This window comes from Zea mays, chromosome 10 (genome assembly GCF_902167145.1).
Source record: "Zea mays cultivar B73 chromosome 10, Zm-B73-REFERENCE-NAM-5.0, whole genome shotgun sequence".
NCBI lineage: Eukaryota > Viridiplantae > Streptophyta > Magnoliopsida > Poales > Poaceae > Zea > Zea mays.
In genome coordinates, this window is record NC_050105.1 from 112165776 (window position 1) to 112237864 (window position 72089).

General features: G+C 48.9%; 1 protein-coding gene across 2 annotated transcripts; it reads left to right on the forward strand.

The window, feature by feature from the left end:
* Window positions 1-15562: 15562 nt before the first annotated feature.
* Window positions 15563-21978, forward strand: LOC100383847 (uncharacterized). 2 transcript variants are annotated; one of them, XR_004853070.1, is made up of 9 exons: window positions 15563-16007; window positions 16441-18111; window positions 18442-18668; window positions 18790-19122; window positions 20115-20361; window positions 20611-20739; window positions 20806-21038; window positions 21138-21261; window positions 21436-21978. XR_004853070.1 is itself a non-coding variant. In NM_001362165.1 (9 exons), the coding sequence occupies exons 2-9, from the start codon at window positions 16549-16551 to the stop codon at window positions 21672-21674; spliced, it is 3078 nt and encodes a 1025-aa protein (NP_001349094.1). In that variant the 5' UTR covers window positions 15741-16007; window positions 16441-16548; the 3' UTR covers window positions 21675-21884. The 2 variants fall into 2 exon arrangements, 1 of the variants encoding a protein (NP_001349094.1); NM_001362165.1 differs by having other exon boundaries at window positions 15741-16007; window positions 20823-21038; window positions 21436-21884.
* Window positions 21979-72089: the final 50111 nt, after the last annotated feature.

The window sequence follows — 72089 nt, forward strand, 5'->3', positions numbered from 1 at the left end:
GCCGATCACTGGGGCAAGCGTGTGGAGGCTTACGTAGATGACGTGGTGATCAAAACGGAGAATCCGGAAAACTTCATCGAAGACTTACAGCTGGTTTTCAACAGCCTGAGAAGATATAGATGGAAGCTCAATCCTGAAAAATGTGTTTTCGGGGTACCAGCAGGAAAGTTGCTCGGATTTATTGTCAGCCACCGGGGAATTGAGGCTAATCCAGATAAGATTGAAGCTATCATGAAGATGGAAGCTCCTCGGTCGCAAAAGAAGGTTCATCGACTCACTGGATGTATGGCAGCCCTGAGCAGATTTATATCCAGGCTGGGAGAAAAAGGTCTGCCATTTTACAAACTACTCAAGAAGGTGGATAAGTTTCAATGGACTTCAGAAGCACAAGAAGCTCTAGACGCACTGAAGAAATTCCTGACGACACCACCAGTACTGAAACCGCCCCGGCGAGCTACGCCGACTCAACCGGCTGAAGATTTGCAGCTATACATCTCTTGCACGACTCACGTGGTAAGCACTGCGTTGGTAGTCGAGCGAGGGGAAGAAGGGCATGCCTATCCGGTACAACATCCTGTTTACTTCATCAGTGAGGTTCTAGGCCCATCGAAGAAAAAGTATCCTCAGGTTCAGAAGCTATTATATGCAGTACTTCTAACTGCCCGCAAGCTGCGTCACTACTTTGACGATCACAAAGTCATAGTAGTTACTGGTTTTCCAATAGGGGACATTCTTCACAACAAGGAAGCCATTGGCTGAATAGCCAAGTGGGCTTGCGAGTTGGGATCCCATGATATCGAGTTCCGACCTCGCACTGCCATCAAAACTCAAGCACTGGTCGATTTCGTATCAGAATGGACAGAACAGCAAGTTCCAGACAATCCAGAAACGGCAGAAGTATGGCGAATGTATTTTGATGGCTCGCTGAAGCTGCAGGGAGCAGGAGCAGGGATTCTCTTCACTGCACCTGGAGGCGAGCACCTCAAGTATGCTCTCCAGTTGCTATTCCCGGCCTCTAACAACGCAGCCGAGTATGAATCTTTGATACACGGATTAAACATCGCCATATCACTGGGCGTCAAGAGACTGATGGTGTATGGAGATTCTCTGGTAGTCATCAGTCAGATAAACAAGGAATGGGATTGTTCAAGTGATTCAATGGGAAAATATTGTGCCGTCGTCCGAAAGCTAGAAGATAAATTCGAGGGTCTGGAGTTTCATCATATAGAAAGAGATCGGAACACGGCGGCCGATGTACTGTCCAAGCTCGGATCCGGTCGGACTCAGGTCCCGCCCGGGGTCTTCGTGCAAGAAATTCTCCAGCCGAGCATCTCGACGGATCAAATAGAGGAGTGCAACATCATAGATCAACCCGAGTCAGACTCTGATGACTGGAGACAACCGATTATTAAGTATATAAAGAATGAAGAAGAACCAGATGACAAGAACTCGGCAGAGCGCATTGCCAGACAATCAGCTCACTATACACTCATTGGGGAGGTATTATACAGGAGGGGCGCGTCAGGCGTCCTCATGAAGTGCGTTCTCCCGTCCACCGGGAAGCAACTTCTGGAGGAAGTCCATGCAGGGCAGTGTGGAGTACATGCAGCATCCAGAACACTAGTCGGGAAGGTTTTCAGGTCAGGATTCTATTGGCCGACGGCGAAGAACGATGCAGCCGAGTTAGTTCAGAGATGCGAAGCTTGCCAATACCTGTCAAAGCAACAGCACATGCCAGCACAGCAGCTACAGACCATACCAGTAACTTGGCCTTTCGCATGCTGGGGATTGGATATGATTGGACCTTTCAAGAAAGCTCAAGGAGGATACACCCATGTATTGGTGGCAATTGACAAATTCACTAAATGGATAGAGTTCCAGCCCATTGCCTCTTTAACCTCTGCTAAAGCCGTGGAATTCATACAAAGCATAATATTCAGATTCGGGATACCAAACAGTATCATCACTGACTTGGGATCCAACTTCACCAGTTCAGAATTCTTTGACTTCTGCGAGCAAAAGAGCATTCAGATCAAGTACGCATCTGTAGCCCATCCGAGAGCCAACGGATAGGTCGAGCGAGCCAACAGAATGATATTGGAGGCACTCAAGAAAAGGGTCTTTGATAAGAACGAAAAACTCGCAGGAAAATGGATAAGAGAACTGCCTTATGTTGTTTGGAGTTTGAGAACCCAACCTAGCCGGGCCCTGCATGGAAACACTCCTTTCTTCATGGTCTATGGGTCGGAGGCAGTGCTACCTGCTGATCTCAAGTTTGGGGCGCCAAGATTGATCTTCGAAAGCATAGCAAAAGCCGAAGCCACCAGGCTGGAGGATATTGATGTACTTGAGGAAGAACGACTGAATGCAGTAATCCAATCAGCACGATACCAGCAGACTCTAAGGCGCTACCACGACAAAGCTGTGTGGCAACGTTTCTTTTCGATAGGAGACCTCGTCCTCCGCCGAATTCTAACGGGGGAGGGACGACACAAGTTATCACCCTTATGGGAAGGGCCATTCATAGTAGCAGAGATCACTCGGCCCGGATCGTATCGCCTCACCCAGATGGATGGCACAGAAGTTGGGAACTCTTGGAACATAGAGCACCTCCGAAAGTTTTACCCCTAGCTGTATTTCAAAACAGCTGGGGCGACCATGTATTCTGTATAATGGAAATGCGTCATCAATAAAGAGAGATTTCAAAGATACTCGGCTCGCTTACGACTGACTTGCATTCTTACTTAACCCAGGGTGACCACTATGCCCTCAAACGGAGCAATCGACTTAAGTCGGCAACGACTTAAGGCGGTGCAACATGCTCACGCTTACTTAACCCAGGGTGACCACTATGCCGTACAAACGGAGCAATCGACTTAAGTCGGCAACGACTTAAGGCGGTGCAACATGCTCACGCTTACTTAACCCAGGGTGACCACTATGCCCTACAAACGGAGCAATCGACTTAAGTCGGCAACGACTTAAGGCGGTGCAACATGCTCACGCTTACTTAACCCAGGGTGACCACTATGCCCTACAAACGGAGCAATCGACTTAAGTCGGCAACGACTTAAGGCGGTGCAACATGCTCACGCTTGCTTAAACCAGGGCGACCACTATGCCCTACTAATGGAGTTATCGGCTAAAGTCATTGATGGCTTAAGCCGGTATAGCATACTCGCGCTTATGCAATTCGGGGGATGACTTCCATATCCCACAAACGACCTTCATAATTATCGTGCAGCATTACCACAAAACTTGCAAACTAATAAATTCTGATACAATAAGAGAGTGATAATGTCATTCGAATGATAAGCCGATAACCTCTAACGAGTACTTGATCATGCTAACTGCGCGCTCAGAGCACGCAAAATGTTTCTTTATTTTCCAATGTCTTTCTCAGGAACGACCGACGAAGAAGGGCGATTCGAAGAATCGGGGGCAGCATTCACATCGGCTCTTATGTCTTCAGGGACAACCACGCCGGGTCTTCTCATCAAGATTCGTCCCGCCCGAATAGCCTTGTCCAAGGCTTTATCACGCTGAGCTTTGAGAGTGACCGCAGTTTCTTCGGCAACTCTAGTAGCCAGCTGAGCAGCTTCTAACTCCTGAGCAATGGATTTCTTAGAAGCTCGGAGTCCCTTGATGGTGGCGTCCTTTGCTGATAGCAACTGTGTAAGGCGGGTCACTTCGTCCGAAGATTCTTGCAGCCGGCGACGCTGATTGTCCAGTTCTTCCATCGTAAAACGGTGGCTCCTCTCCAAGATGGTTAGCGAGTTGCTGGAATCTCGATACAATCTGTCCAGATTGTCGCGAGAAGCAGCAAGGATGCATTTTTCTTCCTACAAGCAAAAATCAACTCATTCAGAATCCAAGAGCATGATAAGGCGAAGCACGGTTTTGAAAGTTACCTTTTCAGAGTCAAGCTGAGCATGAAGAGAAGAACTCAGAGCGTTGGCGTCATCCAAAGCCGCGGAAACCTGACTCAGTTCAGTCTGGCTCTGAGAATACCTCTCCTCGAAGTCAGCGCACCGTCGAGCCATTTCAGCTTGATCTTAGGAATGTTTTTCCTCAAGAACTGCAATCTACCGAGTCATTCCTATCAAGAGGTAATCAAACAAAATGAGGTCAGAAGGTAAAACAATCCACGGACAAGAACAAAGAAGAAGAAGAAAGGACACTAACCAGCATTAGTTGCCTCCAACTCGGATACACGACGATGAAGCAACACCGGATTCCAACGCTCAAGAGATGAAGCCACTTCCGGGATGGAAGCACCCTGCGATTTCAGCTGACTGGCCATTCCATCCACCAAAGCCTGATAAGAAGAGCGGATGAACATAATGACAACAATTCAGGCAACGTAAAGATCAAACTAAAGCGCAGCACAGCACCTGGAGGTTGGAAAAGAGCGAAGGGATCCCCAAGTCAGGAGAAATCAGCTGGTAACCAGGTGCCAGACCACCACCCGAAGCAGCTTGCAGCAGACCAGCAGGAACGAGCTCAGTACATTCAACAGAGCCTAACTCCAGACCAGTGGGGATGCTGCCCTCTAAAGCGACCCCCTGATCCGGAGTTTGGGCCACCACCATACCGCCAGAGTGTGGAGGTGAACCCGCATGAACATCCATGGAAGTGCAGGAAGGAGACCTCGCTCGGACACCCTCGGGGGCTGGGTCAAAGTTGGCACTGCCCACTTGAGCCGGATCATCCCCGGCAACACCCTCGGGGGCTGGGCAGTGGCTTACACTCCTCACCCGAGCTAAGTCTTCCCCGGCGACATCCTCGGGGGCTGGGCACGTGTTAGCACTATTCAAGGGGTCCAAGCTCTCTGCCGTAACCACCTCTAAGGTTGACGGGCCTTCAGCTACTTCCATGGGACCAGGACAATCCAAATCAACATTCCGACCCTCGAGATCATGCTCTAAGGTCGACGAGGCACGGGATGACCTCAACCCAGCATCAGGCACGGCAGCACAAGTCTCTGTTGCATCAACATCCACAGGCTCTGATAGCAAATCCTCTGGGACCATATCCTCTAGAGTTTGATCAAAGTTGGCCATGGACAGCTCTTGCAGACCAATAAGGGCAGACAAAGCAGGAGAAGGAACTCCACTACTTCCACCGCTAGCGACGAACTGCCGACTGTTTTTCCGAGTTAAAGGAGCTTCATCTTCTTCCTCTTCATCCTCCACAGCGGCAACACAAGCAGCACTCCCATTGGGATCAGCAACAGTTTGGGCACACCCATTGGGACCAGTGTTAGTAAGACCGATTACAGGCATTTCTTCAGCAGCAGGAGCTAAAGTGCCGGCGTCCTCATCAAAACTGGATACTCGCCGGAGGCGTCTTCTCTTTTTCTTTTGCTCATCAGCAGAAGGCTCGGGCTGACTGGTTCGGCTAGGGCGCCTCGGACGAGTGCTGACAGGTTTCGGGACATCCAAAGTTGTATCAACCTCTGGAAGGGGCACCACTGCCAAGGTACCATCATGAGCAGCATCGGACGAATCCTCAGCTAATAGATCAAGCATGTCATTTATGTCAGCATCACTGGGGTTCAGAGGCACTTCAAAATAAACCTGTCGTTCATCATCAGGAATCGCCCCGAGCGAAGCAACTAAAGTACTGACTTCCTCAGCAGAGGGTCGCACTCTAAGGCCCAAATTGCTGTCAGTCACAGGCGGATTTGACACAAAAAGGGTGAAAGCTTTGGGAGGAGGTAGGTTCCAAGCCGAGTATGCCACTGGAGCACCAACATTCGAAACTTTACCCCTGAGGATCATTTCAAGTCGGCTTACCAAGTCAACAGAAGGAATTCTCTTATTGGTAACCCGAGTTGAGTCGGCCAGCCCTCGATACAGATATGCTGGATAGGCCCTGTCTTTCAGTGGCTGAATGTTCTTGAAAACAAAATCAGTGACCACCGCTTCGGCAGTCAGACCTCTTTCTTTCAGTAATCCGATTTCAGTAAGCAGCACGCCTGCCTCGGCCACCTCCTGATCTGTGGGAGACTCAGTCCAACTTGGAGTACGAACGTCTGGCTGTCTTCCTGACCGGGAGGGGAGAGAATTTCCATAATTGTCAACTATAAACCACTCCAGACGCCACCCTTTAATGCTATCTTTGAGGGGAATCTCAAGATACTCGGTCTTCTGCCCACGGCGCATCTCCAAACTAGCACCTCCGACCAGCTGATGTTGCCCCCCGGCCATCCCAGGGCGACAATGATACAGATACTTCCATAAACCAAAATGCGGCAGCACACCGAGGTAGGCTTCGCACAGGTGAATGAAAATGGAGATTTGGAGAATGGAATTAGGGTTCAAATGAGTCAAGTTGATATGATAGAAATCAAGGAGGCCACGGAAAAAAGGAGAGATGGGAAGGCCGAGGCCGCGGAGAAGGAAAGGAGCATAAACTACTGACTCGTGGGTATCCTCGGTTGGGACAGTAGTCCCGTGGCAAATCCGCCAAGAACAGAGTTCCCGCGGAGGAAGAACCCCGATGGAGACAAGACGGAGAAGCTCAGCTTCGGAAATAACAGACATATGGTTACCTGCGAAGGGTAACTGACTGTTGGGGTCGATTGTGGGGATCACCGCAGCAGACGAGTTCGCGGTTTTCCTCTTGGGCGCCATCTTGCTTCTCACTGGCGAACAGAGTAGGAGGCGAGTGGCAGAGAAGATTCAGATGCGGGAATGCAAGAACTAGGGCACGGAAAGCAAAGGCGGCTAAAAGCGCAACTCTTATGGGATATTCTTGAGCCAGATACCCTTTCAAAAAGTGCCCAGTCATCACCCGGCAGTTACTTCCGAAATCCCAGCATGCCACGTGGACATCTAAACAGTTATTTCCAAAAAAAACCGACGTGCCACTTCATCGCTCGGTTATTATCCTCAAAATAACTCGTGCGGCCGGCCATCACTCGGTGTTGCCTCTAAAACGCCGAACTCGTATTCTATCGCTCGGCATTACTTCTAAAATGCCGACGCCGACCTTCAATCACTCGGCGTTGCTTCTAAAACGCCGATCTCGTGTCCAAATCGCTTGGCATTACTTCTAAAATGCCGACGCCGACCTTCTATCACTCGGCGCTGCCTCTAAAACGCCGACCTCGTGTTCAAATCGCTTGGCATTACTTCTAAAATGCCAATGTCGACCATTAAACACTCGGCGTTGCCTCTAAAACGCCGAACTCATATTCTATCGCTCGGCATTACTTCTAAAATTCCGACGCCGACCCTCAATCACTCGGCGTTGCTTCTAAAACGCCGACCTCGTGTCCAAATCGCTTGGCATTACTTCTAAAATGCCGACGCCGACCTTCTATCACTCGGCGTTGCCTCCAAAACGCTGAACTCGTATTCTATCGCTCGGCATTACTTCTAAAATGCCGATGTTGATCTTCACTGACTCGGCGTTGCCTCTAAAACATCGGTTTCGTGTTCGATTGCTCGGTGTTACTTCTAAAACGCTGATGTCAACCTTCACATCGCTCGGCGTTGTTTCTACTATATCAAAAGAATCAGTTCAACATTCGGAAAAAGCAACGCCGAGTCATCGAAAAGGGGGGTCAACGACAGTTCTTCATTAAGGGGAAGTTAATAAGTTTACAAACCAACTCTTCGCGAGTTGGTGCTTCCCTACTTCTACTCTACATTACTACTACTACTAAACTACAATATACTACTCTACATTACTACTACATTATTTTAACTACACTATACTAATATCTAAAGACCAGTGGTGTTTAGCCACTGGCCTTGCCGCCGCTGCCCTTGCCGCCGCCGCCCTTGGTGCTGCCCATGCTGCTGCCGCCTCTGGTGCTGCCCTTGCCGCCGCTGCCTCCGCCGCCGTTGCCGCCATCACCGTCGCCGTCGCCACCGTCGTCGTCGTCGCCGTCGTCGTCGTCGTCATCTTCGTCCTCGCCGCCGTCCGAGTCCTCCTCGTTCGAGGAGAACTCAGACTCATCCGAGCCCTCGAGCCCGGAGCGCTCGACGGCCCGGATGTACGTCCAGACCTCCGCCGCAAGCCCCTGGGAGTCGTCTGAGTCATCAGACGACTCACGCAGGGGGATGGGAGCCGGAGACCCCTCGGACTCAGAGGAGAACTCCTCCTCTGAGTATTCCGAGTCACCAAACTCCTCCGATGGAGGAGTCGGCTCACGCTTGCGCTTGTTGTTCTTGCCCATTGTGGAAGCTTTGGGAGAGAAGAAAGGGAAGAAGCAGAGAACAGCAAAGGATGTGGAAAAACCAGAGGAGCAAGGGCGTTATTTATAGAAAGGAAAGGCAACCGCTCACTTCCAACCGCGGTCGCTGAACAGTCGCAAAGCATTCAATAAGCACTCCCACCCATCTGAAGACACGTCAGACGGCGGACGCCGTTTCATGCAACACTACACCCATTGGGACTCCAGTCAACAGCGCAAAGGATATGATTATACTAGCCGTCCCATCACATTACTACTCAGAAGTAGCCGGCTAAAACACTCAGCGTACCAAGCCGTCCCTTGCCCACACCCATTGGGGGGGACGCCTAGGAATTATCAGTATATTTTTCAAAACGGTCACATCCGTGCAGGGCATGCAGTAAATACCTCAAGACAAAAATGAGATATCAGTAAGGATCAGAGGAAAGCCAAATATAGCCAGCAAAGTACAAGATATGACCGACAGAAGCGATGTGAGGACTAGACACAGAACGTCCATCAAACGTCCAATCAAGTTGCAGAAGCAAATAAATTGCATTACCTAGCAAGATATGGACGGATTGCAAACTCGGCTGCTAAAGACAAAATATATGCTGACCTCTGCAGCAAAATTTTGATGACATAATGCTGACCTCCAAAGCATAATGCGAATAGCTTCATGCCAATTTTTTCAAAAGGAAGACCTTCGAATGGATTATCCTCAAAAAATCCATTTGAAGGTCGGGGGCTACACCCATTGGGTGCACCTCCGGTGCACCCCATGGAGTATCATTCTAAACCGATATAGCGCCGACTTCTAAGGCGTGGGACAAGATTGAAAAGATCAATCCTCAACCGAGATGCAGGAGCGCGAATGGAGATAATCTTTGGAGAAGACCTTCGAGTAGATTATCTTCTAAAATCTACTCAAAGGTCGGGGGCTACACCCATTGGGTGCACCTCCGGTGCACCCAATGAAGTCCAGAATCCTACAATTCAAAATGCCGACCTCTAGGGCACAAGCACAAAACTAAACTTTGGTCGAACGAATGATCAGAGCAAGAGAAGATAGCAGGAAGTCATTTTTTGGACCTTGGATCTTTGAGTTGATTACCTATAAATCAACCCAAAGATCGGGGGCTTGTGGGGGATAGATATCCCCTGGGTCCACTAAAGAAGTAAAAGGCCTCATGAAAGGCCCAAGGGCCCAATAATTCGTAAGGTCATTCTTTCGTGGGCCTAGGGAAAGACAACCAACAAAGAAGAGAAGACGTGAGACTGGATTGGTGCAAACTCGGACGGCCCACAACGTCGAACGAATGAATCGCAACAGAGACCCGACTTTCCCGCGCTGAAGCCCCCATGCAACGGAGCCATGCGAGGATAAGTCGGCGAGGGTTACGTAGGGATAAACTCAAGAGGTTCACTATCTTTTAGCTACTTGATGTTATCATGTCACATGTACTGCCCCACGGTCGAGTATATAAGGCCTAGGGGGCACCCCTTCAGATCGATCGACCCTGTTTTACTTAGCCACCCACGTGAACTCTCTGCGCCCTCTATCCAGAGAGTTTTCCTGTAACCACGCTCATATACTCACCAGGACGTAGGGTGTTACGCACTTCTAAGCGGCCCGAACCTGCAAATCTTGTCCATTGTCCCTCGTGCGATCGGCACGAACCATTTTGCTACAGTCGTTGACACCGTCCTACTCCTAAAAACACTTTGAGGGGCAACCCCGGGTGTGCGGTCGGACCCAAAACACCGACAGGCTCCGCGCCCTTTACTGATCAGGGGTTCGAAGGCTGGCCCCTCGGAAGGGTTCGACAGCCGCCCCAGAGCACGCAGAGTGAGGGATGACTCTGGGTACGTCCGTTACATGGCCAAGGCTCGAGCTACGCTCCCGAGGTACCCTAGGACATTTCCGAGACCAGCAGGAGCGATTTTGTAACGGAATCCCACCAGAGGGAGGCATCGAGCCCTCGGACCCTATCGAATGGGTCCGGGTCCGGCAAATCACCTACAGGTACTTTTGGAGCGCGCCTCTGGGCCACTAGCCGACCCTTATCGAACGGGGCATGGGCGTCCACTCGGATCACCCTTTAGCAACTCACTGGAGACACCATGTTCGGCACCCTCCGAGGGCAACATGGCGCTTTCCCCCCTTCCTCCTTGCGAAAAGGCGACGAAGGGGCGTATAACAAAAGTCGAGACGGTCCTTGATCGTCCTCTCGCTCCGTGTAGAGGCTCGGGGGCTGCTTTCGCACCAGGCTATGGCCAAACTGTTGACAGCGTCAATAAACCAGCCTAAAAACTCGGAACCTGACCATGCACCCGGGCTACGGCCAAGCCGCATGAGGGAACAACCAGGCCGGCCAAGGCATCATGAAAAGCATTAAGACCTCAGAGGAGTCAAACCACTCCTCCGAGGCCTCGGGGGCTACACCCGACGGGTGCGCTCGCGCGCACCCACCAGAACAAAAGTATAACCGAGAAAGGCCGGTCCCCTCACAAATAAATGCGGCAAAGCCTCCAAGCGAGTACCAACACTCCCTTCGAGGCTCGGGGGCTACTATTGGGTACCGTAATTAAGGGTACCCCCAACACTCCTAAAACACGGCTGGTAAACACTCTCAGCACAAACTGCAAAGACTGATGGGCATGGTTCAGGTCAAGACCTCGTCTACCAAGGGACGCAATCTTGCCTCGCCTGAGCCCGGCCTCGGACGGGAACAATAGTCCTGAACGAATTCATGCCTCGCCCGAGGGCCTCCATAGGCGGTGGGCGCACCCTCGGCTCGCCCGAAGCCCAGCTCGGGCAGGCTTCGTCGAGAAGCAACCTTGGCCAAATCGCTTTACCAACCGATCATATCGCAGGCGCATTCAATGCGAAGATCGCCTGACACCTTATCCTGACACGCGCGTCTCAGTCGGCAAGGTCGAAGTGACCGCAGTCACTTCACCCTCTCACTGACCGACCTGACAGGAAAACAGCGCCGCTCGCCCCGCTTCGACTGTTGTGCCACCCACCGGGGCAAGACTGACAACAGCCAAGTTCAGCCTCGGGCGCAATAGAAAGCTCTGCCTCGCCCGACCTTAGGCCTCGGCCTCGGGAGGAGGTCTCCGCCTCGCCCGATCCCAGGGCTCGGCCTCAGCCTCGGGAGGAATCACGTCCTCGCCCAACCCCGACCTCGGCCTCAGGAGAAGTCCCCGCCTCGCCCAACCTTGGGCTCGGACCGACCGCGCCACAGGGAATACATCATTACCCTACCTCTAGCTAGCTTAGACTACGAGGGAACAAGACCGACGTCCCATCTGGCTCGCCCCGGTAAACAGGTAATGATGGTTCCCCGCGTGCGTCCATGACGTCGGTGGTTCTCAGCCCCCTACGGAAGCAAGGAGACGTCAGCGGGATCCCAGCCGCACCGCCAGCTGTGCTTCTACGGGGCTCAGGCACTTCTCCGACGGCCACGTTATCGCGTACGCAGGGCTCAAGCGCTTCCCCGACAGCCACGTTGGCATGTACACAGGGCTCAGGCACTTCTCTGCCAGACACGTTAGCGCATAGCTACACCCCCCATTGTACATCTGAACCCTCTCCTTGCATCTATAAAAGGGAGGTCCAGGGCCTTCCTGCGGGGGAGGGTCGCGCGGGGGAACGAGCAACGAACAGGCTCACTCTCTCTCTCGCGACGCTTGTAACCCCTACTACGAGCACACCCCTGGTGCGAGATAATATAAGCCGCATTTCCCCTTGTGTTCCATCTTGCGCCAACCCATCTAGGCAGGGGCACACAGCGATAAATTCACTGGTCGACTCGGTTGAGGGTCCCCCGGGGTCCGAAACGCCGATAGGACCCGTTAACCCAAAACTGTTAAAAAATGGATATATGCTCTTGTCGGACCCTTCACGACTCCACTCTCTTTGCTCCACTTTCTGCTCTACTATCCCTCTCAAAAAGCGCGATGAAATCCAATGGTTTTGCTGTGTTTCTCACTGAGAAACGACCAAGTTCCAGTAGATCAGGCAAATCACGCGCGCGTCGGGCAGGTGGCGAGATTTCTCGCTTTCCTAAGATTCAAGTTATGGAGCACCTCATTCACAACAACATCATTCAGTTTGCGGCAACAACTCAGTTAGCTCTAGTTACAACTAAATGCCTCGACGTGACCAAAACCTACACCCTTACGCATGTCAATGATTACTAGGTGAACTACAACCATTGTTCATGTATGGGCATGACCAACCACCTCCTCTACCACCACCATACATATATTCGCAGCCAGCAGTACCCAAGGCATTGTCTTCTATATTTTATAGACTCACACAGATGGATGGATATAATTATACATGCTATGAGGTGTGTTACTTTTGTTTTGTCGTTTACTACTTGTTTTCCATTCATATTATCTAGTTAATGTTATTTTATAACTTTGTATAGGGTCATGAATATGGAATGAGCTCATACTCGGAAGGTTCAAACCTGCATGAATACTATGAATCCAGTTGAATATATGGTCCATACATAATTTGTGTAAAAATTATATTATAGAAAACTTTATATGTACTTTTTATCGTTGTATGACACGATTGTAACCTTCTATTGCTTTGTGTTGCACTCAATTTGTGGGTTTCTATTTGTGTAAGTATGGTTTATGTGATTTTGGGCGTCAAACTATTTGCGAATCTATTTGTCGTGGTTTTAGAAGCCAGTAGGACAATAGAATTTGTGTCCGGGAGGGGATGCTAGCGCAGACTCACTCCGAATGGTGAATCGCTGGGGACTCAGATAGAGGGTCGAGATAGAGGGTTATATTGGTTAAGGATTTCGCCCTAGTCCAGTGTAGTGATGATCGTATTATTGCTTTGAGAGGCGGTCTATTGGAGATAGGGATCAAAATTTCGAGCAACATTTACTGAAACTTGCCAAATTTCCCGTTGTCACTATTAGGCGGTTTCGAAATTCGTTGACGTTTTTTGAAAAATTTGGATGAAGATTTTAAATTTTAAATAAAAAACTAGAAAATTTCTATAAAAAACTAGGATGTCCCATAAGTTCAAAACTATATTTGAAGTTCAAATATTCATCTTTTGGCATGAAAACAATATTTAGTTTCGTCTGGACCCGTTAACCAAAACCCAAAACCGTTAAAAATGGATATATGCTCTTGTCGGACCCTCCACGACTCCACTCTCTTTGCTCCACTTTATGCTCTACTATCCCTCTCAAAAAGCTGAAATCCAACGGTTTTGGTGCGTTTCTCACTGAGAAACGACCGAGTTCCGGTAGCTCAGGCAAGTCACACGCGCGTCGGGCAGGTGGCGAGATTTCTCGCTTTCCTAAGATTCAAGATATGGAGCACCTAAGTCACAACGACATCATTCAGTTTGCAGCCACAACTTAGTTAGCTCTAGTTACAACTATCTGTCTCGACATGACCAAAACCTACACCCTTACATATGTCAAGGATTACGAGGTGAACTACAACCATTGCTCATGTATGGGCATGACCAACCACCTCCTCTACCACCACCATACATATATTCGCATCCAACAGTACCCGAGGCACTATCTTCTGTATTTTACAGACTCACAGAGATGGATGGATATAATTATACATGCTACGAGGTGTGTTACTTTTGTTTTTGTCGTTTACTACTTGTTTTCCATTTATATTATCTAGTTAATGTTATTTTATAACTTTGTATAGGGTCATGAATACGGAGTGAGCTCATACCCGGAAGGTTCAAACATGCATGAATAATATGAATCCAATTGAATATGTAAAGAATTATATTATAAAAAAACTTTATATGTACTTGTATCGTTGTATGACACGATTGTAACCTTCTATTGCTTTTGCATTCAATTTGTGTGTTTCTATTTGTGTAAGTATGGTTTATGCGATTTTGGGCATCAAACTATTTGTGAATATATTTGTCGTGCTTTTAGAACCAGTGGGACAATATAATTTGTGTTCGGGAGGGGATGTTAACACAGATTCACTCTGGATGGTGAATCGCTAGGGACTCAGAGAGAGGGTCGAGATAGAGGGTTATACTAGTTAAGGCTTTCACCCTAGTCCAGTGTAGTGCTGATCGTATTATTGCTTTGAGAGATGTGTTAAAGCTGATGCATGTGTGGGAAGGAGGGGGTCTTGCCCTTTTATAGTTCAAGGGTAGGGCTTTATACAGATGACTTGTTTTCTACTAGTAAGGACACAATTTGTAGTAGTGTTGTCTTTAATTGCCTCGGCGTAGCCTTCCTGACGTTGTCTTCGGGATCGTGCGTAGTTGTTCACCAGTCATGGCGTACCGTCTTCTACACGGGTCCCTGAAGCGACGCCCGTTGGTCCCCACAAGGCAGAGACAGGGCAAGTCTTGGTGTCGTGCGCGTTGTGACCCTGCCTTTTGTCATTTAACCATGTGTCATCCTCCTAGCGTGCTTAATCGTACACTCGATATGATGTATTGATGTGTCCTACTCGATATGCATGTTACTATGGCAACGCCGATGCTTAGGTTCCCTAGGACTGGTGGTCATCCGATCCCACCAAGCAGAGACCGTATGCGGTGACGTACCGTCACGTTGATAGATACTTCCCGACACCCCTTTGGTAATGCCGCGTCACATGTAGTTTGTTAATACCATGTCTTATCGTGGCTGACGTGGGTCAACAGTACCGGATTGGGGTCTCCGCCTCGCTGAGCTGCTTGGTAAGGATTTGGTCGACACCTCCACCTCGCAGGGTTGCTCGACATACACTTGGTCGGTACTTCAGCCTCGTAGGGTAGGATTGCTCGACAGAGACTTGGTCGCTCGCTTCGCCCCGCAGGGTTGCTCGATAGAGATTTGGTTGGTCGTTCCACCTCGCAGGGTTGCTTGATAGAGACTTGGTCAACAAGTGTTTGTCGAGAATCTTGAGCCTACTTTGGACTCCCGATTCTTGGGTACCTGATAATATTGTTATTTATTGTGCAACATGATTTGAATAAAATACAGATAAGTCTTGTCAAAATTTTAATTTTTTTAACTAAAATACGTTTCTCGGTCAAAAAAGACGAAATTTGGTTGAGAAACGTAAACTGTTCAGGAAATGCGAAATTCGAGCAAAATTCAGTTATTTTTCGTTTTCGAAAACAGGCAGAATTAGGTTAAAGGCCTGTTTGGTTTACTACCTAACTTCCCACATTTTACCTAAGGTTAGTTTTTCAATTCGGACGAACCTTAGGTAAAGTGTGGCACAGTTAGACGCGAACCAAACATGCCTTAAAAAAAGATAGAAAACCCTGGTTATTGGAGACAGCCTAGGAGCAGAATTGTCATGTGCCGTGAGCAGCCGTGACTTCGTTGTGTTTTGTTGCCTCACGCGGTAAATAGTTGGAAACAAGCGCTGCCCACAGCAAAAAGCTCGGCCGCAGACATTTCCGGTGCTGCGGGCGCTGCGCATCTCTTGCCACCCAGGTGGGAGTTTGTGGGCCAGTCCGTTTGAAACCGTGACACTGTCGTCAGGGCCCACCGCCAGTCCACCTTTTCCTCTCACCCCATCCCATCTCCGGATCTATCGCCCTCGCCATCGGCAATCGGCATCGCCACCGGTAGTGGGAGGGAGCAAGGGGGGGACCCAGGCCAACGCCGCGCACCTTTGCCCTCTTATCATCATCAACATCACCACGGGCGGGGGAGACGGCCCTCGAAGCGTACCCGTCCCCATCCTCCTTTTCCGAACCACCGGAGCGCGGCGGCGCGGCGCGAGACCCTTCCCGGCTTCTACTCCTCCGATCCTCCGCACCGGCTGACGAGTAGCCCACTCACTGGTAAGCCCCGCCCGCTCGTTGCTCCCTTCGTGCCTGATTCGGTCCCTCCGTGCCTGATTCTGTCACGCGGTTTTCTCTTGTTTGATTGGATCGATTGTTTGCTGCGGAATCTGCGTAGTGCTTGTTCTTAGTCTCTGGTGTCATGGGAAGAAATCGCGTGCCTCAGTGCCCTGTACGGAGTGACCGATCTCGGATGGGGACTGGCAGGCCAGTTTTGCTGTCATTAGTGATCCGCGCGGTGCGTAATTGTTCGAGATTTAGTTCTATTTGGGAAGCCCAGCCGCGATACATGCAAAATTCAGTTCCATTCCCCTGAAATTTCGGTGCCTAATTTAAATCAGTTCCCTTGCACTGGAATTTCGTTGCCTAATTTGTTGTTGTTGTTCCTGCTGCTCTCTAGGGAGAACCTAACCAATCTCCTGTTCTTGTGCAGGGGGACGTGGGATCGATCGGCGGCTGATGGGAGGCTAGATTCCGCAATCCCACAGACTAGACACATCCCCTTCGCGGTTGACTTTGGCGAATCGACCTTGATCTGAAAATGGGGCTGTTCCGGGCGGCGTCCGGCCTGGCCCGTTTGGCTCTGCGAAGGAACCTCTTGCGCGCCGCGGCAAGCCCCTTTGCCGCCGGCGGTGGCGCCGTCCCAGGTGCCGCGCCGGCGCGCTACTTCCACTCCACCTGCCCGCGCCGGTTCGCTGCGCCCACGCCCCGTGCTGTGCCGCTCTCGCGCCTCACCGACAGCTTCCTTGATGGGACCAGCAGCGTCTACCTCGAGGAGCTGCAGCGGGCCTGGGAGGCCGACCCCAGCTCTGTCGATGAGTCCTGGGACAACTTTTTCCGCAACTTCGTCGGCCAGGCTGCCACCACCTCACCCGGCCTCTCTGGGCAGACCATCCAGGAGAGCATGAGGCTGCTGCTGCTCGTCAGGGCATACCAGGTGAGCGGCCACCTGAAAGCCAAGCTCGACCCGCTCGGGCTTGAGGAGCGTCCGGTCCCGGATGTGTTGGACCCGGCGTTCTATGGGTTCTCTGAGGCGGACTTAGACCGCGAGTTCTTTCTTGGGGTGTGGATGATGGCTGGGTTCTTGTCTGAAAACCGGCCAGTGCAGACGCTGCGCTCGGTGCTGGAGCGGCTCGAGCAGGCCTATTGCGGTACCATTGGGTATGAGTACATGCACATACCTGACAGGGAGAAGTGCAACTGGCTCAGGGATAGGATTGAGACAGTTAACCCAATGGATTACACTTATGACCGTCGTCAGGTCATGCTTGATAGGCTTATCTGGAGCACACAGTTTGAGAGTTTCTTGGCGACCAAGTGGACAACTGCAAAACGGTTCGGTCTTGAAGGTGCTGAGACTCTGATCCCTGGCATGAAGGAGATGTTTGACAGGGCAGCTCATCTTGGTGTAGAGAGTATTGTCATTGGGATGCCACACAGAGGCAGGTTAAATGTCTTGGGAAATGTTGTGAGGAAGCCCTTGCGACAGATATTTAGCGAGTTCAGTGGTGGCACCAAGCCTGTCAATGAAGGCGAGGGGTTGTATACAGGGACTGGTGATGTCAAGTACCATCTTGGAACTTCATATGATAGGCCTACCAGGGGTGGGAAACATATCCATCTGTCACTGGTTGCAAACCCGAGTCATTTGGAAGCAGTTGATCCTGTTGTTGCTGGGAAAACAAGAGCGAAGCAGTACTATTCTAATGACCGTGACAGGACCAAGAATTTGGGAGTGTTGCTGCATGGTGATGGTAGTTTCTCAGGGCAGGGCGTTGTGTATGAGACGCTGCATCTCAGTGCCCTTGAAAACTACACCACTGGTGGGACAATACATATCGTGGTCAATAATCAGGTTGCTTTCACTACTGATCCAAGGTCAGGGAGATCCTCACAATATTGCACAGATGTAGCAAAAGCATTGGATGCTCCTATTTTCCATGTTAACGGTGATGATTTGGAGGCTGTTGTTCATGTCTGTGAGCTCGCCGCAGAATGGCGTCAGACATTTCATTCAGATGTAGTGGTGGACATTGTATGCTACCGGCGATTTGGCCATAATGAAATTGATGAGCCGTCCTTCACCCAACCTAAGATGTACAAGGTACACACTCTTTGTTTCACTTTGTTGTCAAGATTTGGCACAAACTTATACGCCCTTTTGTCTCCACATATTCATTTCTATCCTGATTCTTTCTGTACCATTTGAGCAGTGATGTCTTCAGTACTCCATCTAGTTAAATTCTGAACGGCAGAAAAAATATGAGCACATTTTGTATCTTTTGATATCATAATAATAATAAGAATTCTTAAAAGTCTGAAATCAACATTGATTCTGAACAATCAAATTTGGTGTAGTTTCCGTATTATTTGTCACTGTCAGATGTGTAATTGTGCCCATCATATTTGGAAAGTTGATTTCTGTTTGCTTCAGGTGATTAGGAACCATCCAAGTGCGCTAGAGATTTATCAAAGGAAGTTGTTAGAGTCTGGGAAGATCTCAAAGGAAGATATTGATAGGTTAAACAAAAAGGTCAGCACTATACTTAATGAGGAATTTCAGAACAGCAAAGACTATGTTCCCAACAAGAGGGACTGGCTTTCAGCTTACTGGACTGGGTTCAAGTCACCAGAGCAGATTTCGCGTATCCGAAACACCGGGTAAATAGATCTTCCCATCTAGTTTAGCTGTTTCTGCGTTTCTTCACATTTTAAGTGATCTTGATCTGAAAAAAATCAGTTGCGCTTTGCCGCTTTATTTAATGCATTTTCAACCATGCAGTGTCAAGCCAGAGATTCTAAAACGTGTTGGAGAAGCCATGACTACTCTGCCAGAAAATTTCAAGCCTCACAGGGCTGTGAAGAAGATTTTTGATCTACGGCGTCAGATGATCGAGACTGGAGAAGGCATTGATTGGGCAGTTGGTGAAGCACTTGCTTTTGCTACTCTTATAATTGAGGGGAACCATGTCAGGTTAAGTGGTCAGGATGTTGAGAGGGGTACATTTAGCCATCGACACTCTGTCATCCATGACCAAGAAACTGGAGAGCAGTACTGCCCGCTGGATCATCTTGTTATGAACCAAGATGCGGAGCTTTTTACTGTGAGCAACAGGTATGAACTAAGATATACTAACTACTTGTTCCTGTTAGTGATGTGCATGGGTTAGCAGCTTAAGTTCACTCACTTTTTTAGGAAACATGCAACATTACAATAACCAGATAGATTCAAAACAGGAACCGGTACTTTTGTCAGCTGCACTAGTTGATTCTTGTTTCCACATAATGAGCACCAATAAAATAAATAAAAAGGCATTGCATATCCATATGTCAAACAACGTCAGGTAAAATAATGTTGTTGTACTATCAGTAGTCTGTATTATTGTTGTACTGCCTACTTACTATTGATGCGTGGGTATTGTGGTATCTTTAATTATTCAAACTTCTGAGATAATGCTACATGGTTTGTACTGGTGAATTGAGAAGCACGTTTAAGGCGCAGCAGAAAGCCAGAAACACATGCCAGGAATAGGATTCCTGACTAATGATCCAGATTCCAGACTGACCACTTGGATGTAGATAATAACAAACTGTTAAACAAGCATAAAGGGTATTGATATTGACTAGTAATCAGATTAAAACAGCCTAGATACAGGACTGAAGGATAAAAAATTTTCAGTGGTCGTTGGATTTTATGGCTGATATCCACATGCTCTTATATCATCTTTAACTGTATGAATCTTCATATGCAAAATATAAGAAAAAATATGGCTCAGTGTCTGGGATGTTTCTTCTAGTCGGGTTATTTAACAAGGCTTGCTGTTCTCTTCCTGTCTTAATGAAATGACACAGCTCTCCTTGTGGTAGTTCAAGGGAAAAAAACAGAACTGAACACTTTTCACCCCCATTACTGGCCAAATTAGTAATTTTAATTTCAGACGAAAATAAGTTTTGGGGTTGTTCTCAAGAAAATCATAACCTTGAGGTTAAGAACTGCTATGTGATATAAATAGAAGGGAATACCCATATTTCCTTACCTGATTATTTTCCTTTTAATAATGGATCTGTTTTTTTAGCCTGATCTGTTGTATGCAATTATATTGACAGTTCCCTGTCAGAATTTGCTGTTTTGGGCTTTGAATTGGGTTACTCCATGGAGAACCCAAACTCATTGGTCTTATGGGAAGCTCAGTTTGGTGATTTTTCAAATGGAGCTCAAGTGATATTTGATCAGTTCCTGAGTAGTGGGGAGTCAAAATGGCTCCGCCAGACTGGCCTTGTCGTTTGCCTTCCTCATGGATATGATGGTCAGGGGCCTGAACATTCTAGTGCAAGATTGGAACGCTTTCTTCAGGTACTATTTTGCATTTCCAGTAGCAAAGATGCACTTAAAAGGAACAGTCGCCACTTTGCATGATGATGGATTTGCCGTTACTTCTCTACTATGCAGTTTATCAGTTATACGTGTAATGAGTCTAAATGCCAGAGAAATATTTTCAGTTTTAGTATATGGAAATGTATTCTTGGCCCTACATCGTTTAGATGCTGATAGTTTTCGGTTACCTGCATCCTTTTATATTAAACATCAATAACTGTATTGCAGATGAGTGATGACAACCCTTATGTTATACCCGAGATGGATCCAACACTGCGGAAGCAAATCCAGCAGTGCAATTGGCAGGTCGTTAATGTAACAACTCCTGCAAATTATTTCCATGTTCTGCGTCGCCAGGTGAAGATCTCTGCAAAAAATTCCCCTTCCTAGTGTAAAACCATCTGATGTGCTGCACTGAATTAGCTGCCCTTTATTTCTAGATACACCGGGACTTCAGGAAGCCTTTGATTGTGATGTCCCCAAAGAACCTCCTTCGCCACAAGGACTGCAAGTCGAACCTATCTGAATTTGATGATCTTGCGGGCCACCCTGGATTCGACAAACAGGGGACACGCTTCAAGCGTCTCATTAAGGACCAGAATAATCACAAGGACCTCGAGGAGGGAATCAACCGCCTAGTTCTTTGCTCTGGAAAGGTAGGTTGTGTCACTCTTGGAAGTTGTATTTTGAAGATTGTTAGTTGTCTTTGGTAAATTGGCAAGCCAATCTTTGACCCTTTTTGACTACGATTTCAGGTGTACTATGAACTGGATGAAGAAAGAAGGAAGTCGGAGCGCACTGATGTTGCTATATGTAGAGTTGAGCAGCTCTGCCCGTTCCCCTATGACCTCATCCAGCGCGAGTTGAAGAGATATCCAAGTAAGATTTATAATTTGAAATTACCCGAGAAATAGCGCACACTTGCGTACCCATTTTTCAACTATACTGGAATATGTTTTGCTAGCTGGAAGGAATGAAGGATAGTTGACATTTCATTCTAATGAATGAATTAAACAACAAACAAGCTGATACACACGCGTTTATGTTGTACAGATGCCGAGATCGTGTGGTGCCAAGAGGAGCCGATGAACATGGGAGCATACAGCTACATCAACCCGCGGTTGCTGACGGCGATGAAGGTTCTGGGCCGGGGTGGCATCGAGGACATCAAGTACGTCGGCAGGGCCCCGTCGGCTGCTACCGCGACGGGCTTCTACTCGGTGCACGTGCAGGAGCAGACGGAGCTGGTGCAGAAGGCGCTGCAGCGCGACCCCCTCAACTACCCTTTCTGAAAGAAACGAGGCCCCTGTAGATTCTTGGAATTGGGGACCTTTTGAATTTGATATAATACCAATATAGAGAGAACATGCCTTAAATTTTATCTGTGCAGCCATTTGGTGAAATAATTGTTTCGACTCTGCAGTACCGCATGAAACAAACCGTTGTAAGTTTGGAAAAACTCCATCTCGCAGCGTTGATTTTGTGTTCCTAAATGCTGGAAAGTTTGTATGGCTGAAAGCCTGAAACACCGCCTGCCGCAATTTTCTTGCGTTGAATTGCAAAGTCTATAAAAGCAATGAACTGATATGTCATTCATCTTGCATGTTGAAGGTTGTGCTTTGGTATCGATCTCTTGAAAGATATTCGCTTGGTCCTAAAATATATGTACTAATCAAAGAAATTAAGTAGGGAACCTATCATGTGCAATTGATGCATCTGTACGATTCAAGCTATAAGAATAAAGGTGAAAGACTTTTTTTTTAAAAAAAAGATGCAGGAGAGATAGGAGGGTTGTTTTCTAGAAATAATATTTTTTAAAAGACTCCCTCCTAGTAAGGCCTTGTTCGGTTATTTCAATTCCATGTGTATTGGTGTGTATTGAGATGGATTGGGATGTATTTTGACTTGCTATGAAATTAAACCGACTCAATACCACCCAATCCACATGGATTAATGACGAAACGAACAAGCTCTAAAGGAGTAAAAAAGGTTATAGTGCACTGGAATAAGCAAGAGAGGTAGAGATAAACAACATTCTGAAAAAGATAAATATGCATTAGAAAGTGAGAACAATAGGGATGGAAAATAGAAATAGATATTTCAATTATCCGATATTTGTATGTCGGTTTATAATGTGTACTAAATGGATATATTCAAATTCATTTTTTCTTATTTTTCTCTATCTGATTTTATATTTGTTTCGACAAAAAAGACTACCCGAACTTGCCTGTATCCATAAGACAAGGTATTAATCTATTTAAAAAATTATCCACAACTAGTGACTAATTATTTGATTTTAATCTTAGTTTTAAATAGGAGTACATACAAAAAATTGTCCACATATTTTAATTTTGATTTTTCTGTTAGTATCAACTCTAGCGTACTATGCTTGGGTTGAAAGACTATTACTGTATTACTAAGGATGCATTGAAACCATTTAATATTATGTCTATAAATGATTTTTAATATTATTAATGATACACAAATATTAAATTAACTTTATTATTTATAGTTTTATTTAAACATAATATATTTGTCGTTGTAATACTTTTTTTATTAATCTAAATTATTTTATTCAATTTTTCATTTTTAATTTCATGATATATAAATAATGATTGATTAATTAATATATTTAATTATTAATTGTTTACTTAATTATATTATTTTTATGATCTATCTTTGTTTATGTTATACCCACATACTTTAATCTTTACTTATAATAATTTTGCAATTAAAAAATATTGGTAAAGCAAAATTGCTACTTATTGCCCACAGATTCTATTTTAAAATTTTCACTTGGCTTATTATTTTATTAAATATTATCTATTATAATTTAGTTTTCTTTGATATTAAATATTATTAGAAATGTGTTTTTAATTTTATTTCTCTTTGGTTATTAATGAACTTAATAGTAAAATTTAATTAATGTAATTTAAATTTAACAATATGCACTTTAAGTTAAGTTGAGTAAACACCTAAAGTTAAGCCATCCATTTTGTATTCATATTAAAAATATTTATATCTATATTTAAATTTAAATTAAAATATGATAAAAGGTGACATATGGATTTAATTTCATGCAAATATGATCCTTTTCCATCCTCATAGAATTAAAACTAATTTGTCATAAGGGTAATCTCAATGCTAGAAACCTCATGTTGTTTACGCTTCCATTAATTTATATAGATACTATACATAGAAACTATGTTCATGATGGATAATAACTACTCAATAGACAATAACTATAGCTAATCATATATTTTCTCTCTTTGTTAACAACATATCATATCTCTTTCTATCTTGAATTTGGTATAGACATGATTTCCTATCTAAAGAGAATCCTTGTCTCCCCTCCCTCACCACCTCATTTCCCTTTCCATGGTGCTCTGCTAACCTCAATCCCATGCCGGCGACCACCCAGACTCGATGACCACCCCAAGGTCGCATACCCCTCTTGTGTGGCCACCCCACCCTTAGGGCTAATTTGGTGACCCGGGATCACGAGAGGATTGGAGGGGATCGAGGGGGAAATTAGTTCATTTCCCCCTCAATCCCCTCTAACCCTCCCGTGATCCCCTTGTCACCAAATCAACCCTTAGAGTGCCACAATTATCCCTTCTCCGCCCTCATTCAGTGGGAAGGCCCAAAGAGTAGAGGTGGATGGATTCTAGCCTTGTTCCATCTAGTGGTGCGAGGGTGCCCCAGCCTCCCTCATATCAAGGTTATCTTTCTAAGGTGAAAGGAACAAGAAAATATTTTTTGAGGTATTGGAGAGTCAGCACCCACACAAGGGTGTAGCTCCCCCTTGATCTATCCAAGGGCCCTTTATTCTCTACGCGCTGATTCTTTATCACTCCAACAAGGTGAATTGCCCACAACTGCCTACACTATGAGTTGGGTCACCCATAAGCTACATCGAGTGACACCAAACTCCCATAATATGTTTAAGTGATGCTAATCATCAAGAGTACAAGCACAAACTCTCACTTGACCTAGCCAACCCTAATGAGAAGAGTTGATGAACACTTGCAACTCTTAAAGCACTAATGGATTCCTTAATCTTATGATTATCAAATCTAAAACACTCCACTAGCTTAAGTCTCTCTCTTGGACACCACAGGGTGTGTGTAGAACTTTAGAATGTCAAGAGACTCTAAATGCTTGACATGGATGGGTATAAATACCTTCAAGGAAAGGATCTAGCCATTAGTGAGAGCACCTAGAGGGGGGGGGGTGAATAGATGATCCTACAAAAATCAACTCTAAACAAGACAAACTTGGTTTATAATAAACGTTAGTAGAATGAAAACCAAGTTGATGTGAATAGAGGTAGAGAGAAGAAGAGAACTCTTGACTTGATTGTTCCTTTAAGATATGTATTAAACTTAGGAACAATAACACAAGTGAGTATGTGAGAACTCTATGGAAGAAAACAATCACAATAAAGAGATGCACAAGTGACACGGTGATTTTATCTCGTGGTTCGGCCAATGCCTACTCCATGTTGTGGTGACCTCCTTCGGTAAAGGGTTGCACTCAACCCCTCTCAAGTGATCCAAAAATCAAACTTGAGTACCACAATTTTCTTCCTTATCTCAAGTTTTCCCTTTGCGAGGAATCTCCACAAGTTGGAGTCTCTTACCCTTACACAATTGTTCTCAAGTAAACCACAAGAGTAAGGGGGAAGTAGAATCAAACACACATGACAAACTTGCAGCAACTCACACACACAAGACAAGAGAGAAGAGCATGAAGACAACACATCGGTGTTACATCTCAAAACAAGCGCCCAAATCTCTATCTACTAAAGTAAAGGCATGAATTCGATGTCTCGGTGTTGTAGGATGTTCCATGACTGCTTGGTATTATGCTCCATGTGCCTAGGGGTCCCTTTTATAGCCCCAACGACCCTAGGAGCCGTTGGTGCTCCATTTGGTAGGCTTTGATTGCCTTCTGTCCGTGGGCGCACCGGACGATGAACAATGCCCGATTTCCTTCCTTCTTTGGTGAAGCTAACCGTTGCCAGTCACTGGCCCTGTGGCACACCGTACAGTCCGATGATGCCTGCTGACAGTTGACTAAGTCACGTATCGCCCGCTGATCGCGCGGTCGACCGTTGGCTGGGCGCGCGACTGGCTCACCGGACAGTCCGGTGAATTATAGCCGCGGCGCCCTGGCTTTTTCCCGAGAGCGGCCTGTTCACCGAGCGCACCAGCCAGGCACCGAAGACCCTCCGGTGCACACCGAACGGTCAGGTGCACCACAGACTGGTGCAAGTTTGGCTAGACTAAGCCAAACTTCTCCAATTTAATTTCTCTCAATTTGAGAAGATCCCTAGCACTTACTAGACATAGTTAGTACCAAAAAAATTACTAAGTGCTAGAATCATACCTTTGTTTCTCCAATTTTCTTCTCTTTAATTCTGAGCTCATATTAGTCAAAAATAATGTGTTGAGCATCTAATCACCAAAACAATATAGAAATGGCCCCATGGCACATTTCCCTTTCAATCCCCCCTTTTTGGTGATTTATGCCAACACATTAAAAGCAACTCATAATGCACTAACGTATTCAAACGAGCTAAAAGTCTCAAATTGATGTCAAATTGAAGACTAATAAAGTTTCTTAGGATTTGGCATATTTGGATCATTTTTGCCACCACTTGCATAGTTTTCACAAAACAAATTCATTTGCCTATCCATATGTCAAAAACACTTGTTTTGGCAAATCAAAAATATCTTTCAAGACTAGTTTTGACCAAACATAAAAAACTCTCCTTTTTTCCCATAATAATCAAATTTCTCCCCTATAAGAGAGCAGTTTTTGTAATAAGAGGGTTTTGATAAAAAAACCAAGTATTCTTACACTAAAATTTTGAAAAATTCATAAGTGATAGCTGATCAAGTTGCTTTGGCCTTAATTTCTCCCCCTTTGGCACCAAGCACCAAAACAGAAGAACTAGTGACCTTTTAACCCCATTGCCTCACAAAAATTGTAAGTAGAACCAAAGGCAATGAGAAAACACATATAGTGACTTGGAACAAGATACATGTAACACCCTGAATTTGAGGGTATAAAATTTCTTTCTAATTATCACCCAAATTCATGTGTTACTCTTCTCTCTCACTCTAGGTTTCATCTCTTTCTAGATTCTCTCTCCCTTTTTCCCTTTTAAGTAGAAATAGCTTAAGGTTAGGGGGATTTAATTATTTATTTTTGCCAAAACATTTATGAGTCATGACATGTTGCATCATGCCGAGCTTAAAATATTCTTTGAGGTGTTGCAAATGTTTTGTTGGGGGTCTGCTTCGTCGCCGAAGGTCCCATAAGAATAAACACCTTCGGAAGATCAACACAGAAGCAAAGCCGAAGCTACCATCCGGGGAGCTTCGGCATAACGACATGCCTTAAGACGAAGGGTGACACCGACTTAAAGATGAAAAGACCAATTGGCCCATGATAATCTATGTCATAATTATAACCGGTTGTAAAGGACATGAATGTAAATCCACACAGGCTGCGCCCTGTGCCTATAAATAGATGAACAGTACCCCCGTACTGTTCACGCTGACCTGTACTCGCTCGTGCATTAGGCTTGTACTATTTCCTTCTGTCAAGCCGAAGGTATAAATGTAGTTCTATATTATTACTGTTTATTCATGATATAATAAAGTTGAATTGATAATGTCACATAAGTATTCGCGTTGCTTTCTATGTTTTACATATTTCTTCTTTCATTAATGTATACTGCAATCATGAAGGCATGTCCTTCATGACCTTCGTCTGAAGATCATTATGCCCTAAGGGATATAATGTTTCGAAGGACGAAGGACCTTAACCCTTATCATTTTGTGTTGCCTTGTTCTTAATTCGTAGCAATTGAGAACAAGTCCCCAACATTTGGTGCCCACCTCCGGTGAACTCACTTCCACTTTTGAGCTAATGGCTTCGTTCAACAATCAAGTCGTAGCACCTTCGGCTACGAAGCTGGTGCTCCCGATAACAGGTGGCTCAAGTTCAGAGCCGGCTAACAAGAAGCAGAAGAAGGAAGCACAGAGAAGGGTGCAACATGTTGGGGGTGCAGGGACCCTTCATCAAGTCAAAATGGTCCCACATCCCAATAACTTTCTCTCAGGAGGACCTTCAGCTCAAATATTACCCTCACAATGATGCTATGGTCATATCTTGTGTCATCAAGGGATTTCTGGTCCATAATGTTCTGGTTGATACAGGTAGTGCATCGGATATCATATTTGCTAAGGCCTTCAGACAGATGCAAGAGCCAGAAGATAAGATTCATGATGCTACACACCCTCTTTGTGGCTTCGGAGGAAGGCGAATTGTAGCACTCGACAAAATCACGATGCCAGTGACCTTCGACTTCGTCCACAATACAAGGACTGAACAGGTTGTGTTTGATATTGTTGACATGGAATACCCCTACAATGCAATCATTGGTCGTGGGACACTTAATGCTTTCGAAGCAATACTTCATCCAGCATATCTATGCATGAAGATACCTTCAGAACAAGGGCCCATTGCTGTTCATGGGAGTCAGGAAGCTGCCAGGAAAGCTGAAGGAAACTGGACAGATTCAAAGGCAATTCACAACATAGATGGAGTCGAAGCCTGTGAACAGTACAAATACAAAAGAGAGAAGGCTGCTTCGGCAGATCAGCCCGAAGCCTATGCTTCTATGTGAAGATATAGTAGAGCAAAAAGTACTGCTGGGGTCTCAGCTATCTGAAGACCAAGAGAAAACTTTGATAAGATTTTTATTCAACAACAAAGATGTATTTGCTTGGTCAGCCAATGATCTTTGTGGTGTCAACAGAGATGTCATTGAACATTCACCCAATGTGGACCCATCCTTCAGGCCAAGAAAGCAAAAGCTTCGGAAAATGTGTGATGATAAAGCCGAAGGTGCTCAGAATGAAGTGAAAAGGCTTCTCAGTGCTGGTGTCATCAAAGAGGTGAAATACCCAGAGTGGTTAGCCAATACTGTCATGGTGAAGAAGGCCAATGGCAAATAGAGAATGTGCATTGACTTCACAGATCTTAACAAGACATGCCCAAAAGATGAATTCCCACTACCAAGAATAGACTCTCTTGTAGATGCAGCAGCTCTCATGAGTCTATTGGATTGTTATTCAGGCTATCATCAAATCTGGATGAAGAAAGATGAGCCGAAGACTAGCTTCATAACTCCCAGCGACACCTATTGCTATCTTTGGATGCCTGAGGGGCTCAAGAATGTTGGAGGAAGCTTCAGCAGAATGACAGCCAAGGTCCTTCATTCCCAGATAGGCAGAAATGTGCTGACCTATGTTGATGATATCATAGTGAAAAGCACGAAGCAAGAAAATCACATTGCTGATTTGCAAGAAACATTTGCCAATTTTAGGCAAGCTGGCCTGAAATTAAATCCAGAAAAATGTGTTTTCGGAGTAAAGAAAGGCAAGTTCGTTGGCTGTCTGGTTTCAACGAAAGGAATTGAAGCTAACCCAAGTAAGATCGAAGCTATCCTTTGGATGGAGCCACCAAGCACGAAGAAAGGGGCTCAACGGCTGGCAGGACGATTAGCATCATTAAACAGATTCATATTCCGATCAGCGGAAAGGAATCTACCATTTTTTGAAATACTGAAGTCAGCCGAAGTCTTTCAATGGGGCCCGGCACAACAAAAAGCTTTCGAAGAGTTGAAACAATACTTGATTGATTTAACAACATTAACTCCACCCGTGCCAGGGGCTCCATTGCTCTTATATGTGGCAGCTTCGCATTCTGCAGTGAGTGCGGCACTGGTACAAGAGAAGCTAGATGGTCAGGCTAAAAAGCAAGCTCCAATATACTTCGTCTCCGAAGTTCTAAGTCCATCAAAGAAAAATTACACAGAATTGGAGAAGGTATTATATGCTGTGTTAATGGCCTCCAGAAAGCTTCGACATTATTTTCAAGCATACCACATAATTGTTCCTTCGTCACAACCTCTAAAGGACATCATGAGGAATAGAGAGGCTACTGGAAGAATTGGAAAATGGGCTGTAGAGCTTAATGAATTCACCATTGATTATGTGCATAGATCTTCAATTCAGTCCCAGGCGTTAGCAGACTTCATCGCTGATTGGACGCCAGGGGCTCAGGAAGAAGAGACAAATAAAAATGCCAAAGCCTGGACAGTGTTCTGCGATGGTTCTTGGGGAACCTTTGGCGCAGGAGTAGTTGCTGTTCTAATAGCACCTTCGAAAGTCAGAACATGTTATGCAGCCAAACTAGACTTCAGTTGTACAAATAATATTGCCGAATATGAAGCACTCTTGTTGGGGCTTTGGAAGTTAAGGACAATGAGAATAAGATGGGCTATTCTGAAAACTGATTCTCAAGTCATTTCTGGCCACATAGATAAAAGCAGCAAGGCAAGAGATCCGAAACTTGAAAAATATATGGATACAGTTCGAAGGTTGGAGGCTTCTTTTGAAGGTTTCTCTGTCAAGAACATTCCAAGAGGCAAAAATGAGCATGCAAATTTGTTAGCCAAATCAACGGCTCAGGGGCTCCCTTTACCTCCGGAAGTATTTTTTGAAACAATAAAGGCACCTTCGGTTGAACTCATGGAGAGAGCAGTGCTCGCCATTTCACCAGTACATAATAAAGATTGGAGGACTGAAATCATATCTTTTCTCTAGGGTAACTGCCTCTCGATGACGAAGTTTACAATAAAAGAATGGAAGCAAGAACAAGACCATATATCATAATAGAAGGGGAATTATACAAGCATGGAGTTTGCTTCCCCCTTCTCAAGTGTTTATCTAGAACGGAAGGTATAGAACTGATGAAGGAAATACATGCAGGATTGTGTGGATCTCATATTGGGTCTAGGCCTTTGCTGGGAAAGGTTTTTAGATAGGAATTTTACTGGCCGAAGGTAGCTTCAGATGCAACAGATCTGGTCCAAAAGTGCAAAAAATGTCAAAAATGTGCAAGGGACCAAAAACAACCTTCGTCATTAACTCAGTTAATACAACCAACCTGGCCATTGCAAAAATGGGGCCTGGACTTGTTAGGCCCACTTCCACCAGCACAAGATAATTTGAAATATGTCATGGTGGCGGTGGAATATTTTTCTAAGTGGATTGAAGCAAAACCTTTGGCTACAATAACTTCGGTTACAGTTCAAAAATTCTTCTGGTAAAATATCGTTTGTCGTTTCGGCGTGCCGAAGGCTACAACTGTGGACACTGGAACACAGTTCGACACCGAAGCTTTCAAAGATTTCTGCGACCAGATTGACACGAAGATTCATTTTGCATCAGTCAGGCACCAGGAGTCAAACGGGTTGGTTGAAAGAGCAAATGGTATCATAATGACGGGAATAATGAAGTTAATCTTCAATCAATCCAGAGGAAAGTGGCCAGAAGAGTTGATTAAAGTGGTGTGGAGTCACAATACAACTGTATCAAGGTCAACAGGTTTTACACCATTTAAGCTATTGTTTGGTGACGAAGCTATAACCCCAGAAGAAGCTAAGGCAGGGTCAATTAGAACAGTAGCTTCAGGAGAAGACGAAGCTGATTATTTTGTGGCAAAAGATGCTATAGAAGGGACCCGACTTCAGGCTGTGGAAAATATCAACAAATATCAAGCCGAAACAATAAAATGGCGTGACAGAAAAGTTCGGCTGAAAAACATTAAGCCAGGGCATCTGGTACTTCGAAGAGTGGCCAATCCAGACACAGTAGGCAAGCTACAACTGAAGTGGGAAGGTCCCTTTTTGGTGGTATCTTCGTCAAGACCCGATTCTTTACAGATTGAAGGATATGGACGACAACGACATTCCTAGATCTTGGAATGCGGATGAGCTTCGACGATATTATGTATAAATTGATGTAATCTTTTTCACTTTTCCTATGGCACCCTTTTCCTTTCCAAAGGGGGAGAAAGGTTTTTAATGGGGCCATAGTTTGTAATTTTTCCTTTCTTATCCAGCTCTACGAGAGCAAAATCCCTCAAAAATATGTAAAATCTAAAATCTGAGCATGCACCATCGAGTGCAAAACAGGGAGAAGCTTGAAAGTCGTCTCTAAGGGGATGCAGAGCACGACGAAGCTACAAAAAGTCGTTCCTAAGGGAGCGCAACGTAAGTTTTCTGCTCAAAAGTCATTCCTAAGGGAATGCAAAGCCAAATACCGCCGAAATAGAAGGCGAAGAAGTTCAAAAGACGTTCCTAAGGGAATGAAGAACTTACACCAAAAAGTCAACGGTGATACCGCCGAAATAGAAGGCGAAGAAGTTCAAAAGACGTTCCAAAGGGGATGCAGAACTTACACCGAAAAATAAGCGGTGCAGCCGAAAAATAAACGGCAAAAAGATTTCAGTCATTTCTAAGGGAATGAGGAGTTTTGATGTGGCTTCGTAAGCATGTGTCTGGACATTCATTTGCACAATACATCACATCATTCATTGCATTCATATACATTCATTTAGACATACATAGGATCATCATCATCATATCATACAGATACAGACAATTGCTTCAGTTATAAGGATAACGCTTCGGCAAAAGGAAAGGAAGCAGATTTATGCTTCGCTGTGTACAAAAAGAAGGGAAGGTGTTTTCGCCTTCGGCTCAAAAAATACAAGTTTCGTCCACATCAAAGCAGTTCATACATGGACGGAAAGGTAAAAATATATTACAAGGTATGGACAAATTTACAGAGTAGTATCTGATCCTTAAATTACAATATTCTTTACAAGGATAATTCAAAAGTTTCTCTAGAGTTTTTTCACATCAATGTCTTCAGCTTCATCATCATCTGATAAGCTTCGGATCATCCGCTAAGCTTCGGCTCATTGCTCCTCGGCTTTGTCATCCTGTACATAACAAAGCGTTATAAGGTAAATTCAAGTTTCAAGGAAAAGGTAAGCATATGGTATGAGTTTATTACCGGTTTAAGGTGACTTCGAGCTTCATCACTAACCAAGCTTCGTCCACCCATTGCCCAAATTTGAGTTACGAATCTGTTCCCAATGCTTCGGGCCAGACTGGGGATGTCATTTAAGTCCGCTGGTGATAAGCTGAAGTTTGGGTGGTTTACAACATTCCCGTGCGTGCAACCAGCCTTCATAAAAGCGATAGCTGTGCCACGAGAAGCTAGCAGAGCGCAGAAATCACCATGCCCAACTATGACATCATCAAGAGCATCAACCTCGCCTTCAATGTGATCAAAGATGCCTGACAGGTTTTCAGCTGAAGGTTTAAACTTTTCAGAACTGGCTCCAACTGAGTTGAAGACTTCCTTAGTCGCTGCACGCAATGGTTTCCGAAGTTCATACATTTATCTTGAAGTTCCCTCAATGACTTTTGCAAGTTCGATTTTTTTGCAACTTCAGCTTCAAGCTTCGCATCAAAATCCTTCTTCTCTTGTTCGAAACTTTTTGATTTCGTGGAGAGTTCACTGTTTAACTTAACAATCTCGGCTTGAGCTTCTGCCAGCGAACCCTCCATTGTCTGAAGCATGAAATCTTTCTTCTCCAAAGCAGCTTCGTGCTCTTTAATCTTGCCCTCTAAGCCCTCAATTATAATTTCGTTCTTCTTGTCCTCCAGGTCTTGCTGCATCCTCAAGGTTTTGCTTAACAGTAGACTCTAAAAAAATAACCTTTGTCAGGAATAACCTTCATCTCAAAAACAATAATAAAGTTCAGGAAAGAACTTCACCTTGAAATTAGAATAAAACAAACTGCCAGCGATATGTTGCCGCCGGTATCTGCTGAGGTCAGCCTCAAGCTCCGGAAAGCCAACACTCTTCGATAGAGTGCTGACAACCTTCGCCCCAATCCGGTCCAGGAGGCATCCTAAACTCTCTTCGGCAACGCCACCGAAGAGCAATGCTCCTGGTTTATAGCCGCATGATATTGCGTAATCCCTCAATTCTTCCTTCTCAGCCTTAGACAACTTTTTGCCAAGTGTGTCTTGAAAATTAAAATCCTCTTCCTCTGAAGTTTCTTTGGCAACCTCCTTCTCTTTCCCAGGCACTGGGGCCAGGGTCTTTTCGGCAGCTGTAGCAGCTTCTTCCACGGCCATGTTCAAGATCATCTTATCAATATCAGAAAAAGTGCCTTCTAGATTTGTATCTTCGACCGTCTCAGCTTCGGCGGGGGCAACCTCAGTTGCTGCGGTATCTTCGGCAGCCGGTGTTTTTGACGCCGAGGCTGGCGGTGGCGTTTCTTCAATAGCATCAAAAACAGTAATGATCCTTCGCCTTTTTTCAGCAGGCTTCTTGATTGTCGCAGGCTCCTCCTTCTTCTGTAAAAGCTTCATTAGTTGTGGCCCTAGTGGACTTAGCTTGAGGGGTAAAGATTCAGTCATTACCTTTAAAATTTCCTCCACATCAGCAGTAGGAGGCGTTGAAGGAACTTCTTCCTCTATATCAGCTGTCTTCGGCTTTGCAGCCGAAGCTTTTCTCTTCTTTGGAATAGCCATTTTTGGCTCAGGGCTGGATTTCTTCTTTTTCAAAGCCTTTTCATCTTCTTCTATCATTCTAGCAGCCTGCCTCTTCATTACACTGACAACTCTTTTTTGCTTTGGCCCTTCGGCACCCTTGCTTAATCGTTCATAGTCAGGATATTCAAATTTCAGGGCATTCATTACTCGGTTCAACCTTCGTTTCGGTCGGGTGCCGAAGGCCGCGATCATCAATTGATCTTCTTTCTTAGTATAGTTGCCCAAGATTTTATTGCACATAACTTCAATCGTATCCAACCATTCTTGGCAGGGTTCTTTGAAATGTTTTTTGAACTTGAAATGATAGGGCAGTCGAACAAGTTCTTTCTTTTTCTTTTCTCCTTTGAGCTTCGGCATATTCCATTCCTTTAACGTCGGAAACACTCTATTGGCTAGGTATTCCTGTACCAAATCTCTAGTACCGATATGCTCAGACACAACTCGAAATTCTCCCACAGCTTCTCGGCATGGTGACCCATGTAGCATGTCGCATAAAGGCCTAGTTAATCCGAAGGTTAGGTCCAGTGGACTCTGAACTAACTTCTCCTTCTTCTCATCAACCTTAACATAAAACCACTCATTCTTCCAGCCGGTTGGCCATTTGGTGCGGTAGCTGACCACCGGAGTCTTCATGTCTTTGCGGTAAGCAAAATTATAACAACCGAAATTCTCGTGCAGTCCATCTTCTCTAGCCTTCGTCTGATAGTGAAGTTCGTGCACCCAGCAGAAGGCTTCGGCAAGCGGCTCCACTCCTTGGCTTCGAAGAGCCCAGATAAAGACGCTGAGCCTAATGATGGCGTTAGGAGTCAGCTGATGAAGACAAATTTTGAAATCTTTCAAAACATCCCCAATCATTTCATGCAGAGGAAATCTCAATCCTGCTTTGAAAAAACTTCTGTAAACTACTACCTCATCATTTTCTGGCTTCAGAATAGTTTCTTCCCCGCCAAAACGAATCAGCTTCTTCTCGGCTTCCCCAAAGTAGCCTAGCTTTATCATCATGGGCATATCAGCTTCGGAGACAGTCGACTTCCCAAAATCCAAGTGGCTGGGTTTGGATGGCATAATGGTGTTGTAATCTATCTCTTCTTCACCAGCATCACCCTCTTCAATATCTGCTTGTTCAGCTTCAGCAGCAGGTGCACCTTCGTCAGAGGCGCCCTCTGTCACAACCAGTCCCAACTGCCTCATTACTTCGGAGATTGGGGCAGTCTCAGCAGCTTCGACCTCCTCTCCGTCGCGTGTAATCCTAGCCGTTGAACGCACTTTGGCCATTTGATACTGAACTTCTCACGGTTTTGATGAAGTTGATGACTTTTTGTATCTTTGCCGAAGCTCCCTCTTGTGACAAAGCTGAAGCAAAACGATGCTTTGATTGAGAATACAGTGAATAAGCTTCGGCTGTGGTCAAAATTTTCGGCAGCACAACAGTGCAATAGTAGTAAATGCTATGGTAACTTCACACCTACCCGTCTGTTTATATAGTGCTGCAGGTGGGAAGGTAAATCGTCAAGCCGCTCGCACCCGCTGAACAATCGCCCGCACCCACTGAACGGTGGACCATAGTGCGCGAGAAGGCGAATCACCAGATCGCGCGTACCCGTCGTATGGTGGGACCACCTTACACTCGGAATATTTAAATCGTTTCTCGACAACGAGCTCAGGGAAGGTGTTTTTCGGACCTTCGGTATTCCGAAGCCTAAGAGAATTTTTCACGGGTCGAGCTCGTTATGAAAAACGATCTAGCACCGTGAAGGGGCTACTGTTGGGGGTCTGCTTCATCGCCGAAGGTCCCATAAGAATAAACACCTTCGGAAGATCAACACAGAAGCAAAGCCGAAGCTACCATCCAGGGAGCTTCGACATAACGACATGCCTTAAGACGAAGGGTGGCACCGACTTAAAGATGAAAAAACCAATCCATGATAATCTATGTCATAATTGTAACCGGTTGTAAAGGACATGAATGTAAATCCACACAGGCTGCGCCCTGTGCCTATAAATAGATGAACAGTACCCCCGTACTATTTACGCTGACCTGTACTCGCTCGTGCATTACGCTTGTACTATTTCCTTCTGTCAAACCGAAGGTATAAATGTAGTTCTATATTATTACTGTTTATTCATGATATAATAAAGTTGAATTGATAATGTCACATAAGTATTCGCGTTGCTTTCTATGTTTTACATATTTCTTCTTTCATTAATGTATACTGCAATCATGAAGGTATGTCCTTCATGACCTTCGTGTGAAGATCATTATGCCCTAAGGGATATAATGTTTCGAAGGACGAAGGACCTTAACCCTTAACACTTTGTGTTGCCTTGTTCTTAATTCGTAGCAATTGAGAACAAGTCCCCAACATGTTTGAATTTATTTGAATTTGAAACCTAATTTGAATTTGGAATTGAAAACCCTATAGAAAAGAAATAGAAAAGGAATTAAAAAATCTAGAGAAAAAGAAAAAGGAAATACAGCCCAGCCGGTGTTGGGGACTTGTTCTCAAATACTATGAATTAAGAACAAGGCAACACAAGATGTTAAATGTTAATGCCCTTCGTCTTTCGAAGCATTATTCCCCTTAGGATATAATGATCTTCAGACGAAGGTTTTGAAGGACATACATTCATCATCGTAGTATATGTTAAATAAAAGAAGAAGCATATGGCATATAGGAAACAACATAGACAATTATATAACATTATTAATTCATTCTACTTATGTAATCATGGAAAGGCAGGAACAATATTGAATTACAAAAGTATCTTCGGCTTGATGGAAGGCAAGAAAGTACAAGCGTGACGTAAAAGCAAGCACAAGTCAGCGTGAATAGTACGGGGGTACTGTTCATCTATTTATAGGCACAGGATACAACATGTGAGAAATTACATTCATGTCCTTTACATTTATTATTGACTTATATACAAATCTATGAGGACTAAATAGCCTTTTCTTCTTTAAGTCGGTTCCTTTTCTCGCGGATAAGCCGAAGCTCCCTTGCGCGTAGCTTCGGAGCAACGACAATCTTTGTCACGATCATGTTCTTCTCATCGTGTACGCTTTTATCATGAATCCGAAGGTACCTGTCCATAAGCCATACTTGGAAGACATTGTTAAATTATATTTTTGAGGACCTTCGGAGGACGAAGGCCCCCAACAGTAGCCCCTCGCAGTATTAATTTGTTTAAGATAACAAATTCAGACCGTGACATGGACAAAGGCCTTAAGCCGAAGGTCCAAAAAAACACCTTCCCTTTGCTAGAATAGCAACAGTCAATGACAGACGGGACCCTCCAACTCGGGGCGCGTCGAGCGTGTAAATAAGAACTCACCCTGACCACATTTGGTACGATGTTTGTGCCACTTGCTTTATTTGCTCAATTTTATAGCTCTTGCTCACCAACGCTTGCTTAGTTTCTCAAGCTTTCTAAGCTTCGGTTTGAAGGACACGTTTTTGTCATCTCCGAAGAAAAGATGTCTCAAGACAAGAAAGTTGCTGCTGAGACGAAGCTAACCAAAGAGGAGAAGCTCTTTGAGCAGAAGAAGGTTGTGAATCCTTATATAGCTGGGTTTTTAGAATCAATGGCAAAATCAAATACAGAGAAGATTACAAAAGAGATATTGGAGGGCCTATCTGAAGACACTGGTGACAGTGACAACTATGATGCAGAAAGTGGGGGTGAAGATTCTGAAGATCGACCGTGGAGGCCAAGCCATACAATTTTTGGAAAGTCGACCATCAAGCAAAGTCACCTTGAGAGCATGAGGGGGAGGTACTTTCGAGATATATCTATTGTGAGGGCTGGCGAAGACAATAACACTCCTGCGCCTGAGGAGAATGAAGTTGTGATCTTTCGAAGCTTCTTTAAAGCTGGGCTTCGGTTCCCACTGAGTAGGTTTATAGTTGAAGTGTTAAAAACTTTCCAAATTTTCCTTCATCAACTGACCCCCGAAGCTATATTGAGGATGGGAGTCTTCGTCTGGGCAACAAGGAGCCAAGGTATAGACCCAAGCGCAAAATGTTTCTGCAGCATGCATGAACTTATGTATGAAACGAAGGCCACTGGAAAAGAACAGTATCAAAACAACTTCGGTTGTTATGGATTTATCGCCCGTCCCAACTCAAGCTACCCAGTGCCAACATTTTGGAAAAGATGGCCAAGAAATTGGATGGAGGAATGGTTTTATATGAAGAATGACTTAGTAGCGAGGGAGGATGTTAAGGAGGTTATTATGCACCCCATTTGGTCCCGCTTCGGCCTCCGAAGGCCGAAGGTTGAGATTGACGAAGCCGCCGAAGCATGCCAAAAGGCATTTGGTACTGTCTGCTTTTTTATTGCTACAAGAGATTTAGTCCAAGAGCATATAGCCTTCAGAGTATGGCCGCTTGTAGAGAGCTGGGAAATACCGAAGGAGACTGTCACCGAGTCTAGTGAAGGTGAGCTGGTTCGACTGAAATACACCTTCAGATATGGAGATAAATTTGATGAACCAAATGACGACTGGCTGAAATGTATCGAAGCTACAAGTGATGAACTGCTTGGGCCATATTCCAAAGCAGAAGATAATGCATTATCCACATCCTTCGGGGGTCAAGGAAAAAAGAGATTGAACAGAGTTTTTGATGCCATTGGTTTTGTTTACCCCGACTACTACTACCCACTGAGGGGATGGGAAAAGAAGAGAAAATCTGCTGCTTCAGCCACTCCAGATGAGCCTGCGCCAAAGAGTAAAAAGTTGAAAGTCCTTACCCACCGGCCACGTTATATTGAACCGGCCGTAGTGCCTGAGTTTGGCGGGGAGACTTCTTCAGCTGCTGAACCAAAAGAGCCCATTCCTCCTACGCAGAAGGTTGAAGATCCGGTTATAATGCCGAAGGTACCCTTAGTCGAGCTAGCTGAGTCGAAGACTGATAAAGATAAGACCGAAGAGCCAAAAATTGAAGGAACAAAAATGTTAGAAATTTTAAGCCCTTCGGCAGAAGCAACAGTGCCGAAGGTACAAAAAATCTTTGGGGCAACTCCCAAAAGAAGAAGGATGACAAATGTACTAGATGCGTTAGAAACAGTAAAGGCTTTAAGTTCCACTCCTTCAGGGAAAATCGTCGAAGCTTCAAAAATGCAAACCGAAGCTGAAACAAAGCCGACCGAAATTAAAGCTGCAGTAATCCAAGCTAGTGCCAAAGCTGGCCCTTCAGAGCTCGCCGAGAAATTGAAGAAGAGGCAATAGAAGAAAAGGCCACAGAGCAAGTTTCGCCTGAAAAGGTTGCTACTCCTACTCCCGAATCTTTGAAAGAGAGCATTGATTATATCATCCGCCATGCTTCGGGAAAGATACTTTCTAAGGAAGAAAAACGAGAAGCTCAACATTATGCCCAAAAACTGAAATACCCGAAGGGGGCATTGGTGTTTAATGGCAGCGGGGAAGAAGATTTTTTGTACTGTCTCCCGGATAACAAAGAGATATCCATCAACCGGGAGATAGGAAGAAGCTTCAGATTTCCGAAGCTAGAAGATGGCCTCTCAGTACTATCAAAGGATGAATTGACTGACAGTTTAGCATATAATAGCATAAAGGTATGAAAATCAATTTTGTATTTGAAAACGAATTATTTCATTTGTTTATACTTAATACTATACTCCTCTTGCAGGGCTTGATCCTTAGCAATGCCCTCAGAGCACAGAAAAATATCGGAGATGAAGGGTGTACAATGGCTCTGAACAACCTTCGTTCAGAGGTGATTGAACTAAGGAACGAAGGCCTTGAGAAGGATAAAATATTAATTTCATTGTGTCGGGGACCATAATTAGGGGTACCCCAAGACTCCTAATCTCAGCTGGTAACCCCCATCAGCACAAAGCTGCAAAGGCCTGATGGGCGCGATTAAGGTCAAGGCTCGGTCCGCTCAAGGGACACGATCTCACCTCGCCCGAGCCCAGCCTCGGACAAAGGCAGCCGACCCCGGAGGATTCACGTCTCGCCCGAGGGCCCCCTCAAGCGACGGACACACCTTCGGCTCGCCCGAGGCCTAGTCTTCGTGGAGAAGCAACCTTGGCCAGATCGCCACGCCAACCGACCATATCGCAGGAGCATTTAATGCAAGGATCGACTGACACCTTATCCTAACGCGCGCTCCTCCGTCGATAGAGTTGAAGTGACCGCAGTCACTTTGCCGCTCCACTGACCGACCTGACAGTAAAACAGCGCCGCCTGCCCCGCTCCGACTGCTGTGCCACTCGACAGAGTGAGGCTGGCAGGAACTAAGTACAACCTCGGGCGCCATGGGAAGCTCCGCCTCACCCGACCCCAGGGCTCAGACTCAGCCTCGACCCCGGAAGACAGACTCCGCCTCGCCTGACCCCAGGGCTCGGACTCAGCCTCGACCCTGGAAGACGGACTCTGCCTCGCCCGACCCCAGGGCTCGGACTCAGCCTCGACATCGGAGGAGCCTCCGCCTCGCCCGACCTCGGGCTCGGACCCGCCATGTCACAGGGAAGGCCATCATTACCCTACCCCTAGCTAGCTCAGGCTACGGGGAACAAGACCAGCGTCCCATCTGGCTCGCCCCGATAAGCAAGTAATGATGGCACCCCGCGTGCTTCATGACGACAGCGGCTCTCAGCCCCTTACGGAAGCAAGGAGACGTCAGCAAGGATTTGACAGCCCCGACAGCTGTACTTCCACAAGGCTCAAGCACTCCTCCGACGGCCACGACATCACATGAACAGGGCGCCAAAACCTCTCCGGCTCCGACGACGGCATGTACTTAGGGCTCTAGCTCCTCTCTGCTAGACACGTTAGCACACTGCTACACCCCCATTGTACACCTGGGCCCTCTCCTTACGCCTATAAAAGGAAGGTCCAGGGCTCTCGTACGAGAGGGTTGGCCGCGCGGGAGAACGGGCTGGCGGACAGCCTCTCACTCTCCCTCGCGGACGCTTGTAACCCCCCTACTGCAAGCGCACCCGACCTGGGCGCAGGACAACACGAAGGCCGCGGGTTTCCCCTTTGCCTGTTTCTTCCTCCCTTCGTGCTCCGTCTCGCGCCAACCCATCTGGGCTGGGACACGCGGCGACAATTTACTCGTCGGTCCAGGGACCCCCCGGGGTCGAAACGCCGACAGTTGGCGCGCCAGGTAGGGGCCTGCTGCGTGTTGACGAACAACTTCCCGTCAAGCTCCAGATGGGTAGTCTCCAGCAACCTCTTCAACCCGGGACGATGCTTCGTTTTGGGAGTCTGGAGTTCATGTCCCTCGACGGCAGCTACAACATGATACTCCTTCCACCGACGCGCGACAACGACAATGGCGGTCGTCAGCCCGCCCGCCAGCGGCGGAATCGACGACGTCTTCCCCTCGTGGCGGAAGAGCAACATCCAGGTCTGTCCCGTCACCTTCCCCGCCGACGGAGGAGGAGGCGGGGCAGGCATGGCCAAGCAGGAGGCGCCACCTCGTCGGCTATCGAGCAAGTCGACGGCGCCCCAGCGGGGGACACGTCGGGCGTCGACCTCGCGCCTGAGACAAAGACGAGCGCAGTTTCCCCGCAACACGCCAACTCCAAGTAGACGGACGACGCCAGCTTGCTCGTGAAGGACATGCTGGGCGTTAGCCTCGTACCTGAGACAACGGTGCAGTCCGTCCCTGACGCGACTTCGTCACCACCCGTCGATCAAGAGGTACCGTCCGTTTCCCGTTCCATGCCTTTTAGATCCAGCTGCGACCCACCAAGCGACCCCGCTTCAGTGGATGCTTTCATAAAGGCATGTCCAAACCCACCGGGGTATCATATGCGGTCACCCTGGGACCGGCTGACGGCCGTCTCGACCTACGGGCCTCTGGGTACCGAGGAAGATGACGAGACCGACTCTGATTGGGATTTCTCCGGGCTCGATAACCCCAGTGTCATGCGGGACTTCATGACCGCATGTGACTACTGCCTCTCTGATTGCTCCGATAGCAGCCACAGCCTCGGCGACGAGGACTGTGGCCCAAGTCGCGAATGCTTCCACGTCGATCTAGGGGGTCTCGACGAAGGCAACCATCTTGGTATGCCGGAGGACGGTGATCCCCCTAGGCCTGCGCCTCGCGTTGACATCCTTCGGGAGCTAGCTGTGGTCCCAGTCCCTGCGGGGGTCAGGACGCACAGCTCGAGCAAATCCACGAGGTATAGGCCAGGCTCGACGGGGAAGCAGGACAACTTGTGCAGCTTCGACAAAATATCGGGCAAGAGTGGGCAGGCCGAGCACCGGCCGGAGAAGCGCGTCACCTGGCCTAGGACGTCCAGCACCGCATCGCCGACGATGCCAGGGCAAGGCTGCCTCCAGCTTCCAGTGGGGTCGGCCAAAACCTGGCCGCAGCAGCGATGCTACTCCGAGCGATGCCAGAACCGTCCACCACCGAGGGGCGGCGTATCCAGGGAGAGCTCAAGAATCTCCTAGAAGACGCCGCAGTCCGACGGGCCGAGAGCTCTGCCTCCCGAAGGCAGGGGTACCCCCCGGAGCATCGCGCCGCGACTTCCCAGTTCATGCGGGAAGCCTCGGTTCACACCGGGCACACGCGGAACACCGTGCCTGTGGCCCTGGGTCGCCTCGACAACGAGCACCACCGCCGCGACCGTCGAGCCCACCTCGACGAGAAGGTGCGCCGAGGCTACCACCCCAGGCGTGGGGGACGCTACGACAGCGGGGAAGATCGGAGCCCCTCGCCCAAACCACCCGGTCCGCGGGCTTTCAGCCGGGCCATGCGACGGGCGCCGTTCCCGACCCGATTCCGAACCCCGACTACCATCACCAAGTACTCGGGGGAGTCAAAGCCGGAGCTGTGGCTCGTGGACTACCGGCTGGCCTGCGAGCTAGGTGGCACGGACAATGACAACCTCATCATCCGCAACCTTCCCCTGTTCCTCTCCGATGCTGCCCGAGCCTGGCTGGAGCATCTGCCTCCTGCGCAGATCTCCAACTGGGACGACCTGGTCAAAGCCTTCGCCGGCAACTTCCTGGGCACATACGTGCGCCCTGGGAACTCCTGGGATCTCCGAAGCTGTCGCCAGCAACCGGGAGAGTCCCTCCGGGACTACATCCGGCGATTTTCGAAGCAGCGCACCGAGCTGCCCAACATCACCGACTCGAATGTCATCGGCGCGTTCCTCGCCGGCACCACTTGCCGCGACCTGGTGAGCAAGCTGGGTCGCAAGACTCCCACCAGGGCGAGCGAGCTGATGGACATCGCCACCAAGTTCGCCTCTGGGCAAGAGGCGGTCGAGGCCATCTTCTGGAAGGACAAGCAGCCTCAGGGGCGCCAGCCGGAAGACGTCCCCGAGGCGTCCGCTCAGCGCGGCGCGAGGAAGAAGGGCAAGAAGAAGTCGCAAGCGAAACGCGACGCCGCCGACGCAGACCTTGTCGCTGCCGCCGAGCACAGGAACCCGCGGAAGCCTCCCAGAGGCACCAACCTGTTTGACAAAATGCTCAAGGAGCCGTGCCCCTATCATTAGGGTCCCGTTAAGCACACCCTTGAGGAATGCGTCATGCTTCGGCGCCACTTCCACAGGGTCGGGCCACCGGCGGAAGGTGGCTGAGCCCACGACAACGAGAAGAAGGAGGATCACAAGGCAGAGGAGTTCTCTGAGGTCCACGACTGCTTCATGATCTACGGTGGGCATGTGGCGAATGCCTCGGCTCGGCACCACAAGCGAGAGCGCCGAGAGGTCTGCTCGGTAAAGGTGGCGGCACCAGTCTACCTAGACTGGTCCGACAAGCCCATCACCTTCGACCAGGGCAACCACCCCGACCGCGTGCCGAGCCCAGGGAAGTACCCGCTCGTTGTCTATCCCGTCATCGGCAACATCAGGCTTACCAAGGTCCTTATGGACGGAGGCAGCAGCCTCAACATCATCTACGCCGAGACCCTCGGGCTCCTGCAGAACGATCTGTCCTTGATCCGGGCCGGCGCGGCGCCTTTTCACGGGATCATCCCCGTGAAACGCGTCCAACCCCTTGGGGAACTCGATCTGCCCGTCTGCTTCGGGACTCCCTCCAACTTCTGAAAGGAAACCCTCACGTTCGAGGTGGTCGGGTTCCGAGGAACCTACCACGTAGTGCTGGGGAGGCCATGCTATGCCAAGTTCATGGCCGTCCCCAACTACACCTACCTCAAGCTCAAGATGTCGGGCCCCAACGGGGTCATCACCGTCGGCTCCACGTACCGACACGCGTACGAATGCGACATGGAGTGCGTGGAGTACGCCGAGGCCCTCGCCGAATCCGAGGCCCTCATCGCCGACCTGGAGAGCCTCTCCAAGGAGGCGCCAGATGCGAAGCGCCACGCCGGCAACTTCGAGCCAGCTGAGACAGTCAAATCCGTCCCTCTCGACCCCAACAACAACGCCTCCAAGCAGATACGGATCGGCTCCGAGCTCGACCCTAAATAGGAAGCAGTGCTCGTCGACTTTCTCCGCGTGAACGCCGAAGTTTTTGCGTGGAGTCCCTCGGACATGCCTGACATACTGAGGGATGTCGCCGAGCACTCGCTGGATATCCGAGCTGGAGCCCGACCCGTGAAGCAGCCTCTGTGCCGAGTCGACGAAGAAAAGCGCAGAGCCATAGGCGAGGAAATCCACAAGCTGATGGCTGCAGGGTTCATCAAAGAGGTATTCCATCCCGAATGGCTTGCCAACCCTATGCTTGTGAGAAAGAAAGGAGGGAAATGGCGGATGTGTGTAGACTACACTAGTCTAAACAAAGCATGTCCGAAGGTTTCCTACCCTCTGCCTCGCATCGATCAAATCGTGGATTCCACTGCTAGGTGCGAAACCCTGTCTTTCCTCGATGCCTACTCAGGGTATCACCAAATCAGGATGAAAGAGTCCGATCAGCTCGTGACTTCTTTCATCACACCCTTTGTCATGTACTGCTACGTTACTATGCCATTCGGTTTGAGGAATGCGGGGGTGACATACCAAAGGTGCATGAACCACGTGTTCGGGGAGCACATTGGTCGAACGGTCGAGGCTTACTTCGATGACATCGTAGTCAAGACGAGAAAAGCCTCCAACCTCCTCTCCGACCATGAAACGACATTCCGGTGTCTCAAGGCGAAAGGCGTAAAGCTCAATCCCGAGAAGTGTGTCTTCGGAGTCCCCCGAGGCATGCTCTTGGGGTTCATCGTCTCCGAGCGGGGCATCGAGGCCAACCCGGAGAAAATCGCGGCCATCACCAACATGGGCCCCATCAAGGACTTGAAAGGAGTACAGAGGGTCATGGGATGTCTCGGGGCCCTGAGCCGTTTCATCTCGCGCCTCAGCGAAAGAGGTGAGAGCACCTAGAGGGGGGGGGTGAATAGGTGATCCTGTAAAAACTTGAAACTTAATCCACAAAACTTGGTTAAGAGTTAGCACAATAAAGCCAAGTGGCTAGAGAGGAGTTCTTGCACAACACGATAACCACAGGAATATCAACACAGAGATGGCACCGTGGTTTATCCCGTGGTTCGGCCAAGTCCAACACTTGCCTACTCCACGTTGTGGCGTCCCAACGGACGAGGGTTGCACTCAACCCCTTTCAAGCGGTCCAAAGACCCACTTGAATACCACGGTGTTTTGCTTTCACTTTACTATATCCCGCTTGCAAGGAATCTCCACAACTTGGAGCCTCTCGCCCTTACAATATGATGTTCACAAAGAAGCATGGAAGTAAGGATGGGATGAGCAACACACACAAGACACAAAATCAGAGTGACAATACGCACACAAGTCACAACACGAGCTCTCAACACAACTCAAAGATTTCTCTACTCAAGTGGAGCTCTAGTTGCTATCACAAAGAATCGAATGCGCGGATTTGAAGTCTTGGTGCTTAGGAATGCTTAGAGAATGCTTGGTCTCCTCCTCCATGCGCCTAGGGGTCCCTTTTATAGCCCCAAGGCAGCTAGGAGCCGTTGAGAGCATTCCAGGAAGGCAATTCCTGCCTTCTGTCGCCTGGCGCACTGGACAGTCCGGTGCACCACCGGACACTGTCCGGTGCGGATTTCTTTCCTTCTTTGGCAAAGCCGACCGTTGGAGATTCAGAGCCATTGGCGCACCGGACACTGTCCGGTGCCCCCTTCTTGGCTTCGCCACGCGTCGCGCGCGGATTACGCGGCCGACCGTTGGCCCGGTCGACTGTTGGCTCACCGGACAGTCCGGTGCACACCGGACAGTCCGGTGAATTTTAGCCGTACGCCGCCGACAAAGTCCCGAGATCAGCCTTTTCACCAGAGCCAGCCTTGCGCACCGGACACTGTCCGGTGCACCACCGGACACTGTCCGGTGCACCACCGGACAGTCCGGTGAATTTTAGCCGTTTTTGGCTGTACACAGCCAACTTCTCCAAAATAGTTTCTCCTCTTTCTAGCACTTAGACAAAATACATTAGTCTTCAAAATAATGTACTAAGTCTTAGAAACATACCTTTAATCTTGATTTGCACTTCTTGAGTCCTTGGCACAATTTAACACTTAAGCACTTGTGTTGGACACTTAATCACCAAAATACTTAGAAATGGCCCAAGGGCACATTTCCCTTTCAATCTCCCCCTTTTTGGTGATTTATGCCAACACAATAAAAAGCAACTAGAAGAAGTGCAACATCAATGCAAATGAAACCTCAAATTTGTTTTGATTCAAATTTGGAATATTTGGATCATTCTTTGCCACCACTTGGTTTGTTTTTGCAAATCAAACTCAATTTCCTGTCTCTAAGTCAAACACACTTGTTAAGACATAAAGAGAGTTGTTCCAAGAGAATTTGATCAAAGATTTTAAAAACTCCCCCTTTTTCCCATAATTAACCATTCTCCCCACAAGAGGCCAACTTTTGACAAAAGAGACAATAAGAGATGTTGACAAACCAAAAGCTCTATTATACTATTTTCAAAATTCTCAAGTGGTAGCTAATCCATTTGTTGCTTTGGCCTTATTTTCTCCCCCTTTGGCATCAAGCACCAAAATGGGATCAATCTTGGCCCTTAAACCCCATTGCCTCAGCAAAATCTTCAAATAAGAGTACAAAGGCAATAAGGATATTGAGATGAACTTGGAGTAAGTTACCTTCTCATCGGAGTGGAGTGGAAGTCTTGCATGGTCCAAGTCCACCTTTTCCCTTTCAAACCATCTTTGAGACTAAATCAAGTAAACTCAAGCACACAGTTAGTCTCAAAGGGTTAAGTTGTAGCACATCTCCCCCTAAATATGTGCATCACTTGCAAATGGACTTGTGAGGTCCGGGGGGGGTGCTTGTACAACTTGAGCAGCATAAATAAACAACAAAATGCATTAAGGAACATGATCAAGGCATAAACACATGTATGCTATGAATCAATCCAAGTTTCACGAATCTAAGACATTTAGCTCACTACGCAGCCTGCAAAAGGTCGACTCATCTAGAGGCTTGGTAAAGATATCGGCTAGCTGGTTCTCGGTGCTAACATAGAACACTTCGATATCTCCCTTTTGCTGGTGGTCTCTCAAAAAGTGATGCCGGATGCCTATGTGCTTTGTGCGGCTGTGTTCAACAGGATTATCCACCATGCGGATAGCACTCTCATTATCACATAGGAGTGGGACTTTGCTCAGATTGTAGTCCCTGAGGGTTTGCCTCATCCATAGTAGTTGCGCGCAACACTGTCCTGCGGCAACATACTCAGCCTCAGCGGTGGATAGGGCAACAGAAGTTTGTTTCTTAGAACTCCACGACACCAGGGACCTTCCTAAGAATTGGCACGTCCCCGATGTACTCTTCCTATCGACCTTACATCCAGCATAGTCGGAGTCTGAATATCCAATTAAGTCAAATGTAGACCCCTTTGGATACCAGATCCCAAAGCACGGCGTAGCGACTAAATATCTAAGAAATCGCTTTACGGCCACTAAGTGACACTCCCTTGGATCGGATTGAAATCTAGCACACATGCATACGCTAAGCATAATATCCGGTCTACTAGCACATAAATAAATTAAGGACCCTATCATAGACCGGTATGCCTTTTGATCAACGGACTTACCTCCTTTGTTGAGGTCGGTGTGTCCGTCGGTTCCCATTGGAGTCTTTGCGGGCTTGGCGTCCTTCATCCCAAACCGCTTGATCAAGTCTTGCGTGTACTTCGTTTGGGAGACGAAGGTTCCATCCTTGAGTTGCTTCACTTGGAACCCAAGGAAATAACTTAACTCGCCCATCATCGACATCTCAAACTTTTGAGTCATCACCCTGCTAAACTCTTCACAAGACTATTGGTTAGTAGAACCAAATATTATGTCATCGACATAAATTTGGCACACAAAAAGATCACCATCACAAGTCTTAGTGAATAACGTTGGATCGGCTTTCCCAACCTTGAAAGCATTAGCAATTAAAAAGTCTCTAAGGCATTCATACCATGCTCTTGGGGCTTGCTTAAGTCCATAGAGCGCCTTAGATAGCTTACACACGTGGTCGGGGTACCGTTCATCCTCGAAGCCAGGGGGTTGCTCCACGTACACCTCCTCTTTGATTGGTCCATTGAGGAAAGCGCTCTTCACATCCATTTGGAACAACCTGAAAGAATGGTGAGCGGCATATGCTAGCAAAATACGAATGGACTCTAGCCTAGCCACAGGAGCAAAAGTCTCCTCAAAGTCCAAACCTGCGACTTGGGCATAACCTTTTGCCACAAGTCGAGCCTTGTTCCTTGTCACTACCCCGTGCTCGTCTTGTTTGTTGCGGAACACCCACTTGGTTCCCACAACATTTTGCTTGGGACGAGGCACCAGTGTCCAAACTTCATTTCTTTTGAAGTTATTGAGCTCTTCCTGCATGGCCAATACCCAGTCCGGATCTAGCAAGGCCTCTTCTACCCTGAAAGGCTCAATAGAAGAGACAAAAGAATAATGCTCACAAAAATTAACTAATCTAGAGCGAGTAGTTACTCCCTTGCTAATATCACCCAAAATCTGGTCGACGGGATGATCCCTTTGAATCGTCGCTCGAACTTGGGTTGGAGGTGCCGGTTGCGCTTCTTCCTCTATCACATGAAAATCTTGTGCTCCCCCTTGATCACACGCCTCTTCTTGATGAACCTGTTCATCGTCTTGAGTTGGGGGATGCACCATTGTTGAGGAAGAAGGTTGATCTTGCTCCTTTTGTTCCTGTGGTCGTACATCACCAATCGCCATGGTGCGTATTGCGGCTGTCGGAACATCTTCTTCGTCTACATCATCAAGATCAACAACTTGCTCTCTTGGAGAGCCATTAGTCTCATCAAATACAACGTCGCTAGAGACTTCAACCATACCCGATGATTTGTTGAAGACCCTATACGCCTTTGTATTTGAGTCATAACCTAACAAAAACCCTTCTACAGCTTTGGGAGCAAACTTAGAATTCCTACCTTTCTTCACTAGAATGTAACATTTGCTCCCAAATACATGAAAGTAAGACACATTGGGTTTGTTACCGGTTAGAAGCTCATATGAAGTCTTCTTGAGGAGGCGATGAAGGTAGACCCGGTTTATGGCGTGGCAAGCCGTGCTCACGGCTTCCGTCCAGAACCATTCGAGCGTCTTGAATTCACCAAGCATCGTCCTCGCCATGTCTAGTAGCGTCCTGTTCTTCCTCTCTACCACACCGTTTTGCTGTGGTGTGTAGGGAGCGGAGAACTCGTGCTTGATTCCTTCCTCCTCAAGATACTCCTCCACTAGAAGGTTTTTGAACTCGGACCCATTGTCGCTCCTTATCTTCTTCACTTTGAGCTCAAACTCGTTTTGGGCTCTCCTTAGGAAGCGCTTGAGGGTCCCTTGGGTTTCAGATTTATCCTGCAAAAAGAATACCCAAGTGAAGCGGGAAAAATCATCAACTATAACAAGACCATACTTACTTCCTCCTATGCTTAGATAGGCGACGGGTCCGAAGAGGTCCATATGAAGTAACTCCAGGGGTCTTGATGTTGTCATCACATTTTTGGCTTGATGAGAGCTTCCCACCTGTTTACCTGCTTGACAAGCTGCACAAGGTCTATCTTTTTCGAAAGTTACATTAGTTAGACCTATCACGTGTTCTCCCTTTAGAAGCTTGTGAAGGTTCTTCATCCCCACATGTGCTAAACGGCGATGCCACAGCCAGCCCATGCTGGTCTTAGCAATTAAGCATGCATCTAGACCGGCCTCCTCTTTTGCAAAATCAACTAAATAAAGTTTGCCGTCTAGTACACCCTTAAAAGCTAATGAACCATCACTTCTTCTAAAGACAGACACATCTACATTTGTGAATAAACAGTTATATCCCATATTACAAAGTTGACTCACAGATAACAAGTTATATCCAAGCGACTCAACTAAGAATACATTAGAAATAGAGTGCTCGGATGAAATAGCAATTTTTCCTAACCCTTTCACCTTGCCTTGGTTCCCATCACCGAATATGATTGAATCTTGGGATCCTTGCTTTTGACGTAGGAAGAGAACATTCTCTTTTCCCCTTTCATGTGGTTTGTGCATCCGCTGTCGATAATCCAGCTTGAGCCCCCAGATGCATAAACCTGCAAGGCAAATTTAGGCTTGGGTCTTAGGTACCCAACTCATGTTGGGTCCTACAAGGTTAGTTACAATAGTCTTAGGGACCCAAATGCAAGTCTTGTCTCCCTTACATTTGGCCCCTAATTTCCTAGCAATTACCTTCTTATCCTTTCTACAAATAGCAAAGGAAGTATTGCAAGCATAATAAATTGTAGAATGTTTATTCATTACTTTCCTAGGAACATGAACACTATTTCTTCTAGGCATATGATGAACAACATTTCTCCTAGCCAAATTTCTATCATGCATAATAGAAGAACTAGAAGCAATCATGGCATGAGGATCAAAAGCATCATAACTTCTATAAACGTTCCTAGAATGTCTCCTATCATGATACATGAGAGCATGGTTCTTTTGAGCACTACAAGCCATAGGGGCCTTCCCTTTCTCCTTGGCGGAGATGGAAGTCTTATGGCTCGTTAAGTTCTTGACTTCCCTCTTGAAGCCAAGACCATCCTTAATTGAGGGGTGTCTACCAATCGTGTAGGCATCCCTTGCAAATTTAAGTTTGTCAAATTCACTCTTGCTAGTCTTAAGTTGGGCATTAAGACTAGCCACTTCATCATTCAAATTAGAAATTGAAACTAGATGTTCACTACAAGCATCAACATTAAAATCTTTACACCTATTGCAAATTGCAACATGTTCTACACAAGATGTTGATTTATTAGCTATTTCTAACTTAGCATTCAAATCATCATTTATGCTCTTTAAGCTAGAAATAGAGTCATGGCATGTAGACAATTCACAAGAAAGCATTTCATTCCTTTTAATTTCTAAAGCAAGGGATTTTTGTGCCTCTACAAACTTATCATGTTCTTCATACAAAAGATCCTCTTGCTTTTCTAATAACCTATTTTTATCATTCAAGGCATCAATTAATTCATTAATTTTATCAACCTTAGTTCTATCTAGGCCCTTGAATAAACATGAATAGTCTATTTCATCATTGCTAGATTCTTCATCACTTGAGGAAGCATAAGTACTAATATCACGAGTGCTTACCTTCTTTTCCCTTGCCATGAGGCAGGTGTGATGCTCGTTGGGGAAGAGGGCCGACTTGTTGAAGGCGGTGGCGGCGAGTCCTTCATTGTCGGAGTCGGACGACGAACAATCCGAGTCCCACTCCTTTCCAAGGTGTGCCTCGCCCTTAGCCTTCTTGTAAGCCTTCTTCTTTTCCCTCTTGTTCCCTTGTTCCTGGTCACTATCATTATCGGGACAATCAGCGATAAAATGACCAATCTTACCACATTTGAAGCATGAGCGCTTCCCCTTTGTCTTATTCTTGTTGGGATGCTCCTTGCGACCCCTTAGCGCCGTCTTGAACCGCTTAATGATGAGGGCCATTTCTTCATCATTAAGCCCGACCGCCTCAACTTGTGCCACCTTGCTAGGTAGCGCCTCCTTGCTCCTCGTTGCTTTGAGAGCAATGGTTTGAGGCTCTTGGATTGGGCCATTCAACGCATCATCAACATATCTAGCCTCCTTGATCATCATCCGCCCGCTTACGAACTTTCCAAGTATCTCCTTGGGCGTCATCTTGGTGTACCTAGGATTCTCACGAATATTGTTCACAAGATGTGGATCAAGGACAGTAAAAGACCTTAGCATTAGGCGGACGACGTTGTGGTCCATCCATCGCGTGCTTCCATAGCTCCTTATTTTGTTGACGAGGGTCTTGAGCCGGTTGTACGTTTGGGTTGGCTCCTCGCCCCTGATCATTGCGAATCTCCCAAGTTCGCCCTCCACCAACTCCGTCTTGGTGAGCATGGTGACGTCGTTCCCCTCATGTGAGATTTTGAGGGTGTCCCAAATCTGCTTGGCGTTATCCAAGACGCTCACCTTATGGTATTCATCCCTGCACAATGAAGCTAGAAGAACAGTAGTAGCTTGTGCATTTTTGTGAATTTGCTCATTAATGTACATGGGACTATCCGTACTATCAAAGTGCATTCCATTTTCTACTATCTCCCATATACTTGGATGGAGAGAGAACAAGTGGCTACGCATTTTGTGACTCCAAAATCCGTAGTCCTCTCCATCAAAGTGGGGGGGGGGGGTTGCCGAGGGGAATGGAAAGCAAATGAGCATTGGAACTTTGCGGAATACGAGAATAATCAAAGGAAAAGTTTGAATTAACCGTCTTCTTTTTCTCGTAGTCGTTGTGGTCGTCCTTTTGGGAAGAGGAAGATTCGTCGCTGTCGTAGTAGACTATCTCCTTGATGCGCCTTGTTTTCTTCTTCCTCCCGTCTTTTCTTTTGTGGCCCGAGCCTGAGTCAGTAGGCTTGTCATCCTTTGGATCATTGACGAAGGACTCCTTCTCCTTATCGTTGACCACCACCCCTTGCCCTTAGGATCCATCTCTTCAGGCGATTAGTCCCTTTCTTGAAGAGAACGACTCCGATACCAATTGAGAGCACCTAGAGGGGGGTGAATAGGTGATCCTGTAAAAACTTGAAACTTAATCCACAAAACTTGGTTAAGAGTTAGCACAATAAAGCCAAGTGGCTAGAGAGGAGTTCTTGCACAACACGATAACCACAGGAATATCAACACAGAGATGGCACCGTGGTTTATCCCGTGGTTCGGCCAAGTCCAACACTTGCCTACTCCACGTTGTGGCGTCCCAACGGACGAGGGTTGCACTCAACCCCTTTCAAGCGGTCCAAAGACCCACTTGAATACCACAGTGTTTTGCTTTCACTTTACTATATCCCGCTTGCGAGGAATCTCCACAACTTGGAGCCTCTCGCCCTTACAATATGATGTTCACAAAGAAGCACGGAAGTAAGGATGGGATGAGCAACGCACACAAAACACAAAATCAGAGCGACAATACGCACACAAGTCACAACACGAGCTCTAAACACAACTCAAAGATTGCTCTACTCAAATGGAGCTCTAGTTGCTATCACAAAGAATCGAATGCGCGGATTTGAAGTCTTGGTGCTTAGGAATGCTTAGAGAATGCTTGGTCTCCTCCTCCATGCGCCTAGGGGTCCCTTTTATAGCCCCAAGGCAACTAAGAGCCGTTGAGAGCATTCCAGGAAGGCAATTCCTGCCTTCTGTCGCCTGGCACACCGGACATTCCGGTGCACCACCGGACACTGTCCGGTGCGGATTTCTTTCCTTCTTTGGCGAAGCCGACCGTTGGAGATTCAGAGCCGTTGGCGCACCGGACACTATCCGGTGCACACCGGACAGTCCGGTGCCCCTTCTGACCGTTGGCTATGCCACGCGTCACGCGCGGATTACGCGGCCGACCGTTGGCCCGGTCGACTGTTGGCTCACCGGACAGTCCGGTGCACACCGGACAGTACGGTGAATTTTAGCCGTACGCCGCCGACGAAGTCCCGAGAGCGGCCTTTTCACTAGAGCCAGCCTTGCGCACCAGACACTGTCCGGTGCACCACCGGACAGTCCGGTGAATTTTAGCCATTTTTGGCTGTACACAGCCAACTTCTCCAAAATTGTTTCTCCTGTTTCTAGCACTTAGACACAATACATTAGTCTTCAAAATATTGTACTAAGTCTTAGAAACATACCTTTAATCTTGATTTGCACTTCTTGAGTCCTTGGCACAATTTAACACTTAAGCACTTGTGTTAGACACTTAATCACCAAAATACTTAGAAATGGCCCAAGGGCACATTTCCCTTTCAAGAGGCCTACCTCTGTACCGCCTCTTGAGGAAGACCGAGCGCTTCGCTTGGACCTTCGAGGCCGAGGAAGCCCTCGGGAACCTAAAAGCGCTCCTTACCAGCGCACCCATCTTGGTGCCCCCCGCTGCCGGAGAAGCCCTCTTGATCTACGTCGCCGCTACCACTCAGGTGGTCAGCGCCGCGATCGTGGTTGAGAGACGAGAAGAGGGGCATGCATTGCCCGTCCAGAGGCCGGTCTACTTCATCAGTGAAGTACTGTCCGAGACCAAATTCCGCTACCCGCAAATTCAGAAGCTACTATACGCGGTAATTCTGACGCGGCGAAAGTTGCGACACTACTTCGAGTCTCATCCGGTGACTGTGGTGTCATCCTTCCCCCTGGGGGAGATCATCTAGTGCCGAGAGGCCTCGGGTAGGATTGCAAAGTGGGCGGTGGAGATCATGGGCGAGACAATCTCGTTCTCCCCTTGGAAGGCCATCAAGTCCCAAGTCCTGGCGGACTTTGTGGCTGAATGGGTCGACAACCAGCTTCCAGCGGCTCCGATCCAACCGGAACTCTGGACCATGTTTTTCGACGGGCCGCTAATGAAAACAGGAGCGGGAGCGGGCCTGCTCTTCATCTCACCCCTCGGGAAGCACCTCCGCTACGTGCTGCGCCTCCATTTCCCGGTGTCCAACAATGTGGCCGAGTACGAGGCACTGGTTAACGGGTTGCGCATCGCCATCGAGCTAGGGGTCCGACGCCTCGACGCTCGTGGCGACTCGCAGCTTGTCATCGACCAAGTCATGAAGAACTCCCATTGCCGCGACCCAAAGATGGAAGCCTACTGCGATGAGGTTCGGCGCCTGGAGGACAAGTTCCACGGACTCGAGCTCAACCACATCGCCCGACGATACAACGAGACTGCGGACGAGCTGGCTAAGATAGCCTCGGGGCGGACAACGGTTCCCCCGGACGTCTTCTCCCGAGACCTACATCAACCCTCAGTCAAGACCGACGACACGCCCGAGCCCGAGAAGGTCTCGGCCCTGCCCGAGGCGCCCTCGACTCAGCCCGAGGCACCCTCGGCCCCCGAGGGTGAGGCACTACGCGTCGAGGAAGAGCGCAATGGGGTCCCGCCTAATCGAGACTGGCAGACCCCGTACCTGCAATATCTCCGCCAAGGAGAGCTGCCCCTCGACCGAGCCGAAGCTCGGGGACTGGCGCGACGCGCCAAGTCGTTCATCTTGCTGGGGGACGGGAAGGAGCTCTACCACCGCAGCCCCTCAGGCATCCTCCAGCGATGCATATCCATCGCCGAAGGTCAGGAGTTATTACAAGAAATACACTCGGGGGCTTGCGGTCACCACGCAGCACCTCGAGCCCTCGTTGGGAATGCCTTCCGACAGGGTTTTTATTGGCCAACCGCGGTGGCCGATGCCACTAGGATTGTACGCACCTGCCAAGGGTGTCAATTCTACGCGAAGCAGACCCACCTGCCCGCTCAGGCTCTGCAGACAATATCCATCACTTGGTCGTTTGCTGTGTGGGGTCTGGACCTCATTGGTCCCTTGTAGAAGGCACCCAGGGGCTACACGCACCTGCTGGTCGCCATCAACAAATTCTCCAAGTGGATCGAGGTCCGACCCCTAAACACCATCAGGTCCGAACAGGCGGTGGCGTTCTTCACCAACATCATCCATCGCTTTGGGGTCCCGAACTCCATCATCACCGACAACGACACCCAGTTCACCGGCAGAAAGTTCCTGGACTTCTGCGAAGATCACCACATCTGGGTGGACTGGGCCGCCGTAGCTCACCCCATGACCAATGGGCAAGTAGAGCGTGCCAACAGCATGATTCTGCAAGGACTCAAGCCATGGATCTACAACGACCTCAACAAGTTCGGCAGGCGATGGATGAAGGAACTCCCCTCGATGGTCTGGAGTCTGAGGACAACGCCGAGCCGAGCCACGGGCTTCACACTGTTCTTTCTAGTCTATGGGGCCGAGGCCATCTTGCCCACAGACTTAGAATACGGTTCCCCGAGGACGAGGGCGTACGACGACCAAAGCAATTGAACCAACCGAGAAGACTCACTGGACCAGCTGGAAGAGGCTCGGGACATGGCCTTACTACACTCGGCACGGTATCAGCAGTCCCTGCGACGCTACCACGCCCGAGGGGTTCAGTCCCGAGACCTCCAGGTGGGCGACTTGGTGCTTCGGCTACGACAAGACGCCCGAGGGCATCACAAGCTCACGCCTCCCTGGGAAGGGCCATTCATCATCGCTAAGATATTGAAGCCCGGAACATACAAGCTGACCAATAGTCAAGGCGAGGTCTTCAGCAACGCTTGGAATGTCCGACACCTACGTCGCTTCTACCCTTAAGATGTTTTCAAGCCGTTTGTCATCGCCAAGGTTCCGAAGCCCGGGACATACAAACTGGCCAACATTCAAGGCGAGGTCTACAACAACGCTTGGAACATCCGACAGCTACATCGCTTCTACCCTTAAGATGCTTTCAAGTTGTTCATACACCTTGTTCACACACAAAGTCTAACCATCAAGGAAGGGTCAGCCTTGCCTCGGCAAAGCCCGACCCTCCCTCGGGGGCTAGAAGGGGGGCACCCCCTCTGCGTCAAAATTTTCCTTGGAAAAGGTCTTTCTGCCAGAACGTCTTTTGTGCTTTTCGACTACTTCGAAAGTGGGATCCTGAAAACGATGGAGTACACGTAAGCAGCCAAGGTCGACCGAGCCAAGGGACTCCTACGCCTCCGGGATACGGATACCTCACTCATCACCTTCTGCGATAAGTAACTCACGCTCGGATAAGCGATTCCGCTGAACGAACAAGTCTTAATGCTCGAAAACTTTTTTGCCGAAACGATTTTTCGTGCCTTCTCGACTATATCGATAGCAGAATCCTACGGACGAGTAAGAGTACACGTAAGCGGCAAGGCCGACCGAGCCAAGGGACTCCTACGCCTACGGGATACGGATACCTCACTCATCACCTTCCGTGAAAAGTAACTCTCGCTCGGACAAACAATTCTGTTACCGACAAATAAGTCCAGATACTCGAAACAAGGGGAAAAGAAATGCAGCTTTACAACACAACGACGATATGTTTGGGCCTCGGCGGTCGCAAAAAACATACGCACACTACAAGATAAACTGTTCTTGCAGGGTCAGACATCAGTGGGGGAGCAGCAGCACCCTCGGCGTCGAATCCACCTTCGACGGAATCTGACCCGACCTCGGATGGCAACACGGTCGGAGGATCTCCACCTCGAAGGAACATGTCGGCACCATGCCTGGACCATCGTCGCAGGGGTCTCCTCCGGGAACCCGGCCCGAGCAGACGGCTCGACCGGCTGCTCCGTAGCCTCAGCCAGCTGTCCCACGAGGACATCAGCCCGGCTCGTGGCCTCGGCAACCCGACTCCGGCGTCGGTCCCGCCAGTGGACGGCCTGGCCAGGCTCCGGCCGACGAAGCTTCTTTTCGAGCCATCTCTACCTCTGTCCGTGCTGGCACCGCTGCCTCTGGCTCCAGCTCATCGTAGAGCGACCGAGGGTTTCTTTAACTAAGCGAGAGAAGCCTCGGGCGGCAAGGATGACCGAGCCGAGGGACTCCTACGCCTCTAGGATACGGATACCTCACTCGTCACCTTCGCATGAGGCAACTCACACTTGGTTAAGCGGTTCAGCTAGCCGACAGGTGAGTCCTAGTGCTCGAAATGAGGAAAAAACACGGCTTCACGCCAAAAATACATACATGTTCAGGCCCCGACAGCCACAATGAACAAACACCGGCACTCAAGGTGCCATTACAAACGGAACTTCGGTTCCGCCCCCGCAGGTACGAACAACCCCCCACATTGGAGGGCCTGCGGGGCGACGAAACCCCAGGTGGCTCGCCGACGCCCGCTCCGGCAGCAGCGACAACGACCTCCGCTCTAGGTGGCCAAACAGCAGCAGCGATGACCTCAGGGCGGACGCTGCTGCAACGAGCCCCTCGCCCACGTCCCCGCTCGAGGGGCGAGGACAAGCTATCAAAGCCAAAGAGCCGGAGGCCCGGAGCGCGGATGGTGGCGGTGATCCCGTCGGCGACGAGGACTTCTTCATCCGCCACCACCCCAGCGCCGACGACGGAAGCCATCTACCCACCGGCAGATCCCCACTCGGATCCTCCCCGGACGGGCGAGCACCGACCTCCGCGCAGAGGCGTCGTACCGGAGCAAAGGCAGGACAGCCCAAGAACACGAACGCCGCCCTCGCAGCGCGCGACGTCTTGGGCGGTCCTCCGGTGCGCGCGGTGCAACGACCGCTCGTACGGCGGGAAGGGACACCGGGAGCCGAGCCAGAGCCAGCTGAGCCAGCGAGCCCAACACGCTGAAGCTGGCGACGCTCGCCGCCGACCAGCCCCGCGTTGTCGAAGTTCGCTCCTTCCGCTAGGCCAGTGAGCGCCCTCTCCCCTGAATGCTGAAGGAGAGGGTGACCCACGAACCCGTGCGGGAGGTAGAGCTCCGGCTCAGCCCGGCCTCCGCCCCAGCCAGGATGATGAAGATCCTTGAAGCTGAGGGCGGGGCAGAGGCCACAGCCCGGCTCGCTTCTCCCCACCATCAAACTGGTGGTCACCGTCTTGGGTGACCACCGGCGAGGGGATGCAGCCGGGCTGCTTGATGAAAATCCTTGAAGCCGAACAATGACTGAAAGGTACCAACTTCCGCGAAGTTGCTTTCCTCCAACGACGACGAGACGAAAGCAACGCGAGCGCTCCCCATCCGGGGGCTCGGAAGGTGGAAGGACGTGATGCATGAAGGGAGTGCGAAGATATGGTTGCCATCCAAGGGAGTCACCCCCTTTTTAAAGGCGACTCTCCCCACTTGCGTCCTCAGCCATCGCGGGCTGAGTCTTCACCAACATGCTCCAAGGTCCCCCCCCCTACGACACGGGGGCTGGGTCCCACGCGTCATGCAAGCTAGCCCAGGGCAGAAGAAGCCAAACCGCCGTGCGTGGTGCGCGTAACTGCCCAGCGGTTACAAGCTCTCCTCCACTTTCGCCTAGACCAGCGGGTGAAAGGGCGGACCGCCATGCAGGCGGCATGCAACCGTACCAAGGGGGCACACCCTTTCGACTCCGACGCGTCCAGCATTGGGGGCCCAGGCCCACACGTCATGTAACCAGCGCACCGGTTACTACGTGCGAGAAGCTGCACCGCCACCTGCGCCAGTACCGCGCCTTCTCGACTGCGGAACCGGTGCCGCGACTCGAGGCAACCCCACGCATGACCCAACAGTGTAAACCGAGCACATCGGTCACGGGTCAATCAGCCGCAGGAGAAGGCGCGACGGTCGATACGGCCAGAAATGGGCCGACAGTAATGGCGGCAGCAGGCGGGCGGAAGCAGCGGTCAAGTCGTCTGCAGGCCCACGTCCCCTCCTGGGACAACGAGAGAGCCCTCTCCCACGGCTTGAAGACGACGCGCCCGTGTTCCGTTCCTCGAACGGCTCGTGCACGCACAACGGCTGCCCTGTGAACCACTCGTCCCGTCGCATTAACTCTACGGCATGACAGGCGACACCTTTGGCAGGCGAAGCAGGCGACGCTTCACCTCTGCCATGATGACCACGTCAAAAAGGTACGCCACGACGTTCAAATTCATATCCCTTTTTCTCTTCCCCTTTCTCTCTCTTGCTACAGGGATCGAGAAAGGGGATACTCCGAAAGGGATCCTTCTCTGCGAAGGAAGCGGGCCTCGAGCCCTTCTACTGATCAGAGGTTCGAAGGCTGGCCCCTCGGAAGGGTTCGGCAGCCGCCTCAGAGCACTCAGGCTCCGCGCCTACTACTGATCAGAGGTTCGAAGGCTGGCCCCTCGGAAGGGTTCGACAGCCGCCTCGGAGCACTCGGGCTCCGCGCCCACTACTGGTCCGAGGTTCGAAGGCTGGCCCCTCGGTGGGGTTCGACAGCCGCCTCAAGCCACTCGGGCTCCGCGCCCACTACTGATCAGGGGTTCGTAGGCTGGCCCCCGAAGGGTTCGACAGCCGCCTCAGAGCACGCAGAGTGAGGGATGACTCTGGGTACGTTCGATACACAACCAAGGCTCGGGATACGCTCCCGAGGTACCCTAGGACATTTCCGAAACCAGCGGGAGCGATTTTGTAACGGAATCCCATCAGAGGGAGGCATCGAGCCCACGGACCCTATCAAACGGGACCGGGTCTGGCAAATCACCTGCAGGTACTTTTGGAGCGCGCCTCTGGGCCACTAGCCGACCCTTATCGAACGGGGCACGGGCGTCCACTCGGATCACCCGCTAGCAACTCACTAGAGACACCATGTTCGGCGCCCTCCGAGGGCAACATGGCGCTTTCCCCCCTCCTCCTTGCGGAAAGGTGATGCAGGGGCGTACGAAAAAAGCCGAGTCTGCCCTTGACCGTCCTCTCACTCTGTGCGGAGGCTCGGGGGCTGCTCTCGCAAACCCGATCCGGCCAAACCGTTGACAGCGTCAACATACCAGCCCGAGAACTTGGAACTCGACTATGCACCCGGGCTACGGCCAGTTCGCATGAGGGAACAACCAGACCGACCGAAGCATCACGAAACGCGCTAAGACCTCAAAGGAGTCAAACCACTCCTCCGAGGCCTCGAGGGCTACACCCGGCGGGTGCGCTCGCGCGCACCCACCGGAACGAAACCCAACCGAGAAAGGTCGGTCCCCTTGCAAAAAAGTGCGACAAAAGCCTCCAAGCGAGTATCAACACTCCCTTCGAGGCTCGGGGGCTACTGTAACGCCCTGAATTTGGGGGTAGATTTTTTTCTTCTTTTCCCTCACCAAATTCAGGTGTTACCCTTTCCTTTTTCCCTTTCGCCTCGCTAAACCTTGATCTTTTCCAAAATATAGCGGGATTCGGCTTGAAGTCCCATGTAAAGCAAAACCCTAAAATATTCTATTTTGTGTGATGCACCATGCCGGACCATGCATACCTTTTGATTGTTTAAAAATGTGGATGCATTCATTTAGAGGAAAATAGATTTTAGAAAAAGAAAACCCTTTTCCTTCTCCTCTCCCCCCTCCTTCCCCATTTTCGGCCCAGCCGCGCGCCCCCTTCCCCCCTTTGGGCCCAGCCGGCCCAACCGCCCCCCTCCCCTTTTCTTTTTTCCAAAAATCCTCCCCGCGGGCCCCGCCCGTCATCCCTCTCTCTCCCTCACCCTAACCCTAACCCTAGCCGCCGCCGCCCCTCCCCCGCGCCGCCGCCGCCCCTCCCCGGCGCCGCCGCCGCCGTCCTCCCCTCCGGTGAGGCCCTCCCTCCTCCCTCCCCCTCCCTCCTCCCTCCCCTCCCTCCGACGCCCTCCCCGCGCCCCGTCGAGCCTGGCCTCGGCCCCGGCGAGCTCGACCGTCCCGGCGAGCTTGGCCCCGGCCCCGACCTCGCCCGCCCGGCCGCTCGGCTCGGCCGCCCCGACGCCCCCGTCCCGCACCGGCGTCCCCCGCCCCCGACCTCGGCCGGCCCCGCGCCCGGCCGCGCCCGCCCTCCTCGGCCGCTCCGGCGAGCCCCGCCCCCGTCCGCCCCGCCCTCGACCGCTCCGGCGAGCCCCACCCCCGTCTGCCCCGCCCTCGGCCGCTCCGGCGAGCCCGCCCGCCCCGCCGCGGCCGCGCCCTGCCGCGCCCGGCCTCGTCCGGCGACCCGCGCCGCCCCCGGCGAGCCGCGCTCGGCCCCGCCCCCGGCCGCCCTCCCCGCGCTCGCTCGGCCCCGCTCGGCCGACGCGCCGGCCCGGGCTCGCGCCCGTCCCCGCTCCGGCGAGCTCTGCCCGCCCCCGCGCTCGGCCTCGCCTCGCCCGGCCGTGTCCTCGCCCGGCCGCGTCCTCGCTCGCTCGTGCTCGCTTGCCCCGACGCGCTTGCCCGCTCGCCCCGCCGTGCCTTGCTCGCGTCATGACGGCCCCGGCGTGGCCTCGAGCTCGGCCCAGCGTGCCTTTAGCGCGCGACTTTGAGCTCGGCTAGCGCTCGGCCCCGACGTGCGCACGGCTAGTTCGTGGCGTGTGCGTGCGGTCTCGCGCGCGTGCTCGCGTAGTGCGCGTGCCTTGGCACGACCCGTCGTGCCCCGTCTACCCCCAGACGCCCCGTCTACCCCCCGTGTCCTATGCGCGCTAATCACGTGTTTATATTAATAAGATAGGAGCCTCAATTTGGAAATTGGTTGCGTTAGTTAATTTGTATAGCTAATCATCTATCTCATTCAATGATAATCTACTAAAAGTGGTCACGTTTACATTAGTGCATGTAGCTAATTCTTTTGTTAGAACCAATTGGAATTAGAACACGTGACGTCTAGTTATTCATCAACCCATAGTGCGTCTCGGGCATAAGCTTTAACTCTCGCGAGACCTTTTCTCATTCCTTTCTAACCATGGTAAGTTCATTATCGTATGTGATATTCTATGCATATTTACTTCATTTGTTCTCTTGTATGGTGTACTATTTGTTCCCTAATTTGAATGGATGGATGTATGTATGCTTGCAACCGCATAGAGAACGATCCGGTCGAAGAGCCCGAGGAACTCGCAGGAGAAGCCCCTGAGCAGTAGTCGGTTGGTGGAGGAAAGTGTCCCTTGACCTATCTCTGTCCTATACATTCTTTAATTCACCTCCCGCTTTACACATTTATGCCTAAGGATTGACTAGCTTTGTTATCCATGTCCTTGTTTACCTAGTTGGGTTCGATTATTATTGTTTAGCTTTATGCTATTGCTTAACTCTAATCAATGAACATGATGAGATTATCTATGATACGCTGTTTTCCCCTCTCTTATTATGATGTTGTACTTGTGGTCTTCAAGGGGGCTCGAGCGGTTTCTCGAGTGCCTCTCCGTAAGGACCTGTTCTATGGATGACCACCCGGGAAAACAGTGCAACCATGAGGGTGGAATGGGATGCCCTTAGCTGAATAATTAGAGGATCCGGGGTGTAGTTCACTTAGCCGTCGTGCCGTCAATGGGGCTCGGTGTATGCGGCTCGCTCTGCCAAGTTTGGGTTCGCCCCTTGGGGAGGAGTGCGGTGCATTTAGGAAACCTAACGGGTGGCTACAGCCCCGGGGAATCTTTGTAAAGGCTACGTAGTGATGCCCTGCTAGGCCACCTAGGTAGTGGTCAATGGGGAGTAGCTCTCTCCGGGCCGAATGGGAATCACGGTTGTGGGTAAAGTGCACAACCTCTGCAGAGTGTTTGAAAACTGATATATCAGCCGTGCTCGCGGTTATGAGCGGCCAAGGGAGCTCCAGTGATTAGTGGTACTTGATCAGAGACATTATGGTACAGGTGGCTATGAAATCGATGGTTCTGGTTATGACTATGGTGCTAGTAAGTGGTATTCTTTCCGTTTGGAAAGGGTACATCGGGCTAATAACTTGGGTTAATGCTAAAACCTGGCTTTCTATTAGTAAATAATAATCTGACCAACTAAAAGCAACTGCTTGACTTATCCCCACATAAAGCTAGTCCACTACAGCCAAACAGGATACTTGCTGAGTATGTTGATGTGTACTCACCCTTGCTCTACACACCAACCCCCCATCCCCAGGTTGTCAGCATTGCAACCACTGCTCAGGCGAAGATGAAGCTGTGGAAGGAGACTTTCAGGAGTTCCAAGACTACGACGAGTTCTAGGCGTGGGTTAGCGGCAACCCCCAGTCGGCTGCCTGTGAAGGCCGCGTTTATCTACGTTTCTTTTCCGCACTTTGATTTATTGTAAGGACTATATGGACGTCTCAGCCGTATGATGTAATCGACTATTATTTCCCTTTTAATACTATTTTGAGCACTGTGTGATGATGTCCATGTTATGTAACTGCTGTGTACGTGAATAACTGATCCTGGCACGTACATGGTTCACATTCGGTTAGCCTTCTAAAACCGGGTGTGACAGCTACTGTCGGGGACCATAATTAGGGGTACCCCCAAGACTCCTAATCTCAGCTGGTAACCCCCATCAGCACAAAGCTGCAAAGGCCTGATGGGCGCGATTAAGGTCAAGGCTCGGTCCGCTCAAGGGACACGATCTCGCCTCGCCCGAGCCCAGCCTCGGACAAAGGCAGCCGACCCCGGAGGATTCATGTCTCGCCCGAGGGCCCCCTCAAGCGACGGACACACCTTCAGCTCGCCCGAGGCCCAGTCTTCGTGGAGAAGCAATCTTGGCCAGGTCGCCACGCCAACCGACCATATCGCAGGAGCATTTAATGCAAGGATCGACTGACACCTTATCCTGACACACGCTCCTTCGTCGACAGAGCCGAAGTGACCGCAGTCACTTTGCCGCTCCACTGACCGACCTGACAGGAAAACAGCGCCGCCTGCCCCGCTCCGACTGTTGTGCCACTCGACAGAGTGAGGCTGACAGCAACTAAGTCCAACCTCGGGTGCCATGGGAAGCTCCGCCTCGCCCAACCCCAGGGCTCGGACTCAGCCTCGACCCCGGAAGACGGACTCTGCCTCGCCCGACCCCAGGGCTCGGACCCAGCCTCGACCCCGGAAGACGGACTCCGCCTCGCCCGACCCCAGGGCTCGGACTCAGCCTCGACATTGGAGGAGCCTCCGCCTCGCCCGACCTCGGGCTCAGACCCACCACGTCACAGGGAAGGCCATCATTACCCTACCCCTAGCTAGCTCAGGCTACGGGGAACAAGACTGGCGTCCCATCTGGCTCGCCCTGATAAGCAAGTAATGATGGCACCCCGCGTGCTCCATGACGATGGCGGCTCTCAGCCCCTTACGGAAGCAAGGATCCAACAGCCCCCACAGCTGTACTTCCACAAGGCTCAAGCACTCCTCCGACAGCCACGACATCACATGAACAGGGCGCAAAACCTCTCTGGCTGCCACGACGGCATGTACTTAGGGCTCTAGCTCATCTCTGCTAGACACGTTAGCACACTGCTACACCCCCCATTGTACACCTGGGCCCTCTCCTTATGCCTATAAAAGGAAGGTCCAGGGCTCTCGTACGAGAGGGTTGGCCGCGCGGGAGAACGGGCTGGCGGACAACCTCTCTCACTCTCCCTCGTGGACGCTTGTAACCCCCCTACTGCAAGCGCACCCGACCTGGGCGCAGGACAACACGAAGGCCGCAGGTTTCCCCTTTGCCTGTTTCTTCCCCCCTTCGTGCTCCGTCTCGTGCCGACCCATCTGGGCTGGGACACGCGGCGACAATTTACTCGTCGGTCCAGGGACCCCCCGGGGTCGAAACGCCGACACATTGGTAAACAAAATAAAAGAAGACGAAGCCAGTTCCAAAGCTCAAGCTGAGGCCCATAAGAATGAAATCAAAGACCTTCAGAAACAACTAGCTGAGGCCAAAGAAAAATGCGCTGTCGCTGAAGCTAATCGAGATGCCAGCGAGTATTGGAAAAATTATTTAGAAAAAACAGTTGCAGAGCTTCGTGCATCCAAGGAAAGATGTTTTGAAAAATCTATGGGGTGCGTGAAGAAGATGAAAACTAGCTTCGCCAACGTGGGTGCTTATTCAAACGAAGACAACTTCATACGAGGCGACCCTGAAGCCGTTATCGAGTGGATCAGTGGTGAAGCCGAAGCTTTTGAGGATATCTTAAGTGATCGTGGGGACGTCTGCGCATTCTCTAGTGCGAGAGGAGTTGCAGCCGTCCTGGAGAAGGCGGGTTGCGATCATGTTAAAACCTTGGCCTAGGCCGAAGCTGCCTTCTCTGTGGATGACACGAAGGACCCCTCGGCCGAAGCAAGTTTAATATGCGGAAAATTTTTCACTGATATCTAGGAAAATGGCGGCCGAGAAATGGCTCATGAAATAATGAAGAAGAGCGAAAAAGATATTCATGACGCCCGAGAAGCAACGAAAGAAGCTGAGAAAGCTGTGGAACTCGAGAGACGGATAGGTATTACTTAATGGCTTTTAGCTTTCTCGTTTATTTTCGTGACTTTGAACTAATTGATGTTTTCTACCACAGCTGAACTACCTCCTCCACCAGAGCCGTTCGACCCACTGGCCGACCCAGAAACAAAGAAAGCAATAGAAATCATTAATATGGCCGAAGCTATTGTCGACGAAGTTGTTACCAAACTGCTTAACGAAGCTGCAGAGAAAGTTCTGAATGAAGAATAGCAGTTATTGTAAAAACATTTCTAGGATATTAATGTAACATTTGCTGAACTAAGTCTATAATATTTGATGTTTATAATTTTGAACGTAATATGTAAGTTATTTGTAACTCAGTTCTTTGCGATGCATGAAACGTTATGTACATTCCGTTTTTGAGCCTTCGGCGAAAAAACACCTTCCCTTCTTTTCATGCTTCATAAAGAAGAATTTTTATGCCTCGTAAGAACATCCACACTTCGTAAAAACATCAATGATTCGTAAACAATAGATCCCTTCTTCCACATCAGAACTGATGAAGCTATAATTTTCAGCTTACTTTGTGTCTTAGCACCTTTTCATTTTTGTAAAGCATTCTCCGAAGATCGGCTTCGTCTCCAATTCGTGTCATTGGTGTGATATGATGTATGATGTGATGCTATGCGATATGATGCGATGATATGATGCAAAGAATGATGCTAATGCCGAAGACACATACCCATGCTGAAACACAATCTCTGTGTCCCCTTAGGAACGATCAAAATCTCTTTGCCGTTTATTTTTCGGCTTCACCGCTTATTTTTCGGTGTAAGTTCTGCATCCCCTTAGGAACGTCTTTTGAACTTCTTCGCCTTCTATTTCGGTGGTATTCGCGTTGACTTTTCGCGCTTCGCCTTATATTTCGGCGGTATTTGGCTCTGCATTCCCTTTGGAACGACTTTTGAGCAGAAAACTTACGCTGCGCTCCCTTAGGAACGACTTTTTGTAGCTTCGGCAAACTTACGTTGCGCTCCTTAGGAACGACTTTTTGTAGCTTCGGTAAAACTTGCAATGCGATTTTTAGTTCTGCATTCCCTTAGGAACGACTTTTGAGCTTCAGTAATTTTTGAGCTTCGTGAGTCTGTGGAAAAGATATATTTCACTATGACAAGAACGAAGCTATTACAAGAAATTAAAAATGACAAGAAAACTAGGTTTACATTGATTGTTCCTTATTAAAAAGAAAATGACAATAAATGTAAAAATGTTTCAGGGGTAGGATATCTCTCAATAGATGTGTTTTGATTCGGGCACAATACTGTTGACTGTGTGAGCTTCAGATTCCTCCCTGAAATCTCGCTGCTGATGGGTCTGTTGGCTCCCTTCTGGCTGCTGACCTCGTGAATAGGCAGGTTGTAGTGGTGGTGGAGGTGGAAGCTGTGGCCAGGAAGCCTGTGGCTGACTAGCCGAAGCAACAGAAGCTGCAGAATGATTACCCACATATTCTAGTATGTAGGGTGAGTGACACGAAGCAGTGTGTAGGACCTGCTTCGGTTGACTTTGCTGGGCTTCGGCTTCTGCGATCTCTTTCTGCTTTTGGATGGTGATTTGGCACATTCTTGTAGTATGGCCCTTGTCTTCACCACAAAATAGGTAGTAGATCTTCCTGGGTTGATCCCCATATCTTCCTCCAAAGCCCCTGGCGCCTCTGCCTCTTGGAGCTGGCGGCCGGAAAGAGCTTTGTTGCTGCCCCGAAGATTGTGAAGTATACTGTGGCCTCTGCAGCTGACTTCCTCTATCATCACTCTGAGTGGAGTTGTGAATTTACCTGACATGCCTCGGGTGAATTCTTCCTCCGAAGCCCCTGGTCATCTCAGAGAACCTGTAAGCTTCCCCCCTTCTTTGGCGGAAGTCATTGTCAGCCCAGATGTACTCATCCATCTTTTGAAGCAGCTTCTCCAGAGTCTGTGGAGGCTTTCTAGCGAAATACTGGGCAGTAGGTCCTGGACGAAGCCCCTTGATCATGACCTCAATGACAATTTCATTGGGCACTGTAGGCGCTTGTGCTCTCAGACGCAAGAACCTTCGGACATATGCCTGGAGATACTCCTCATGGTCTTGCATGCATTGAAATAGGGCCTGAGCTGTGACTGGCTTCATCTGAAAGCCTTGGAAACTTGTCACTAGCATATTCTTGAGCTTCTGCCATGAAGTAATAGTCCCTGGCCGAAGAGAAGAATACCATGTTTGGGCCACATTCTGAACTGCCATGACGAAGGACTTGGCCATGACAGCTGCTTTGCCTCCATATGAAGATATAGTTGCTTCATAACTCATCAAAAACTGCTTTGGATCTGAATGCCCATCATACATGGGGAGCTGTGGTGGCTTGAATGATGGAGGCTATGGGATAGCCTGCAGTTCTGCGGCCAAGGGAGAAGCATCATCAAAGGTAAAGGTATCATGATTAAAATCATCATACCATCCATCCTCGTTGAATAAGCCTTCTTGATGAAGCTCCCTGTGTTGGGGCCTTCGATCTTGTTCGTCTTGAGCAAGATGGCGTACTTCTTCAGCGGCTTCGTCGATCTGCCTTTGAAGATCAGCCAGTCGGGCCATCTTCTCCTTCTTCCTTTGTACTTGCTGATGGATTATTTCCATGTTTCTGATTTCTTGGTCCAGCTCCTCCTCCTGGAGTGTTGGACTGGTAGCTTTCCTCTTCTGGCTTTGAGCCTCCCGAAGAGAAAGAGTTTCTTGGTTTGGGTCCAGCGGCTGCAGTGCAGCGGTCCCTGGTGCTGAAGCTTTCTTTGGCGGCATGACGAAGGTCAGTGCTTGCCGAAGGTGGTCGGAAAGGGTTCACCGGAGGTGGGCGCCAATGTTGGGGACTTGTTCTCAAATACTATGAATTAAGAACAAGGCAACACAAGATGTTAAATGTTAATGCCCTTCGTCTTTCGAAGCATTATTCCCCTTAGGATATAATGATCTTCAGACGAAGGTTTTGAAGGACATACCTTCATCATCGTAGTATATGTTAAATAAAAGAAGAAGCATATGGCATATAGGAAACAACGTAAACAATTATATAACATTATTAATTCATTCTAATTATGTAATCATGGAAAGGCATGAACAATATTGATTTACAAAAGTACCTTCGGCTTGATGGAAGGCAAGAAAGTACAAGCGTGACGTAAAAGCAAGCACAAGTCAGCGTGAATAGTACGAGGGTACTGTTCATCTATTTATAGACATAGGACGCAACATGTGAGAAATTACATTCATGCCCTTTACATTTATTATTGACTTATATACAAATCTATGGGGACTAAATAGCCTTTTCTCCTTTAAGTCGGTTCCTTTTCCGCGGATAAGCCGAAGCTCCCTTGCGCATAGCTTCGGAGCAACGACAACCTTTATCACGATCATGCTCTTCTCATCGTGTACGCTTTAACCATGAATCCGAAGATACCTGTCCATAAGACATACTTGGAAGACATTGTTAAATTATGTTTTTGAGGACCTTCTGAGGACGAAGGCCCCCAACAGCCGGCCCAACTCGGCCCAGCCAGGCCGCGCGCCCGCGCCGCCTGACAGGCGGACCCCGCCTGTCAGCGGCAACGCTCTCTCCCGCGCGCCCTCCCTCTCTCGCTCGCTGCCCAGTGGGGCCAACCTGTCGGTGCCGGTTTTCTTCTCCTGCGTGCCCCTCGTTTCTCTCTGCCTCGCGGGCCCGGATCGCCAGTCACCGAGCCGTTGCCCCGAGCGCCCCTCTCTTCTCTCTCTGCGCCGTGGCCCTGCCCTATCAGCTTCGCCCCCTCCGCGATCGTCGTGGACCAGCGCGTGCGCACTCGCGCACGTCGCCGGATTTCTCGGCCATGACGCCCACCCACGCGCCCAGCTCCCTTCTTAGAGCCCCGCCAGTGCCCCGCGCTCGCCCCCCGCCTCATTTCACGCAGCTCCGCCCTCTCTCGCGCTCTGCCCACGCCGCCAGCAGCCGCCGGAGACCCACGCCCGCGTTTCCGGTCATCCAGCTCACCGGAGACCGCGCCAGGCCTCCCCGAGTTCCGCCCCGAGGTGAGACTCCCGCCCCCGTGCTTGTTTTACCTTATTCGCGTCTGCTTTTAGCCAATTTGGCTTCGCCGGCGTGCGGCCGCGCCTGATCGCCGCCCCCGCACGGTGTTCGGCCATCCCGACCTCGTCCAATGCCAGGGCTTTGGCCCAGGGTGTCCCCGCACCTCCACTGGAACTAGCCTGTGCCCTATCACGGCCGATTGCCCCCTCTGGCTGCCGGGATTTCTCACCAGAGTTACTTCGGCCCGCCCAAGACATTCTCCCCGCTGTTCTCCCCTCTTTGCCCTCGGATTCGTGGCCTCTTCCCCGCCATTGAGTTCGCTGTGGCGCTCTCTCCCTCTCTGCCCAACTCCGGCGACCCCGGAGCCACCCTAGCTCATGCCTGCCCCAACTTCGGAGACCTCACCGCGCGGAGAGGCGCAGCGCTGCCCGCAGCCGTTCGCCCCTCCCCGGTCTGATCCCCTCCGTCTGATCTTCATCGCACTGCCCAGATCGCGGGATACCGCTTCGCGCATGCACGCCTGACGCCCTGGCCCGCCTGTCAGCGCCCAAGTCCCCTGGCGCTGGGCCCGCTCGGTCAGTGCGCTCTCCCCCTCTACCACTGACGCCCCTGGCCCGCTTGTCAGTGCTCGCCCACCCTCGCGCGCGCTTTTGGCCGCAGATCTAATCTCAGCCGTCGGTTTCTGATCTAACGATTAGATTCACTCGATACCCCTTCGCGCGGCAGTTTTATTAAAGAGACCCTCGGTTTATTGGAAATCAACCCGCCGTCCCTGGTTTTCGTGCGCAGGCCCCTGTACTCTTGCAGATTGAACCCTGGACTTTTAAACATTCATAGAATTAGACCTAATTTCATATTTTGAATTCCCAAACTTTTTTATTTCATATCTTTTGCATATGAACTCCAAATTTATTGATTCAAATTGCAAAATGTTCATAGTATTATTCTCTGTTCAAATAAATTAGTTCTAGCTATTGTCTGCACACTCTGATTTTTATGATTAAGTAGGAACTAATGTAAGTGTAGATTTATATATTTAATAAAATAAATAAAAGGAGAACCCTAGAGATTTAAACATATTTAAACTTGTGAGATTAATAATGTGTATTATATGAGTTCATCTCTGTTCTAATTTTTAGGTCACAATAAAATAGATTGAACTATGATTATGTACTTATAAGTAACACTTAGGGAAATAATAATCTATTTCCAAATGAAGTTAATTTATGTTATAGTTTATGTTATACTTTGAATTTATTATCCCTTATGTAGTATTGTGTCTTTTTAAGATGCATTCCTATGCTTGTACATGTTTGGTGTGTTGTTCATTTGTACTTTCCAAATGTATTGAATGCATGCTCGCTTTATTTAGACAACGAGCAGTCCAAGGTTCCTGAGTGTGTTGTTGGAGACCTTCCTGAGCAACAACCTGGTGAAGGCAAGTGTCCTTTGACCCAATATGTCCTACTTACTTTATAGTTCACTGTCCCGCATTACTTTATGAAACCTAAGGATTGACTAGTTTGTATTCACTTATCCTTGTTTACCTTTTGGGTTATCATGGTTAGCATGTTGCTATTGCCTTAACTTAATCAATGAACATGATGTGGCTATTTATGATACGATACTGTTATCCTGATTATGTGGATGATATTGTGATACTTTAGGGGGCTCAGACCTTTTTCCTGAGTACCTCTCCGTAAGGACCTATTCGTGGAGTGACCACCCGGGATAACAGTGCAACCATGAGGGTGGATTGGGACGCCCTTAGCTGATTAATTAGATGAACCTAGGGGTGTAGTTGGCTTTGCCGGAGGGCCGTCAATGGGGACCGGGGCGTAGTGCTCGCTTTGCCAAGGTTGGGGTGCAGAGGTTCTTTCGATTTGGTTTTTTAGTCACCCACCTTGGGGAGGTGTACTGCGTTTGTACGACTGGCGAAACCTAATGAGTAGCTATGCACCAGGGGAGTCTTTGTAAAGGCTACGTAGTGTATCCCTGGCCATTCACCTTGGTAGTGAAGATCGGGTCTGTACAACCCAGGCTGGAAAGAG

What these genes read in the sequence shown, in the direction of transcription:
- LOC100383847 (NM_001362165.1), top strand. Translation starts at nt 16,549, where the DNA reads ATGGGGCTGTTCCGGGCGGCGTCCGGCCTGGCCCGTTTGGCTCTGCGA. An exon ending in TCGCGTATCCGAAACACCGG is followed by an intron (nt 18,669 to 18,789) that starts GTAAATAGATCT and finishes TCAACCATGCAG; the next exon opens with TGTCAAGCCAGAGATTCTAA. An exon ending in CGAGTTGAAGAGATATCCAA is followed by an intron (nt 21,262 to 21,435) that starts GTAAGATTTATA and finishes TATGTTGTACAG; the next exon opens with ATGCCGAGATCGTGTGGTGC.